Genomic DNA, 63,060 nt, shown 5'->3' with positions numbered 1-63,060 from the left:
CGTGAGGCAACCGGGAATCCTTCCACAACTTGCTCAACTAGGATCGGTTCACTCTCGGATTCTACATGAAATGATAACATATGCTTCAACATGATGATAACGTAAACATGATGCTTTCATGGTACATGAAATATAACAACACCTCGAATACAAGTGTCCTTTACGGTACAGTTGCAAGCCAACAAAACCAACTTGCAATTCTACCATCAAGGACCACACAAGTGACTTGACCAAACTGATCTTGAAACCCTACTGGTCACAAAACATGACCAAAACAAGATCAAACACTAATCTAACACTTAGGGTTTGCTTTTATCCATTTTTGAATTAAGTTGGAAATAAGCCCAAAAATGAACTTGTTCCAAATGACCTCATAATTTTATGTAAGCTTCCTCATGACAAATTAGTGTACCAAAACAAATTTCATAATTTTTGAAATTATACAGTGGCCTACAAAAATCATGGAAATTACATTTATCAATTAATTGAGCAATTTTCATCACATTCAAAAAGTTCTGTAAATCAATATTTCATATTTTTCCTAAATAGTATTCATCACAGAGAGGTCACACAAAAAGTTTCATAATTTTTGAAGCTCTAAATAAATCTACACAAAAATAACAAAAACATACACTATTCATCCATTTCTGAAAATAGAAAAATTCCATTTGAACTATACAGTCGCTGACGCACGGGGCCCACTTGTCATCCCTAACCTCCGGCTTTGACCGCGACGACGACGGCGCTGACCGACGCTAACTCGTCGACGGTGAGCTCAACGGCGACGGCCAAAGTACCAAAACACTCACAAAGACTAGGCGCATCGATCTATGGCATTTCGGAGGTTGATTACGACACGGAACAAGACTGACGCCAGCCATGGTGGACGCGGTGGCACGGCAGCATTACATCGGTTAAACAAGGCCGGTAACAGTGAAACAAAGAGTCCAGGAAGCATCAGTGGCTCAGCCCGGACGTGTTGAAGCAACGAGCGAGACCGGAGAAGCTATGGTGACACGTTTCGAAGGTGACAGTGATCACAGCGGAGCGGACCTCGTCGACGACGGCGTTTTGGTGACTGCTGTGGGTAAAACGACCAAGCAAGAGTGGATTAAGCACTACAGCATCGAGACGAAGCTGTAGAGATAAAAAGCAAGGGCAACAGCTCACCGGATGATGCTAGCCATGGTGAAACGGAGTTTCGGTCGAGGTCGCTGGCCGCGAGGAAGAAGAACATGGACAGTGAGTTCTCGGCGAAATCAAGTGGTAGCAACAGGTCGGTTGGAGGCGCAAGGAGCAGGCAAAACTAGGACACTGCTTTTCTGGGGCTATCTTGCGCTGAGGAGGCGAGGGGAGCTCGCCGGAGTTGAGGCGGCGGCGTCGGGAAACAGAGGAGAGGAAGAAAAGCAGATAATGTCGTCGGGGCTTTATAGCACGGCCAGATGAGTGAGGGGGTGACACGCAGTGAGCCGCTCGTGCCAGCGCGAAGCCGAGGGTAGCCACGGGCACGCCTGGAAGGCCAGAGAAAGGACGCCGGCGGTGGGGCGGTGACCGTGTACTGTTCACCCAAAATTATAGAATTGCCACTGCGTTTATTTTGCAAATTACTCACAATGTTTCTAAAGAAGTTGAAAATCTCCAAAAATGAAAGTTGCTCAACTTTTCAAACTCTACAACTTTGCTTTAATGAACATTTTCAAATTCTGGTTCCATTTTGAAATTTGAATTTGGGGTGCATTTGAGCATTTGAATCATTTCAAAATTACTCCAAATTTTATATGTAAACTTTAAAAATTTTGAATACCAAAGTTGATCCTTATGAAATAAGCTTCAACTTTGATTTTTGTCACAACCCCAAATTCCAAATGGATTTTGAATTAGACAAAAGGGCAAAAAGGACTTTTATAATTTGAATTTGAATTCAAATTTGATTTGTTTACCTTTTTACTTAACTTTGATTTTTGACCAGTAACATGGCCCATTAGGGTTATTTGAGTCAATTAACACATGGTCTCACATGATCACATGAAATTTGACCCTTGTGGTCATGATCTTTATTTAGAGTTTTGGATCACATTACATCACATAAAATAACAACTATGGAATAAAGCTTATTTAGTGAATGCATTCAAAATTTCCTACTTTATGAATGCTTTGCAATGCATATGATGACATGTCAAGTTTTAGTGCTAGGTCAAAACACCAGAGGTGTTACACAACTTGGGTTTATATAACTAAAACATTCGTTGGGAAATAACGCCTTATTCGCCAACATGGCTATGCAGCCTAAGTACGGACGTCGTTAGAGCGAGCTCTTTAGCTTGTGACGCGTGATCGAGTTTCTAAGCATTTCGGTTGTCGTTGATTATTTATATCTATGCATTTGCATCAATGCATATCATATAGGTACGATGATGGAGCAACGGATCAATTTAAGAATGATTGGGAATCTGAAGATGGGTAATGGTATTCTCTCCAGGAGATGATGCTATAGGCTTTCTATTCAGATGATGGTGGATGTTCTGAAGATGTAGATACTAACTTTTAATATATATCTTACCCAGACAAGCCTCAGTGCATAACCCCTACTTTTCTATAGTTTAAATTATATTTGTGCTTTAAGTTTTAAAGAGTTGATTGAAACCCATTTACATATATATCTTTATCCTATGAGTCTTACTAGTATAACAGGATCGTGTAGAATGCTATGCTACATGCCTTTGGTATAAGTCGAGTGATTGCCTGTCACTCGTGAGATATAGGAAAATATATTGCTGTATTATTATCACTTGGAAAATATAAATGATGAAAATGATAAATGGTGACCGGGCAGGGATATGGTTTGGGTATTGGTGGGTTTAAGAGGTTGCGTTGCCTTGGACGTGGGGCGTGGCTTGGTTACACTGCATTCCCTGTCTATGTTGGTTAAGGATCGGACGTTGCATAAGGCTCTAGGCAAGTCACAAACTTATTATCCCGAGCACATACTTGGGTATGGGCACTTGGAAGACTTGTTGCTCTTTTATCGTGGATCCGGTTCTTTCTGGACCGACTGTCAGGGTGATTTTTGGGTTAGGAGATCCTTGCACCGCACTGAGTCTAGGACTCAGGAGCGAGGGCTTAGAGTCCCAGTTTGGACGGGGACCTAGACACCCAGGACATGAGGGTGATAGGTTGGTCCTGCTTGTGCCTTGGGTACAAGCTGGACATGTGTTTTTGGGGTATCCAGCTGGAGGTATTGATTCATGAATCGCCGGGCGATCTGTTATGACTTGTCTATGGTTTAGCATCGTAGTAAGAACTGAAAGATGAAAGATAAAAGATGGAAGATGGAAAAAAGAAATCTAATTGCTTACCACCTGCTTAAAAGTAGCACAAGTGCTTATATAGAATGGTTAGTTAATGAACCAATGCGGCTATTAATAAAAATCGAATATAAGGACGCACGCTTAGTAATGCTTCCTGCAAATACAATAAACCCACAAGCCAGATAGCCTTGCATATCGTTGGAGTCTTTTTCTTTCCTTCCGTCGAGTAAGTTTTGCTGAGTACAATTGAGTACTCAGGGTTTTATTCCCCCTGTTGCAGGTGACAGGTGAATGCTAGAGCTGACCCTTGTGTGTGGATTTCTCCTGGTGGGCTCAGAGAGGATTTCCTTTACGCTGTGATCATAGTGTTTATTTATAACTCTAACCAAATATTTTTATAAATGAAAGCTTTATAATCTATTGTCATAGTTTATATATCAATGCTTCATCATGCCATGAATATCTATTTATTTTCGCTGTAATTCTGATCACATGTTTATATCCCGCTATCAATTTAAATTGTTCATAACTCTGATAATATAATTAAATTTCGTTGTTACAATAATAAATATTATACTTTGATGTTGTATTAAAAGTTATGTAAGAAATGGTTAAGAATGATGTAAGCTTTATTCTCTCATTTGTGATCCTGATGGAAAAATGTGGATTTTCGAGTTCTCGCCTAGGGTGTGCCCGACGAAACCAAATAATTTAGTGTTCTCCCTTGGGTGCTTAGTGTCTAATGGAAGACGAGCACTCTTGGGAGGCATTATATTAGGCGGTTCTGCCACAGGTGGTATCAGAGCATAAATGAGGTAATAAAGCTTCAAAAACCTTTTTTAAAATAAAATTTGACAACAAATTCTTTTTAAAAGAATAGGATGTTTGCATGCGATATATAAGTAGCCCTAGATGGCACTCTGCTGACTTAGGTAGGCTTAATCAAGTTTTGTGTAGGTACACTAACCCCGAGCATAGTCCGATAGTATCGACTAGCTACAGGGAGAGAACGTTGTGCCAAAAATTTAAGAACAGTTGCCCTATATGTTGGCAATAGCAAAAGGACGTATAGGACATGCATTCATGCATACCATGTTTGTGCGTTGTAGTGTCGTACTACATGTAGATACGCCATCCATAGGTGTCATGCGTGTCGTATTGTGCACGACTGACTCGTTCCTGTTCTAGAATTAGGTCTGCACTGTGGCTTCGTGCTCCACATTCGCCCATGGTTCACGCCGGTCGTGACCCACGTCTTCCCGTACCCCTTTTCTATGCTCTTGTCGGACCCTTGCCCTACAGTCGCACTAGTCAGTAATGACCTCGCACGTCGTTCTCCTCGAACACGCAAAATTTTGGTTGATTCATTCATGAGTGATCCCGCACAGGAACCCCGGTGAACCGCGTCAGGACCACTGAACGCTTCGCCTTTATAAGTAGAGCCTAGCATAGCCATTGGCACCACCACTCGGCACACTTTAGCTCGCCCAGCTTTTTCTTTGAGCAAGCTTTTTGCTCAGCCTTCCTCACCACCACCGCCAGAAATGGAAGGAGCCTGGGGTTAGTAGTTACTGCCTGAACATTGAGGGTTTTCCTAGAATCCTACATGCCACCCTGCAAAAGCTCAGAGCCCAAGATTGTCCCAAGTATGAGGGTCGTGAGTATGAGGAGCATGGCACCAAACGGTGTGAGGTTACCGTTTACATCGGGAAGAGTGAAGAGTTCCTCGACCTCACTGAAGCCTAGAGTATGACCGCAACCAGGTTTAGCTTCATCGACACCTACCAGGTTGTGGCCCGCAAAGCCTTGCGGTACCTCTGTCAGATCTATGAGGAGCCCATTGCCTATACCCCCATGAGGTTCTTCCCCCTTTGGATAGGAATCGGCGGGTATGGGGGCTCGCATGGAGGCTTTGCAAGGGTGGGATGCGCAAGAAGATAGTCCAACCATGGTGCACTTGACCATGTACCTGCTTGTTCTAGATGAGTAGTATGACCAGCAAGCCTTGGAACTGAGGATCTACCTTTGGCGAGCGAAGGAATCCGAGATCTTCACCCAGATGCTCCAAGTGCAACTTGCCGAAGCACATGCCAGTGCTGCAGCCGCGGAGAGTCGGGAGACTGCCATGTCAGAAGCTCTGAAGGAGGCTAAAGATCGGCATGTCCATCAGCTGCAGAAGGCCTATCTTGTCACTAGGGCCAAGTGGAGGATGCTGGCTACTGAAAGGCAGGATGCCCCGATATTGGAAGGGATCCCTGTCCACCCGCTAGAAAGAAGGAGAACTGGTGTTGTAGTGCCGCCAACACCTCCACCCTCGGAAGTGTTAGATGTAGAACCCTTGATTCCTCTCACTCAGCCATTGGCCCAAGAAGATGCAGATCCGTAGCCAGGGCGGTAGAAGAATCCACCGAGCCTAGGAATGAAGATGTGTGGCCCAGAGTAGATTAGTTGCCTTGAAATGTTGTACCCATAGTAGTAGTGCTTTTCATCACTGTCCTCCGGTATTGTACTCTTGCCATTGTTGTTGGTCCATAGTTGAGATCGTCCGTTGTAGGGAAGGTGAATGCCGTGTCATGAATGGGAGCCTAAATGCCTGTACGTTGTACCTGTATAAGACCGTTTGGAATATGCATTTGGTTTATTTCACTGTGTTTGTTGGCATTCAACTATCTTAAGTATCGCTAGACGTGCTTAAAGTTTTCAAGGGCAATGTTAGGTGGATTACAAGAGAAATTGCCATTCATATATTAGCAAACCAGTTGTGATTGGAGAACATAGGACACTGTATTGACTAATTGTGGATGTCCCAACAGAACACTTGAATCTCTTTAAAACAAATATGTCATTGGATTTGAATTCCTTGTCCCTTGTTGTGAAGGGAACCCTTGTTGTTTGAATCTTCCCTTGCAATACTCCACTTATTCTGTGGTCTATGATCCCACCGCTCTCATGGCATGTAAGTTGGTAGTAGTTGCCGGGTTAAAAGCTTATGGTGCTGCGACAAAACCGAGGGCTCCATGTGGAACAGCTGCCATATGGTGACGCTGCTCGGCATGCGCTGGTATCGAGGTTATTAACCAAGTACCTTTACCAAGTTACACTGCCATACCGCTTTTGCTACAAATAATTTCCTTGGAAATATTTAGGTGTGCAAACGGGAAATCCACAACAGGTTGATGACATAGTGTTCTCTCAAGGTAAGCAAGAGGAGGTGGTTTTTGAGGAAGAATGTATGACATGGTCTTAGTCTACATGAAAGATTGTAAAAGTGTGAGTGGACGTCATGTCCCAAGCCTATGTTTAGTTGACCGTGCTACACATGCTGGGTCATTTCACTGCGTGCCCTATGAACGCTGTCTGTATCGAGCCCTTATGTAATAGAACCGACCAATTATACGAGATTAAGTAAGGAAATCTTCCGCCGAAGCAGATAATTTAGCAAACTTAAGCCCGTATAACTCGGTAGTTTGTGAAACCATGACGGATTTCAAACCAATCGACATACAAACCAAGATCGTACAAGTTTAGCAAGTACTGTCACATGTTACATAAAGTTCGCCATGATAGTTGGATACATTAGAGTTTAGAACATAAAGTTATTACAACCCAAGTTCAATTGAAATAGTGGAAGCAATTAGTTTTAAAGCCACACACACACTTTTGGTTCAGATACAGTGCCAGTAGGTAGTCATCTCCAACAAAAGCATCAGATGAGAGGTATGGAGTGACCATTGCCCTTGGACCTAGTTGTCACCCATCACCAGGTACAGGCAGTTAATGCAATAACCGTAGTACATTTGACCATCTGCAACAACAATGGGAACAACGCCCTGAGTACGAGAAGGTACTCAGCTAGACTTACCCGTCTAAAACCAAAATAAAGCGACACCAAGGATTATGCAAGGCTTTCTTTAGTGGGCTAGCTGACTTGTTTGCGAAAAGCACAAGCTATCATGAAGAAACCATTTTAAGTACTTTGCATCATCTTTATTATAACCTATCCATCTAGGTAAGCACCTGTACTATAACAATCACTTGATTAACCAATAGCATCCGGTTACCAATTTAGATTTAGCATATCCCCTACCATCCAGATAACCATCATTGTTCCATCATAATTACTACGATGCCGTAGCTTGAGTCAAGTACTCACTATCTAGGAGCGATAGCGATTCGAATCGATTCCTAACCAGCTGGAGATTTATTCCTCACACAAACCACACTCACCGATCAAGTGAGCTACAGATCACCAATGACACTTTCCAAGTAGCCGCGGGATAACAGTCCGGGACCGCACTACCCAAGGACCGTCCGACTGCCAGGACGCACCTTGGGCTCACTCTTCGCGTCCCCGTCATACCCCCTTCAGCACCAGTCTGCCAATCCGAGTTTATCCTGGCTCGAATAGTGTCACTAGCTTCGCGGTCGAAAGGTACTTTATTCGGACAGCTAATTGTGAGGCATGCGTTCAACATGACAAGAGGGACGAGCAATGATCGGTCCTTAATTGACACAGACGGAAAACTAACAGCACCCCAGAACCCTGTCTGGTTGCCTCCAACTTTTTCTGTCCGGTCTCCAATTATCCATCACACATGGTTAATTCTAGGATATCATTCTTTCCATAGCTAAATTCTTCCAGTAACCACCTATAAATGTAGGTGACCGGATATCACCGATCGCTACTGGTCTAAGCAGGGCTAAGCAGTTATTCGATCCCGACCTAACAGGGTAAAAAGGTAATAAGGTAGGTAAGGATAGTAATAAATGCATCAACGGTTTCAATCAACTCCTACAACTTAATGCAACAATATATAAACTCATATATATAGAAAGAATTGTTTTTATAAAGTAGGAGACTTAGAATGCTCCGGGGCTTGCCTCGTTCGAACGAACTAGGTTGATGATCCACGCACTCAGGTAAGTCCTCTCCTTGCTCCTCTTCCTCTAGCACCTCCTGTGCCTGGACTTCTTGTGGATCTGTCCTAGTCTGCTCTTCCTGAACTACCACGAGCAACTCCTCCTGTGATCCTATATGATGCAGATGTATAAGTGCTAATGCATAGGTGCATCGGAGAGGTGACATGTAATGATCATGATGCATGAAATGTAGATGAACATGTTTAACTTTATGGGACATAGTAGAAGTAAAGCTCTTCTACAAGGTAGCCAACATCATCCAAGAACATGTACTACTATACTACTACTACAATCACTGGACTAACATGCCAAGTCACCACAACAATCTAAGATGCTTCAAAGATACACCAAAGCAAACATTATTAACTAATCATTCATTAAAGAAGATTAGTTTATTTCATTTTAAACTAGGGCTACAACAGCAACATATATTTTTGGTGCTCATAAAAATCTGAGAAATTTACAGTAGCATAGTACTACTCTAAGAAGACTACTATAAAATTTTCATGGCATTTGGATAAGTACAATAGCCTACACAAAAATGATAAGCTATGGCATAATTATGAGCATGAAAATACTTTGTACTATGAAAAGTGTCAAACAATAGATTTGGTATTTTTCCTATGTTCTACACAGTAAACAATCACTGCACAAAAATTATCATACACATGTTTTATACAATTTTTGCTCTCTATTAAAATAACAAAAATCATCAATTAAAGGCATTTGAACTACACCTCAATATTTCTCTACAGGACATGCATGGCATATATTTTTCATAGAAAGTACATCTCAAGAATAGATCAACCAAATTGGAATCATATTTTTCTGATACATATAGGATTTACTAAACATTTTACAAGATATCAGCAATATCAAGAATTAAATAAAGCTCTACATTAAAGTATCTCAAAAATGACATGCAATATTTTTATCATGTAGATTTGGTGACAAGGAACACAACAAAATTTGTTTCATCAATTTTGGAGCAATATAACTCGTGATACACATTTTACAAGCTTTTTAATCAATTTTTGAAATCATTTTAGAAATCCTTTTCTTTAAAACTGAAATTCCACCGAACCCTAATCTGCTAGGTGCACCCGGTGCAGTGCACCTAGAGGTGCTGCCACGCAGGACCTGCGATGAAGACGGGCCCACGCGTTAGCCGGAGCCGAGGCAGGGGTCGTCGTTGATCGACCGACTTTCGCCGCCGGTGAGCTCGCTGGCGGTGTGGTCACCACCAGCGTCTCCCCGCTACGAGGTGGACCCGATGCGCCAAGAGCAGGCACTGGAGGAGCTCGGAAGCGATCTCGTCGGTGCGCATGGCGACACGACGGTGCGGCATGCCCGCGTGCGGGCACTTCCCGGCCACAGCAAGGCACGAGGAGGCGCGCACGAGGTTCGCAAGGGCAAGGCGGTGCTAACGCGCGCGAAATCAGAAGGAGAAAGGGAGCGAAAAGGGGGAGGTCCACGGAGCCGTGCTGCTCCGGTGAGGTCGGTCATGCTCCGATGAGCAATAGCGGCCAGCTCGAGCCTTACCATGTCGAAAGGAGATGAGCAAAAGCTACGCGATGCCGGGGCGAAGGTGTGGCGAAGATGTAGCGAGCTCCGGTGGTCAAGCGTGGCCGGGACGGCTACTCCGGCGATGGCGCGTGGCGAAGCGAGCGTGTTGCAGCTACTGCTTGCGCTGGCGGAAGAGAGGGCGAAGTGGAGGTGGAGTGCGGCGCCAGGGTGCGGCTGGCCGAGCCTTGAAGGCAGCGCGGGGACGGTCGGGACGGGGCAGGCCGGTGGTGCCGCGTGGCGAGCTCAAAATAGAAGTTGCTCAAAAAAATGTACTCTACAACTTTGCTTTAATGACCAAAGTCAAATTCTTGCTAGATTTTGAATTATAAAATTAAAGTCAATTAAATTTGAAAACCCTATTTTGGAAGATTATTTTTAAAAAAAAAAATATTTGCAAAAATTTAAATATAAACTTTGCTCCAAATTGTATCCTAAATATTTATAAGCTATCTTAGTGATCAAACCAAGAAATCATATCACCCAAACATGAGCATGGCATTTCAAATAGTTTAAACATGATGAATTTCAATTTAATTTCAGCACCACATGAAATGACACTTCCTTTCTTTAGAATGGAATGCATAGATGCTGCTTATGCAAAATGAAATGATGATTATGCTCATGAGATGGAATGTTAATGCATGCTTAACACCGAGCTGTTATAGCCCTCCCCACTTATAAGAATCTCGTCCTGAGATTTTGAGTTACGAACCATTTGTTATAAAAATCCTTATAAGCGTTTTGCAGATATTCTCCTGTTTCCCACGTCGCATCACCATCATCGTGATGACTCCACTGTATCTTATATGTTCTCACCACTTTATTCCGAGTGACTCGGTCCTTAGTGTCTAAAACTCGAACCAGTTGGTCACGGTATTCCAAGTCTGATTTGAGCCGAATGCTCTGAGGTTCTATTCTCTCTTCCGAAACACGCAAGCACTTCTTCAACTGTGATACATGGAAGACTGGAAAGATCGAACCCATCGCTTCTAGTAACTGTAACTTATAAACCACGGGACCCTTCTTCTCTATGATCTTGTACGGTCCTACAAACCTAGGAGCAAGTTTTCTCTTAACTCCAAACCGTTGTACTTTCTTCATTGGAGTAACCTTCAGATAAACGTAGTCACCTACCTCAAACTCAAGCGGTCTCCTTCTCTTATCGGCATAACTCTTCTGGCGTGACTATGCCGCTTTCATGTTTTGTTGGATAATACAGACCTTTTTCTCAGCCTCATCAACAAAATCAATTTCGTAAAACCTTCTCTCTCCAGGCTCAACCCAATTCAACGGAGCCATCTTGATACTCTCTTGGTGACTGTTGTTATAAGCGAACTCTACCAAAGGTAACCATGATTCCCATGAACCCTTAGACGATAACACACAGGCTCTAAGCATATCTTCAAGAACAGCATTAACTCGCTCTGTCTGCCCATCTGTCTGTGGGTGGTAAGCTATACTCCGAATCAAGCTAGTACCCAAACCTTTATGAAGATGCTCCCAAAAATGAGCGGTAAACTATGACCCACGGTCAGACACGATAGTCTTTGGTATACCATGTAATCGGACAATCTCTGCAATGTACTTCTCAGCATACTGAGGTGGTCGAAAAGTGTTCTTGACTTGCAAAAAGTGAGCTGATTTGGTAAGGCGATCTACAATTACCCAAATCGAATCATTCCCCTTTGGTGCGGTGGGAAGACTGGTGATAAAATCCATACTTATATCATCCCATTTCCAATCTGGTATTGACAAAGGTTGCAACATTCCTACGGGTCTCATGTGAAGAGCTTTCACTCTACAACACATGTCGCAACGAGCAACATACGCTGCAATTTCCTTCTTCATCTTCGTCCACCAATAACGAGGTCTCAATTCTTGGTACATTTTGTTACTTCCAGGATGGATAGACAACTTAGAGTGATGAGCTTCATCCATCAATTTGTTCTTGAGCTCTCAATCCTTAGGTACAACCAGATGGTCCTTAAACCATAACACTCCTTGTTCATCCACTCTAAAGTGCTTGTTCGGTTCTTTCTTCATTTTCTCCTTGATATGGAATATTCCCTTATCCATTTTCTGACCCTCCATGATCTTGCTTTCCAAGGTACAACTAACCTAGATATTATGCAACATAGCAGGATGCAACAAATTGAACCCATCTTCAAATAATGGTTGCACAGCAAGAGAATGTGACTTCCTAATTAAGGCATCTACCACTACATTTGCCTTTCCTGGATGATAGTGCACATTCAGATTATAATCCTTTATCAGTTCTAACCATCTTCTTTGTCGCATATTCAACTCAGACTGAGTAAATATGTACTTGAGACTCTTATGATCTATAAAGATATTGCACACATTCCCAAGCAAGTAGTGTCTCCAAATCTTTAGAGCATGCACAACGGCCGCAAGCTCTAAATCGTGCATAGGATAGTTAACCTCATGCTTCCTCAATTGACGTGAGGCATAAGCAATGACCCTTCCATCTTGCATCAAAACACATCCTAAACCATTCTTTGATGCATCGCAAAACACATCAAATGGCTTCTCTATATCTGGTTGCGCCAGAACAGGAGCAGTGGTTAGCAAATTCCGCAAGGTGCAGAAAGCTGCCTCACACTCCTCTGTCCAAACGAACTTATGATCCTTCTGTAGCAAACTTGTCATTGGCTTGGCAATCTTCGAGAAGTTTGATATAAAACGACGATAGTAACCAGCTAATCCAAGAAAACTCTGAACCTCATGAACTGTGCTTGGCGCCTTCCAGTCCATAACCTCTTGTACCTTACTAGGATCCACTGAGATTCCATTCTCAGATAGCACATGACCGAGAAAAGGAACTATCTTTAGTCAGAACTCACATTTACTAAACTTAGCATACAGCTGGTGATCTCTGAGTCTAGTCAAGATAATTCTTAGATGCTCTTCATGATCCTGTTCGTTCTCTAAGTATACTAGAATGTCATCAATGAACACAATAACGAACTTATCCAACTCTGGCATAAAGACCGAATTCATCAGATACATAAAGTATGTAGGAGCATTTGTCAAACCAAAGGACATGACAAGATACTCGTACAAACCATATCTGGTGGAGAACGCGGTTTTGGGTATATCTTGTGGCCTAATCTTGATCTGATGGTACCCTGATCTCAAATCTATCTTGGAGAATGCATTGGCTTTTGATAATTGATCAAACAAGATATCAATCCGAGGTAGAGGATACTTGTTTTTAATTGTCACTGCATTTAGTGGCCGGTAGTCCACGCACATCCGTAAGGAGTTATCCTTCTTCTTCTTCACGAACAGTGCGGGACATCCCCATTCCGATGAACTTGGACGAATTAAACCCTTAGTCAATAGATCTTGGAGTTGTTTCTTCAACTCTGCTAATTCATTTGGAGGCATCCGATAAGGCCTTCTTGAGATCAGTGGTGTCCTAGGGATTAATTCAATGGCAAACTCAACATCTCTGTCCGGTGGAAGACCAAGCAACTCGTCTGGAAACACGTCTGGAAACTCGCACACTATTGGAATCTTGTCTAGAAGAGTAGTTTGGACTGCACAAGTTGTTCTGGTCAGATCTATTCTCCAAGGTAAGGTTACTTGAAATGTACCTTCTCCAACAGGTTCCTTGAGAGAAATGCTTCTTCCTCCAATATCAATTGCTACTCCCATCTTATTTATCCAGTTCATTCCTATTATCACATCTAGAACTAGCCCTGGCATAACTATCAAGTTAAGCTGATACTGCATGTTTGCTATACTCAGGGTTATCCCCCAGATTACCTGATTAGTTAACAGATCAGCCCTAGCTGAACTGATCCGATAAGCACATTCCAATTCAACTATCTTTTGCTCATACTTTCTTGCAAATGCTTGACTTATGAATGAATGAGATGATCCAGAATCAAATAAAATGACTATAGGATGATTGTTGATAGAAAACATACCGGCTGTCATGGGCTCTCCTTCCAGGATGTCATCAATGGTGGTGTGGTGCACACGAGCTTGGTACTGATTCTACTACCTCTTGGGATATGGGCAAAACTTCGCAAAGTGCCTAGGTTGATTACAGTTGAAACATGGTCCTCTTACTTGAGTAGCAGCTCCAGATGAATTGCCTTGTCCGGTCTTGGCTTGTGGCACCACCATCTTGAATGGCTTTTGATTCCTCTGAGGTTGCTGGGCATTCTAATTCCTCCACTGGGGTGGCCTGAACCTTGCACCAAGGGCAGGCGGATGATACGCAGAACAATTTGCCATCGGGGCCCTTGGCTGGGATGGACCTGACTCAAAAGCCCTCTTGTGAGTCTTGGATGTAGCATATACATTGTTGTTCTTTTCTTGCTTTAAGCAGTCACTAACAAAGTCATTGAAACCAGTTCGGGTGTTAGTACCCACGTGCTTCATCATCTTGGGATTCAGACCTCTCTTGAAACTAGCGATCTTTTTGGCATCGGTATTCACCATATCAGAGGCATAGCGACTTAGATTATTGAATGCATGTAGATACTGTGTCACAGTCTTGGTGCCTTGGTTCAGTGCTAGAAATTCTCCAAACTTCATTTTGGTCAAACCAGGTGGAATGTAAACTCCACGAAAAGCCTCAGTGAATTCCCTCCAAGTAATGTGGGCATTGGGGGGAAAAGTGGTGCGGTGGTGCTTCCACCACATTCTTGTAGGGCCTTGTAGCTGATGAGCTGCATACTCAGTCTTCAACACTTCTGTCATCCTTAGAACACAAAACTTATCTTCCATGGTGTTTATCCACTCTTCTGCATCCAATGGCTCTGCCGCTTCTTTGAAAATTGGTGGTCTAGTGTCCATAAAGTCCTTGAAACTGCTATGCTGATTCGCTTCATGTCCACCTAGGTTTAACCCACGGTGGGTGTTGTTAGCAATATGGCGCAATGTAGCTTCCATGTTCTGCTGCATGCCCTCCATGTTGCGTTGACTTCCAAGGAACTGTGCGAAGAACTGTTCTGCGGTGTACGGTGGAGGAGAAGGAGGTGGTGGTGGATCACGGTTCTCATTCCCAGCAGCACTGCCACCTACCTCAGTAGCATCATACACGGTACGGCGAGTGTTCGGCATCTGCATATTTCAGCAACAGTAATTATTAGGCGATGTTGTAGAAATTGCAGGTGAATGAACAATTATGCTGTACTGAATTCACTGGAGAGAATAAATTCATACAATAAAACAGGGGCACAATAAGTCATTCCAATTAACACAACATTACCAATTAGATTACTTAAGCGCACACATCGCGTCCATTACAACCAAATTGCCAGCATACATACACTGGACTTTTGACGTTCAGATTTCGCCACAAACACATCCAAGTTTTCCGACATTACATCAAGGTCTTAGTCATTCTACTCATTATTACATGCCAGACATGCCAACCATGCAAAAGGTCATCGCAAACAAAACCCTAGTAGCTAGCGCAACAACTACTAGCCTACTCATCGTGGTCGATGTCTAAGTCGGAGATGTCGACATTGTCACTATCCACATCATCGTTGTCATCATCAGTTGGTGCCTCAAGCTCTTCGGGATCCTCGTCCTCATCTAGATCCAACTCTACTGCGCCAGGAGGAACATAAGGGTGGAGCTGGTTATTTAGCTGATGAACCTCCTCATGTAGGTTGTCGTTGTACTCTTCTGCGTTGGCCAGCTGCTGCTCCAGCTCAACCTATCGAGCTCTCAGAACAGCTTCTGCGGACCAGGCTTCATTCCTCTAGTGGAGCACATGGATCAACATGCGCTCAGCGTTCCTGTTGGCGGTGGTCAGACGCTCAACCTGCTCTCTCAGTGCACGTACATCTCCCTCATAGGCTCTAGTCCTCTGGGTCGCCTGATCCCTTTGACGAGTCAACTAAGCCATCTCGGCACTGAGCCTCTCAATCTCGGTGTCATGATCCCTCTGAAGCTAACGTCGGTCATCGCAGGCATGACCAAGAGCACCAGACACACGTCTCAGGCTACCTTCTACTCCATCGAAAGCCTTCATCACTGCGAACATGGTGCTCATGGTAGGGTTATCACTGCTCTGTCCTTCTGCTGCACCAATCTCTGGAGATCTTCCTCTTGCTTGTTGCCATGAGTCTGTGGAGGGGTTGCCCCTCAGAAAGACTCCAACTAAAGCGGCTGCTAACTCCTAAGGAAAACAATCCATGATATCCCTTAGTATCCCAAAGGCTGCCCTGTCAGCTGCTTCTTTAGCGGTCCTGCCAGTTGACTCATAATGCCAACCAGTCCACTCAGAACCGTCACCTCGGGGACGAACAACGGCCTCCACAGTAACCAAGAGACCTTCCCCCAACTGCTCATTGGTCCATAAGTAGCGGGGCTCCAATCCATCAGGATAGCCTACATAGCCGAGCACTCTCCACAAGAGTGTAGGCATCCCAAACTATCCAAGAAATGTGTGGCGCTGACGGGTACGTGGAGCAAGCTGATGGCGGGGAGCTCTGCCTCCGGTGGACTTGCGAGTGGTCTACTTTGTGCGTGCCATCTGTAGCAAATTTGTTTTATTACTCACGTGAGAACAAGGTTAAGTTGTCATTTTTATCAAAATGAGATAATCAACTTATAAGGGGAGGAACAATGCCATGAATGATATGTAACAATATGATGCATGCACGTTCCGTACGTTCTCACAAACTTAGGAAAAATAACAATTGCTAGCGGCATAGATGGTGGCATACAACGGTCTCTGATAAACGTAGCTAATATGTACTACATGATAGTGCTGTTATGTACCTGCAAAAGATCCACTTCAGCCCAAACCCTGATAGTATGAAAATATGCACGAAAGCAGTAAGGTAATCTACTCGCTCTACACGCATCCCCAGATACGCGTACAACGGTAGCAACTACCCGAACCATCGTCCTATCGACGGCATTGCGACCACAGGACGGAATCCCCACACATTGGATACCTTCATACAAACACGCGTATGGCATGTAAATAATCCAGCATCATATAAGCACTTCCCTAGATCGGCAGTGTATCCGATCATGCTCTCACAACTCTCACTTACCGAGGCGTAGAGGCAATGGATCCATACATTACCACTCAAGTGAATGGCACTCATACAATAGCATGCCGTATGAGCAATGAAATAGAAATATGATGCAAAGACCCCCAAGTCAGTACTTAAATAAGCCACCTAGAGTCCTTAACTAGGCATACAGGATATGACCACTGGCACACTCTTAAGTTTTAAATTAGAGGTTGAAACACCTATATACTATAGTTTGCAATTAGTTTTGTAACACAAAACCCTTTTGTTTTAAATACATGCATGAACAGTAACCTGCTAAACCTTGCTCTGATACCAGCTGTAACAGAACCGACCAATTATATGAGATTAAGTAAGAAAATCTTCCGCCGAAGCAGATAATTTAGCAAACTTAAGCCCGTATAACCCGGTAGTCCATGAAACCACGACGGATTTCAAACCAATCGACATACAAACTAAGATCGTACAAGTTTAGCAAGTCCTATCACATGTTACATAAAGTTCGCCATGACAGTTGGATACATCAAAGTTTAGAACATAAAGTTATTACAACCCAAGTTCAATTGAAATAGCGGAAGCAATTAGTTTTAAAGCCACACACACACTTTTGGTTCAGATACAGTGCCAGTAGGTAGTCATCTCCAACAAAAGCATCAGATGAGAGATACGGAGTGACCATTGCCCTTGGTCCTAGTTGTCACCCATCGCCGGGTACAGGCAGTTAATGCAATAACCGTAGTACATTTGGCCATCTGCAACAACAATGGAAACAACGCCCTGAGTACGAGAAGGTACTCAGCTATACTTACCCGTCTAAAACCAAAATAAAGTGACACTAAGGATTATGCAAGGCTTTCTTTAGTGGGCTAGCTGACTTGTTTGCGAAAAGCACAAGCTATCATGAAGAAACCATTTTAAGTACTTTGCATCATCTTTATTATAACCTATCCATCAATGTAAGCACATGTACTATAACAATCACTTGATTAACCAATAGCATCTAGTTACCAATTTAGATTTAGCATGTCCCCTACCATCCAGATAACTATCATTGTTCCATCATAATTACTACGATGCCGTAGCTCGAGTCAAGTGCTCACTATCCAGGAGCGATGGCGATTCGAATCGATTTCTAACCAGCTGGTGATTTATTCCTCACACAAACCACACTCACCGATCAAGTGAGATATAGATCACCAATGACACTTTCCAAGTAGCCACGGGATAACAGTCTGGGACTGCACTACCCAGGGACTGCCCGACTACCAGGACGCACCTTGGGCTCACTCTTCGCGTCCCCGTCATACCCCCTTCAGCACCAGTCTGCCAATCCAAGTTTATCCCAGCTCGAATAGTGTCACTAGCTTCGCGGTTGAAAGGTACTTTATTCGGCCAGCTAAATGTGAGGCATGCGTTCAACATGACAAGAGGGACGAGCAACGATCGGTCCTTAATCGACATAGACGGAAAACTAACAGCACCCTAGAACCCTGTCTGGTTGCCTCCAACTTTTTCCATCCGGTCTCCAATTATCCATCACACATGGTTAATTCTAGGATATCATTCTTTCCATAGCTAAATTCTTCTAGTAACCACCTATAAATGTAGGTGACCGGATATCATCGATCGCTATCGGTCTAAGCAGGGCTAAGCAGTTATTCGATCTCGACCTAATAGGGTAAAAAGGTAATAAGGTAGGCAAGGATAGTAATAAATGCATCAACGGTTTCAATCAACTCCTACAACTTAATGCAACAATATATAAACCCATATATATAGAAAGAATTACTTTTATAAAGTAGGAGACTTAGAATGCTTTGGGGCTTGCCTCATTCGAACGAACTAGGTTGATGATCCACGCACTCAGGCAAGTCCTCTCCTTGCTCCTCTTCCTCTAGCACCTCCTATGCCTCGACTTCTTGTGGATCTGTCCCGGTCTGCTCTTCCTGAACTACTACTAGCAACTCCTCCTACGATCCTGTATGATGCAGATGTATAAGTGCTAATGCATAGGTGCATCGGAGAGGTGACATGTAATGATCATGATGCATGAAATGTAGATGAACATGTTTAACTTTATGGGACATAGTAGAAGTAAAGCTCTTCTACAAGGTAGCCAACATCATCCAAGAACATGTACTACTATACTACTACTACAACCACTGGACTAACATGCCAAGTCACCACAACAATCTAAGATGCTTCAAAGATACACCAAAACAAACATTATTAACTAATCATGCATTAAAGAAGATTAGTTTATTTCATTTTAAACTAGGGCTACAACAGCAAAATATATTTTTGGTGCTCATAAAAATCTGAGAAATTTACAGTAGCATAGTACTTAAGGATGAAAACGGACGGAATCGAACGGAGAACTCCTCAACCGTTTTCTACTTTTACATTTGAATACGAAAACGAAAACGAAAGCGGACAAACCGAACACGAAAACGAACACGAACTTACGGAATATCGAGAATTTCGAAAACGAAACAATTCGAGCGGAATTATATCGAACACGGTCGGTATACGAAAACTCAATACGGAATACCGACCCGTAGACCAAGTGCATGACTAAGTGCATACATGATCAAGTTCAAGTGCATATAATAATTAACAAGTGCATATTATAGAAACATGAACTCGAACTGAGTCAGAATAATTTTATTAATCTTTTTAGAATAGATGTAATATTTTATTTTAAAGATTTATTCAGATTTTTCTTTTGAGTAACAAAGATTTATTCGGCTGATGCAAAAACTATCAAATGATTGACTTTGCAGGTGGGGGTTAAATCGATGAGCTTGATGGGCTATGGCCCAGGTGGGCTTTCGTGTAGATGCTGCTGGTTTCCTGACATTTAGCACCATCTCATGAGGTGAAGAGAGATGAGGCTGAGCGCCGTCTATAAGAGAGGGCAGCTGGCCACCAGTAGAAAGAACATAGCTGCGTGGTGAACAACCTGTAATTGGGCTGTATGACCTGTGCAGTTGGCCAAATTCGGTTTAAAACCAAATTTTCAATTCGGAATATTTCAAATTAAAAGTAGAAAAGTAGAAAACGGTCGGAAAAATGTCTAAACCGTTTTCTACTTTTACATTTGAAATACGAAACATCTGAAATGCGAAAGCGAAAACGATAAAGTCGGACAAGAAAATACGGATTCGATCGGATTAAATATAAAAAAACGATGCGGTTCGGTTCGGGATATTTCCGTTCCGTTTTCATCCTTAATAGTACTACTCTAAGTAGACTACCATAAAATTTTCATGGCATTTGGATAAGTACAATAGCCTACACAAAAATGACAAGCTATGGCATAATGATGAGCATGAAAATACTTTGTACTATGAAAAGTGTCAAACAACAGATTTGGTATTTTTCCTATGTTCTACACTATAAACAATCACTGCACAAAAATTATCATACACATGTTTTATACAATTTTTGCTCTCTATTAAAATAACAAAAATCATCAATTAAAGGCACTTGAACTACACCTCAATATTTCTCTACAGAACATGCATGGCATATATTTTGCACAGAAAGTACATCTCAAGAATAGATCAACCAAATTGGAATCATATTTTTCTGATACATATAGGATTTACTAAACATTTTACAAGATATCAGCAATATAAAGAATTAAATAAAGCTCTACATTAAAGTATCTAAAAAATGACATGCAATATTTTTATCATGTAGATCTGGTGACAAGGAACACAACAAAATTTGTTTCATCAATTTTGGAGCAATATAACTCGAGATACACATTTTACAAGCTTTTTAATCAATTTTTGAAATCATTTTAGAAATCCTTTTCTTTAAAATTGAAATTCCACCGAACCCTAATCTGCTAGGTGCACCCGGTGCAGTGCACCCAGAGGTGCTGCCACGCGGGACCCACGGTCAAGATGGGCCCACGCGTCAGCCGGAGCCGAGGCAGGGGTCGTCGTTGACCGGCCGGCTTTCGCCGCCGGTGAGCTCGCTGGCGGTGAGGTCACCACCAGCGGCTCCCCGCTACGAGGTGGACCCGATGCGCCAAGAACGGGCACTAGAGTAGCTTGGAAGCAAGCACGCCGGTGCGCATGGCGACACGGCGGCGCGGCATGCCCGCGTGCGGGCACTTCCCGGCCACAACAAGGCACGGGGAGGCGCGCACGAGGTTCGCAAGGGCAAGGCGGTGCTAATGCGCGCGAAATTGGAAGGAGAAAGGGAGCGAAAAGGGGGAGGTCCACGGAGCCGTGCTGCTCCAGTGAGGTCGGTCGTGCTCCGGTGAGCAATAGCGGCCGGCTCGAGCCTTACCACGTCGAAAGGAGACGAGCAAAAGCTACGCGATGCCGGGGCGAAGGTGTGGCGAAGATGTAGCGAGCTCCAGTGGTCAGGCGTGGTCGGGACGGCTACTCTGGTGATGGCGTGTGGTGGAGCGAGCATGCTGCGGTTGCTGCTTGCGCTGGCAGAAGAGAGGGCAAAGTGGAGGTGGAGTGCGGCGCCAGGGTGCGGCTGGCCGAGCCTTGAAGGCAGCGTGGGGACGGTCGGGACGGGGCAGGCCGGTGGTGCCGCGTGGCGAGCTCGCCGGTGCATGGCCGCCACACGGCGTGCACGCTCTGGCGCCGGTCAGGGCATGGGCACGGCGAATGGGAGGCACGGTGCGGAGGCAGGCCGGACCGGCCTGTGCGGCTAGGCCGAAAAGGAGGCGGCGGCCCATTCAAGGTGAAAATGATTTTTTCAATTTCTTTTCTCCCCCAGATTCATTCAAATGAATTTTTGAACTTTTTCAAAGCAGTTTCAAAAGTTGGACCCAAAATAGAAGTTGCTCAAAAAAATGTACTCTACAACTTTGCTTTAATGACCAAAGTCAAATTCTTGCTAAATTTTGAATTATAAAATTAAAGTCAATTAAATTTCAAAACCCTATTTTGGAAGATTATTTTTAAAAGAATTTTTTTTGCAAAAATTTAAATATAAACTTTGCTCCAAATTGTATCCTAAATATTTATAAGCTATCTTAGTGATCAAACCAAGAAATCATATCACCCAAACATGAGCATGGCATTTCAAATAGTCTAAACATGATGAATTTCAATTTAATTTCAGCACCACATGAAATGACACTTCCTTTCTTTAGAATGGAATGCATAGATGCTGCTTATGCATAATGAAATGATGATTATGCTCATGAGATGGAATGTTAATGCATGCTTAACACCGAGGTGTTACACCTTAGCTCCCCGTTCTCGCATGGCCGCGGCATCGTGCCGCACTCACCGTCTTTATGCACTGTGCGTTTCTCCTTTTCCTAGCATCCGGTCGGCTCTCGACTCTCATGCCTCGTCCCTCGTACTGGACCCTCCCCCCTTCCCTCTCCTTTCTTTCTTCTTTTGGTGACATGACCGCCCACATGCCTCCCTCATCGAGCGCACCCTCTTATCTCCTCTCCTTTGTTTCCCATCCGCTCGCTTATGCAGGGAGCGCACCATGGCCATGTTTATCCTCATAGTATGAACGGTTTGTGTATCCCATCCCCACCACATCTGCTACCAGCGTGTTGCACCCCACCTCCATTCGCCACTATAAAATACCCTTGGCCCTTGCTCTTCTTCTTCATTCCCATTCCCCTACCATTCAGAGTAGAGCTGCAAAATCCAATCACCATCATGAAGCTAGGTTCGTCAGTCTGAGGTGATGATGTAATTTGAGAAGAAAGGATCTGGTTTCATCAAAGAAGTTCAAGTCTACCTTTGAGTCACGATGTTTGACTTATTAGTCGACTGTTTTTGGAAATGTTGGACCTACGCCATATTTTGGATACTCATTATCTTGTTGTTTCTCCATTACTCTTGTCTATCTCGACTTCTGGATTAAGTCTCAGTTGTACTAGGTTGCTCTTAACCATGTATCCCTAGATCCCCGTGTGGTTTAGTATTCGAAGTCGTGTAATTTTTCGTGTAATCCCTGATCTACGAAATATAATCATGTTTCCCCTCTTCTGGTTCTTGCTTCGAATCTTGGGATGAGATTCTTTTTAAGGGGGTTGGTTGTGACACATCTGGTGTTACAAGCTCGTTTAGCACCGTGAATTAGGCCTGAGTAAAATTTTTTAAACGAGTTTCTTCAAATTTTTGATTTAAAATGTACTTGATGCGATAAGCGAATCCCGGGTGACTTAGTTTTGGAGACTCAAATAAACGCCCAAGTTAAATTACTCAGTGCGTAACGATATTTAGGAATATCGAACGACGATGCTAGTGAACGGTTTGTTCTGTTTGATTAAGCATGAAAAACAACTTTTATAAATAAAATAAAATTCATAAATAAATAGAACGATATATATATATACTCACGAGTTTATTTTGATAAGCATGAACTAACGAGAGAGAGAGCGCAGCAGCTTCGTTTATTTTTCCTTGCATACAGCGTACTCGTTGCATGGCAATTATTCACCGTCTCATTCTCGCCGTGGCTCTGCTTTTCTCTGCATTGCAAAGCCTCCCATCCAACTGCATCTAAACTAATCCACAATGCTGGGTGTCTGAAATAGGTGCACATGGTTCTGTCCCTGCCCTCGCCAAGTCTTTTCACGTTCTGTGCGCGCAGGCGCGCAGCTGACGGCCACACTACGCCTTGCCACTCTGCCTCTGTTGTCCTGTCGAACTAGTAACCTTGACATGCTCCCTCTGCTACCTCTGTTTGCCTACCTCGGCTTGTCTTTGTCTGTCTCGGCTTTATCTCTGCGCTGCACTGTGTTCGCATACGACGTTGCCTCCCTCGCGTTGCCTCTTCCTTCCTTTTCTTCTCTGCTGTCGAAGGGCGTCCCAGCTCTAGTCCACCGTAGCCATCCCTTTCCACCCTCACGAGCATGCGCAAGCACTCTGTGCCGACGTCCTCCTCTTCCTCCCCGCCCATGGGCGCGCTAGGCCACCGGAGCCGTGGAGCCGTCCTACAGCGTCGCTTTCCCTGCCGGCTTGCTGCAGCTGCTTGCCTTCGTAGCTCCACTATGCGTCGAGCCGCCTCACCCTACCGGTGCTGGCCCATCCCCATGAGCGTGCCCTGCTCACCACATGTGTAGGCGCACTGAGTCCACGTGTGGCTCCTATTCTTCCTTGCCTCCATTCGCTCCCCCTCTCTCGGGTGAGTAGTCGTCGTGGTCATGCGCTGCTGCACCGCGCCTCACGCCCACCGGTGTCGGCCCTCCCCCGCATGAGCGCACGCGTGCCTCCATGGTTGCGGTTGGTCTCCGACTCTGTAGCACCATGACACCGTCATGGGGTCAGCAGCTCTACCTCCGTGTCGTAGCCCATGGCGTTGCCCCGTGCCGTGCTCCTCCGCGTGTAGCACCGGTGCCGCCGCGGTGGACGTGCCGTCTCCTTGCCTCATGTGAGTGCTCCTTTCGTGCCCACCCACAGGCTCACGGACCATGTTGGACCTATTGCTCCAAGGCTGTCACCGCCCATGCCTGTAGCGTCGCTGCATCCTCCTCGATGGTCTCAACTCCACGCTGCCGGGTGCGCCATGCCTGATCCGCCCATGCCGTTCGCCGTGCCGCGCCACCCTCGGGTGCGCCATGGCCGCCCATCGCTGCCCTACCTCGGTCCGCGCCATGGCCAGGCCTAAGTCTAGCCGTCGTCCATGTAGCTCCCCGCGCCACCCCGCTTCACCTCCGTCATCAACGAGCCACCGCGTGGGCCAGCGGATTGTTTCCTCTGCTCCGTGCTCTGCAGTTGGGAAGAAAGAGAAGGGTAAGAATCCAAGTAGTAATTTTGTATAGGGTCCTAGGTGTAAAATACGTGACTCACATGAATAGTGTATTCTGGACTATAAAACTGTGGGGTCTTTTCTGCATAAGTGGCGCACACCTCTGGGCCTTGGCCGTGTGGGCCACAGTCGGCCTTGCGTCGCTGGGCCGCGCGCGCCGCGCTGCTAGACTGCCGTCGCGCCTAGGCCATTTGCCCCGTTGGGCCGCCGCCTATGTCGCTTGGGCCGGCCTGGTGCCGCACTGTGCGCTAGGCCGTGCGCCCCTGTGGGCTGTGCCGCGCTGATGGTCCAGTTAGTGGCTGCCGGCCCTTTCCATTTTCAAAATGCTTTTCAAAAATAGGTTTCTAGTTTAACTTGTAAAATCAATATAAAATGGTATAGGAATCTAAAATTGTAAAACCAATTTTGTTAGTCTCCTAAAATCATGATCTACCTATTAGTCTATTTTGTTCATATAGTTTGATAATATTCTTGAAAGCTATATAATTAATTTAAGGTACTTAATATTGTACAAATATAAACTTATAGGAATTGTTGTGATAAATTGGTAATAGTGTTGGATTTGAAATTTTTACAGTAGGATCCTAGCAATATTAGGTACACACTGTAATTTTTGTAGCTCTAGAATAATTAGTTTGCTAGATAGATAGTGATGCCCTATTTTGAATAATGATTAAATCGATAGAATGAAATAAAGAAACAACTTGGGTTATATAACTAAAACATTCGTTGGGAAATAACGCCTTATTCGCCAACATGGATATGTAGCCTAAGTACAGACGTCGTTAGAGCGAGCTCGTTAGCTTGTGAGGCGTGATCAGGTTTCTAAGCATTTCGGTTGTCGTTGATTATTTACATCTACGCATTTGCATCAATGCATATCATATAGGTACGATGATGGAGCAACAGATCAATTTAAGGTTGATTGGGAATCCAAAGATGGGTAATGGTATTCTCTCCAGGAGATGATGCAATGGGCTTTCTATTCAGATGATGGTGGATGATCTGAAGATGCAGATACTAACTTTTAATATATATCTTACCCAGGCAAGCCCCGGTGCATAACCCCTACTTTTCTGCAGTTTAAATTATATTTGTGCTTTAAGTTTTAAGGAGTTGGTTGAAACCCACTTGCATATATATCTTTATCCTATGAGTCTTACTAGTATGACAGGATCGTGTAGAATGCTATGCTATAGGCCTCCGGTATAAGTCGAGTGATTACCTGTCACTCGTGAGATATAGGGAAATATATTGTCATATTATTATCACTTGGAAAATATAAATGGTGGAAATGATAAATGGTGACCGGGCAGGGATATGGTTTGGGTATTGGTGGGTGTAAGAGGTTGTGTCGCCGTGGACGTGGGCATGGCTTGGTTACACTGTGTTCCCTGTCTATGTCGATTAAGGATCGGACATTGCATAAGGCTCTAGGCAAGTCACAGACTTATTATCCCGAGCACATACTTGGGTATGGACGATTGGAAGACTTGTTGCTCTCTTGTCGTGGATCCAACTCTTTCCGAACCGACTGTCAGGGTGGTTTTTGGGTTAGAAGGTCCTTGCACCGCACAAAGTCTGGGACTCAGGGGCGGGGGCTTGGAGTCCTAGTTTGGATGGGGACCTAGACACCCAAGACATGAGGGTGATAGGTTGGTCTTGCTTGTGCCTTGGCTACAAGCAGGGCTTCTCATTGCCTTGCTCTTTGCTTGTGCCTTGGGTACAAGCGGAGTGTTACCTAGGGGACAAGAATGTGCCATGTGTCCCCTTTCCCGACATGAGTAGCACTTTGTCTTTGCTTGAGCCTTTTCTTCCTTGCTCATGTTGTGCTTTTCATTGCCTTGCCTCTCCTTGTTTGCTTGAGCCTTCTTCTCAAGCTTGTTTAGACAACCTGAAGCTTGGTGGCCCAATGTGTCACAACTATGGCATCTCCTGTGAGCAATCTTCTCTATTTTCTCTTATTTGTTCTTGCTCATTTGCTTTGCATCTTGATTCATCCTTGGACGCAATGCTCTTTCTCTCGCTTTTCCACCCCTTCTAGTTTTCTTCTTCTTTATCATCAAATCACCACCATCTTCATGGTTGATCTTGATTTGCTCTTGGAGTGTCTTCTCTTGCTCAACTTGTGGCTTTGGTTGAGGCTCTTCTAGTTGCTTCATCAATTGCTTGGTTGGACACATTGAGGTAAGGTGACCCCAAGTGTGGCACTTGAAGCACTTCACATGCTTAAGCCTCTCTTCTTCTTTTATCTTCTTGAGCTTCTCAATGTTAGGTCAACCATTTGCAAGGTGTCCCGCTTCATGACACCGGTAGCACATGGTATGAGAGAGCTTTCTTTGTTGTATCTTCTTTATCTTTATTTCTCTCTTTATTTCGCCCTTTGTCATCTTCTTCTTGAAGCCAAGGCCACACTTATCAACATAGTTTCTTTGAGTCTTCAACATGTGCTCAAAGGTAACTTTTGAGTTGTAGCACCTCTCTAGCTTGTTGCTCAATTTTTTCACTTGTTCATTGAGCTCATTGTTCTCCTTCAAAAGGTTAGTTTCACAAGACATAGAAGTAGAACAAGCATATATATGTGAAGAGCATGGCATATCTAATAAATCATCACAAGAGGTGGATACATGCTTCTTGCCAACATCACAAGGGTTAGCAACAATTTATGATTTATCATTTGGTCCATGTGATGAGCTCTCATTATTTTTAAGTTTCTTTGTAAACATTTTAATGAGAGAAGCATGTCATTCTAATAATTCATCATGAGATGCAAGAAGTGTCTCATGATTTAATTTTAGCTCATCATGTGAAGATTTAAAAGCATATAGTAATTTCTTATGTTCTTCACAAGAGTTCTTTAGAAATGAGTTTTCATTTTCTAATTTCAATGTTTTAGCTTTCTCATTTTCTAAAGACATGGTTATGCTAGCAAGTCTACTAACAAGCTCATCATATGAATCAACATGATTAACCAGATTAGCATTTGATACCTTGCTGCCATCTTGTGACATGAAACAATGTGGTGTAGTCGGAAAGCTTGTAGTAGCATCATCATCATGGCTTGAGCATGAACCAACATCGTCAAGATCACCACCAAGTGTGCTTGAGGTAGAATCTTTATGTGCAACACTTGTGGCATCATCATCAACCTTGTCAAGTGAACTTATAGTGGATCGATCATCATCATCATCACTTGACCATGAGGTGGAGCAATCTTCCACAATCACCAAATTATGTTTATGCTCAACACACTCATGTGCCTCCACCTTGTGATCATCCTCCTTCTTGAATTTACCATCATCACTTATGGAGGAGTCATCGTAGAAGGCTTGGAGTGCCATCCACAGATCATGAGCACTTTCCAAGTCCCACACACGTCTAAAAACATCATCATGTAAAGCACATGTTAGATAATAAAGAGCACGATGATCAAGTTATAAGCAATCCTCTTGTGCTTGGTTTAGGTTGTCCTTATCCAAAGCATCATGAGAAAAACCAACAACAATGATCTACCATGCCTTGGGACCCAATTCACAAAAATGATCAAGCATATGACGTTTCTACCGTGCATAGTGTGTGCCATAAAAATGTGTGAGTCACAAACAACTTCTAGCCCAAAGCTCGCCATCCTCTCGGGTCGGTAAAGACCACAAATGGGAGAGACCTAGCTCCGATACCACTTGTAGGGTCAAGATGACGACTAGAGGGGGGGTGAATAGTCATTACTAATGCTTAGTCGCGTCGGCTAACCGAAACAAGTGCGGAATTAAAACTATCGGTCTAGCCAAGACTACACCCCTCTAACTATGTTCTCTAGCACCTTGCAAAGATCCTAATTAAGCAATAAAGGTGCCGGGCTAACTAGAGCACACCTAACCAATTCTAGGAGCAAGGTCACACAAACCTATGCCACTAGTATTTCAAGCAATGAGGGAGCTACTACACATGCTAGTAAGCAAAAGCACAAAGCCAACTAAGCTCACTAGCAATGCTCAATAACAAGGCAACCAATGCCAAAATAGAGAGCACAAATACTTAGCTACATAAACTAAGCAAAGCGACTAACAAGGTTACACAAACTAAATTGGCCACGTAAGGGAGCTACTTCTATGCTACACAAGCAAGAAAGTAACTAGTGAGCTACACAAGCTAACTAATTATAAGAGCAACTACACAAGAACAATATATATAAAAGTAATCATAAGCTTGTTTAAGGAGATGGCAAACCAACAGGAAGAACAGGGTTGACACGGTGATTTTCTCCCGAGGTTCATGTGCTTGCCAACACGCTATGTCCCCATTATGTCGACTGCTCACTTGGTGGTTCGACGGCTAATTGGCATCACTCGCCAAGCCCACACGTCAGTGAAAGCTCTAGTTTGGTTTTGGTTAATTGATGAAACCCTAAGTGCTAACCTAGTTTATCAAGATGATTATGAGATAGGTAGCACTACTCCAAGTGATGAAGCAATGGTGATGGCATGGTGATGGTCAAATGCTTAAACTTGGAAAAGAAGAAAGAGAAAAACAAAAGGCTCAAGGCAAAGGTATAAAATGTAGGAGCCATTTTGTTTTAGTGATCAAGACACTTAATAGTACGGCTATCTATCCTAATAAGTTTAGCGGTCACCATCACATATTACATAAAAGTTCGCATCTCAGATACATCAGAGTTTAAACATAGTTATTACAAAATGAGTTCAAATAGAAGTAGCGGAAGCCATTTGTTCAAAACCACACACACTCACACGGAGTTCAAATACAGTGCCAGCTAATGATCATCTCCAACAAAAGCATCAAACGAGACGTAAGGAATGACCATGCCCATGGTCCTAAGCATCACCCATCACAGGATAAAGGCAGTTGATACAGTAGCCGTAATACATCTGCCCATCTGTAACAAGTGGGAATAAAACCCTGAGTACGAGAAGGTACTCAGCTGGACTTACCCGACATAACCGAAAATAAAGTGACACCAAGGATTATGAAGGGCTTTATAGTAGGGTAGCTGACTCATTTGCAAAAAGAGGCATTTTTAGTATTTCAAGAACCTTTCCAAAAGCATTAGTGTCAAGTTAATTATTATTAACATGTCGACTACATTTGCACCTATGCTAGAGCAAGCATGTGATTAAGCAAATAATGATAACCAATGATCATTAACAACTTCCATAATGTCATATTCATTATAACTGTCCAAGTGTTCCATCAACATTACTACGATGAAGTCACTCAAGTCAAGTGCTCACTATCCAGGAGCGATGGCGATTCGAATCGATTCCTAACCAGCTGGTGATTTATTCCTTACACAAACCTCACTCACCTGCTAAAGTGAGGTATCGGTCACTGAGTCAACTATCTAGGAAAATCTCAAGTTTGCCAGGAACCACATGTACCCGAGGGCCGACCGACTGCCCTTTGGTCTTATCATCGCGCCCCCGTGTCCTACCACACCTGCTCCGGTACAGTGCGCTGCGGGCAATCTACTCAGCCCGAATAATCTCCCAGCTTCGCGGTCGAAAGGTACTTTATTCAGCCAGCTAAATGTAAGGCATGCGTTCAACATGACCTGAGGCCCAACAACGGTCGGTCCTTAATCGATACAGACGGAAAGCACTACAGTCCAAAACTCTATAAGTCTCCGTCCGGTCTCAACTTCAAATTAACACTTAGTTATACCATGACTACATAGTTATCCAAGCAGATCCAGGTAACCACCTATAGCTCGTAAGTGACAGGAAATTACCCGACTTCTACCGGTCTAAGCCAGCTAAGCATTGACTCGACTGTGGATACTAGGGTAACAAGGATATAGTATAACAAAGGTAAACAAGGTATAATACAGCAACGGTTGCAAACAACTCCTGAACGTAATGCATCAATTAAAGTAAAGCGTTTAATTAATAATTACAAACCGGGGAGAAAAATGCTCCGGGGCTTGCCTCTCTCAAAGGAGCTCGGGCGGTGATCGGGGCACTCAGAAGTTCCTCAACGTCCTCCTCGTCTGCTTCGGTCACTTCCTACGGCTGCACCTCGAGCTGCTCCTCGGGCTCCTCGGGTATGACAACTGGGCTCTCGGTTTGTGATCCTATATGATGCAGGTGCGTAAGTGCTTATGCAAAAGGTGCATCGGATGAAATGAACACAATGGATATGCTTGAATACAAGGTAGTCAACATCATCCAAGAACATGTACTACAAGCACATGTCATCTACTGCATTCTCTTCTATTACTAATATGCTAAGTCAACACATCTCATTAAATGCTTCAAAGATACACCAAAGCTTCACTAATTCCTTAATCATGCACAAAGCAACATTTGATTAAACCCTAATTAATAATAGGTTTGAATAGGAACATCTATTTTTATAGCTTAGAAAAAATCTTAGAAAATTACCATAGCACAGTACTACCCTAAGTAGTCTACCATTAGATTTTTATGACATTTGAATAAGTGGAGTAGCCTACACAAAAATGACAAGCTATGGCATAATTATGAACATGAAAATACTTTGTGTTATGAAAAGTGTTAAACAACAGATGTAATATTTTTCCTATGTTCTATACAGTAAATAATCATTGCACAAAAATTATCACATGCATGTTTTATACAAATTTTGCTCTCTAGCAAAAATAACAAAAATCAGCCATTAAAGGCACTTGAACTACATCTCATAATTTTTCTACAGGACATGCATGGCATATATTTTTCCTAGAAAGTACATTACACAAGAAGAGTAACAAACTTGGAGTCATATTTTTCTGATACATATTGGATTTACTAAACATTTTACAAGATATCAGCAATATCAAGAATTAAATAAAGCTCTTCATCAAAGTATCTCAAAAATGACATGCAATATTTTTATCATGTAGATTTGGTGACAAGGAACACAACAAAAATTTGTTTCAACAAATTTAGAGCCATTTTGAGCAAGTTATAAATTCCCAAACATTTAAATAGAAATCTGAAAATCATTCTTAAATACTTTCAAAAATCCATGTTCAAAACTGCTAGATGCACCCGGTACAGTACACCCAGAGGGGCTGCCACACGGGACCCATGGTCAAGCCGGACCCACGCGTCAGCCGGAGCCGAGGCAGGGCCGTCGTTGACCGGCCGGCTCTCGCCGACGGCGAGGTTCCCAGCGAAACGGAGGGCACCAACGTGCTCCCCACGTCAAACCGTGTCGGATAGAGGTGAATATGGAGGGGCGGTTCACCGGAGCGAGGCTCGCCGATAGCAATGGCAGAGCGGCAGCGTGGCATGCCAGCGTGCGGACACTTCCTGGCCACGGCAAGGCACAGGGAGGCACGCACGAGGTTCGCGAGGGCACGGTGGTGCTAACGCGCGAGAAAGGAAGGCGAGAGGTGGAGTGGAGAGGGGATTTCCACGGAAGCGGAGCTCTCTGGTGAGCTCGGCCGTGCTCCGGCGAGCAATAGTGGCCAGCTCGAGCCTTACCACATCGAACGGAGACGAGCACGAGCTGCGTGAGACCGGGGCGAAGGCGTGGTGAAGACGTAGCGGGCTCCGGTGGTTAGGCATGGCCGGAACGGCTACGCCGGCGATGGCACGCGGAGGAGCGAGCGCTGCTACGGCTGCTGCTTGCGTTGGCGGAGGAGGGAGCGAAAAAGGAGGGGTGAGTGCGGTGCCCGGGTGCGGTCGGCCGAGCCTTGAAGGCAGCGCAGCCTGGTCGGGACGGCAGGCCGGTGTTGCCGGGCGTTGTGCTTCGCCGGCGCATGGCGGCCACACGGCTGGCGTGCTCTGACACGGACGGGCGCGGCACGCGGGGGCAGGGGAGCGGCGTGGAGGCAGGCCAGGCCGGCCTGAGCGGCTAGGCCGAAAGCGAGGCGGCAGCCCAGTAAAGTGAAAAGTGTGATTTCCAAATTATTTTCTATTTTGATTTCATTCAATGCCAATTTTGAGTAATTTCGATGCAGTTTCAAACTTTGGTCCAAAAATAAAAGTTGCTGAAAAATTTATTCTCTACAACTTTGCTTTTATGACCAAAGTCAAATTCCATATAGATTTTGAACTATAGATTTAAAGTAATTTAAATCCCAAAACCCTAATTTTTAAGAATTATTTTAAAAGCATAATTTGGCAAAACTTTGAATATGAACTTGGCTCCAATTTGTATCCTAAACATTTATAAGCTATCTTAGTGATCAAAACAAGAATCATGGCATCCAAACATGAGCATGGCATTTCACATTGTTTGAAACATGAATGAATTTCAATCAACTTAAGCACCACATGAAATGATACTTCATTTCTTTTGAAATGAAATGCGTGAATGATGCTTATGCATGAGGTGATGATGATTATGCTCATGGGATGGAATGTTAGTGCATGCTTAACACCAAGGTGTTACAGCCCTCCCCCCTTATAAAAATCTCGTCCCGAGATTTGGGTTACGAACCATTTGTTATAAAAATCTTCATAAGCTTTTTGTAGATATTCTCCCGTTTCCCAAGTTGCATCTCCCTCATCATGATGATTCCACTGTATTTTGTATGTTTTTACCACACTATTCCGAGTAGCATGTTCTTTAGTTTCTAGCACATGGACTGGTTGCTCACGATACACCAAATCTGATTTGAGTTTGATGCCCCGAAGTTCTATTCTTTCCTCCGGAACATGCAAACACTTCTTGAGTTGCGATACATGGAAAACTGGGAAGACGGTACTCATTGTCTCAGGTAACTCTAACTTATAAGCTACTAGACCTCTTCTTTCCAAGATCTTGTATGGTCCTACGAATCTAGCGGCAAGCTTTCTTCGAACTCCAAACCGTTTCTTCTTCATTGGCGTGACCTTCAGATAAACATAGTCACCAACTTCAAACACAAGGGGTCTCCTTCTTCTGTCTGCATAACTTTTCTGACGTGATTTTGCCGCCTTCATATTTTGCTAGATAATATGAACTTTCTTCTCGGCCTCTTCTATAAAGTCAATGCCATAATACCTTCTTTCTCCTGGCTCGACCCAATTTAGTGGTGTTCTACATTTTCTGCCATACAAAGCTTCGAATGGAGCTATCTTGATGCTTTCTTGATAACTAGTATTGTAAGCAAACTCAGCTAATGGTAACCATGACTCCCATGAACCCCTAGAAGACAACACATAGGCTCTTAACATATCCTCTAGAACAGCATTAACTCGTTCAGTCTGACCATCTGTCTGAGGATGATAAGCGGTACTACGAATCAAACTAGTTCCCAAGCCTTTGTGTAAATGTTCCCAAAAGTGAGCCGTGAACTGTGCCCCCATATCGGATACTATAGTCTTTGGTATACCATGCAACCTCACAATTTCTGCAATATACTTCTCGGCATATTAAGGTGGTCGATAAGTTGTCTTGACAGGTAAGAAATGAGCGGTCTTGGTAAGACGATCCACAATCACCCAAATCGAATCATGTCCCTTTTGAGTAGTGGGCAAACCTGAGATAAAATCCATACTTATATCATCCCACTTCCAACTAGGTATGGACAAAGGTTGCAACAAACCGACAGGTTTCATATGAATAGCTTTCATTCTACAACATGTAACACATATGGCAACATATGCTGTAACTTCTTTCTTCATCTTGGTCCACCAATAACGAGGTCTTAGTTCTTGATACATCTTACTACTTCTCAGATGGATAGATAGCTTAGAAAGGTGAGCTTCATCCATGAGTTTATTCCTAAGCTCTCGATCCTTGGAAACCACAAGACGATCATCAAACCACAACACGCCCTGTTCATCCACTTTAAAGTATTTAGACGGCTTTTCTTTTAATTTCTCTTTGATATGGAATATTCCCTTGTCTATTTTCTGGCCTTCTATTATATTACTCTCTAAAGAGCAACTAATCTAAATACTATGTAACATAGTAGGATGCATCAGATCGAACCCATCTTCAAGTAATGGCTGCACATTCAAACAATGTGACTTTCTACTCAAAGCATCTGCCACTACATTGGCCTTTCAAGGATGGTACTGCACATTCAAGTTGTAATCTTTGATCAATTCTAACCACCTTCGCTGTCTCATGTTCAGCTCTGGTTGGGTAAAGATGTACTTGAGACTCTTGTGATCTGTGAAAATATTGCACACATTACCAAGTAGATAATGTCTCCAAATTTTTAGGGCATGCACAACTATAGCAAGTTCAAGATCATGTGTCGGATAGTTGACCTCGTGCTTTCTCAATTGACGTAAGGCATAAGCAATGACTCTTCCTTCTTGTATAAGAACACAGCCCAATCCAGTTTTCGATGCGTCGCAAAACACATCAAATGGTTTCTCAATGTCCAGTTGTGCGAGAACAGGAGCAGTGGTCAACAGTTTTCGCAAGGTGTGGAAAACTGCTTCACACTCCTCTATCCACATGAACTTATGATCTTTTTGTAGCAGACTTGTCATTGGCTTGGCAATCTTCGAGAAGTCCGGTATAAAACGACGATAGTAACCGGCTAATCCTAAGAAACTTCTAACCTCAGGAACTGTGGTCGGTGCCTTCCAATCCATAACCTCTTGCACCTTACTTGGATCGACTGAAACTCCATTTTCTAACATAATGTGACCAAGGAAAGGAACTTTCTTCAACTAGAATTCGCATTTGCTAAACTTAGCATATAGCTTATGATCTCTAAGTCTGGTCAAGATAATTCTCAGATGCTCTTCATGATCCTTCTCGTTCTCAGAGTACACCAGAATGTCATCAATGAACACAACCACGAACTTATCCAATTCTGGCATGAAAACTGTATTCATCAAAAACATAAAATATGCAGGAGCATTTGTCAAGCCAAAGGACATGACAAGATACTCATACAACCCGTATCTGGTGGAAAATGCGGTTTTTGGTATATCTTATGGCCTAATCTTCATCTGATGATAACCGGATCTCAAATCTATCTTTGAGAACACCTTAGCCTTAGCTAACTGGTCAAACAGAATATCAATATGAGGCAAGGGATACTTATTCTTGATGGTTACAGCATTAAGTGGCCTGTAATCCACGCACATTCTCAATGTGCCCTCTTTCTTCTTCTTCACAAACAAGGCGGGACATCCCCATTCAGACTTGCTTGGCCGGATAAACCCCTTTTTTGATAACTCTTCTAGTTGCTTCTTCAGCTCAACTAATTCATCCGGAGGCATCCGATAGGGTCTCCTTGAAATCGGAGCTGTTTTGGGGAGTAACTCAATTCCAAACTCAATATCCCTATCTGGCGAAAGACCAGGTAGCTCATCCGGGAATACATCCAGAAACTCACACACTACCGGAATCTGATGAATAGGAATAACTTCAGTAGCACATGTCACACTTATAAGGTCTGTTCTCCGAGGCAATGGTACTTGGAAAGTACCCTCACCCAGGGGATCCTTAAGGGTAAGTACCCGACTTCCTGTATCTATAACTGCTCCCCAATCCTTCATCCAATTCATCCCTATGAAAGGTGCCAGCTAGAGCTGCTGCAAGCTCACTGGGAAATCTACTCATGATATCCCTGATGACATGGAAAGCTGCTCCCTCTGCACCCTCAAAAGGAGTGCGACCCTCAAACTCCAAGTGCCAACCATCCCATTCTAGAGCATCACCAAGAGCAGGAACTGTGATCTCTACCACTGCAAGTCCATCCTCTGCTAACTGGCTCGCATTCCAAGAGTACACCGGCTCTTGACCCTCTAGGTACCCCACATCATGGAGCACTCTCCGAAGCAAGGTTGGCATGCCAAACTCGCTCAAGAAGGTGTCCGTGGTGCGGTGCTCCCTCAGGGCCAACTGACGTCGAGGTGCTCTTCCTCCGGTGGACTTATAGGCGGTCTACTTCGTGCGGGCCATCTGTAGCAAAATTTCTTTTATTACTCCGTGGGAACATAATTTAGGTGATACAACTTTTATCAAAATGAGATAATCAATTTATAAGGGGAGGAATGCATGACATGAATGAAATGCACAAGTAATATGATGTATGTACGTGCCGTACGTTCTCACAAACTTATGAAATAAATAATTTCTAGCGACTAATTCGATGGCATGCAAACGATCTCTCAAATCCGTATCTAATACGTTCTACACGATAACGTTGTTATGTACCTGCAGAAGATTCATTTCAGCCCAATTCCCAATGAATGCATAAAAGCAGTAAATTTTATCTACACGCTCTACACGAATCCCCAGATACATGTACAACAGTAGTAACTATCCAAACCATCGTCCTATTGGCGGCATCGCCTCAATAGACGGAATACCCACACATGAGAAACCTTTGTAAAACATGCGTAGAACATGTAATTACTCCAGCATCATATAAGCATTCACCCTAGATCGACGGTGTATCCGATCATGCTCTCACAACTCACACTTACCGAGGCGTAGAGGCAAATGATCCATACACTACCACTCAAACAAGTGGCACTCATATAATAGCACGCCGTATGAGCAACGAAAAAGAAATATGATGCAAGAACCCCAAGTCAGTACTTAATTAAGCCACCTAGAGTCCTTAACTGGGCATAAAGGATATGACCACTGGCACACTTTTTAGTTTGGAAATCATGTTTTTCAAATGCCTTTTTGTTTTAAATACACTTGTGAACAGTAACACGCTAAACCATGCTCTGATACCAGCTATAACAGAACCGACCAATTATACGAAATTAAGTAAGAAAATCATCCGTCAGAGCAGACGATTTAGCAAACTTAAGCCTGTATAACCCGGTAGTCCGTGAAATCATGAAGGATTTCAAACCATCTCACATACCAGCCAAGATCGTAATAAGTTTAGTGGTCGCCATCACATATTACATAAAAGTTCGCATCTTAGATACATCAGAGTTTAAACATAGCTATTACAAAACGAGTTCAAATAGAAGTAGCGGAAGCCATTTGTTCAAAATCACACACACTCACACAGAGTTCAAATACAGTGCTAGCTAATGATCATCTCCAACAAAAGCATCAGATGAGACGTAAGGAATGACCATGCCCATGGTCCTAAGCATCACCCATCGCAGGATAAAGGTAGTTGATACAGTAGCCGTAATACATCTACCCATCTGCAACAAGTGGGAATAAAACCCTGAGTACGAGAAGGTACTCAGCTAGACTTACCCGACATAACCGAAAATAAAGTGACACCAAGGATTATGAAGGGCTTTATAGTAGGGTAGCTGACTCATTTACAAAAAGAGGCATTTTTAGTATTTCAAGAACCTTTCCAAAAGCATTAGTGTCAAGTTAATTATTATTAACCTGTCGACTACATTTGCACCTATGCTAGAGCAAGCATGTGATTAAGCAAATAATGATAACCAATGATCATTAACAACTTCCATAATGTCATATTCATTATAACTGTCCAAGTGTTCCATCAACAATACTACGATGAAGTCACTCAAGTCAAGTGCTCACTATCCAGGAGCGATGGCGATTCGAATCGATTCCTAACCAGCTGGTGATTTATTCCTTACACAAACCTCACTCACCCGCTAAAGTGAGGTATCGGTCACCGAGTCAACTATCTAGGAAAATCTTGAGTTTGCCAGGAACCACATGTACCCGGGGGCCGACCGACTGCCCTTTGGTCTTATCATCGCGCCCCGTGTCCTACCACACCTGCTCCGGTATAGTACGCTGCGGGCAATCTACTCGGCCCGAATAATCTTCTAGCTTCGCGGTCGAAAGGTACTTTATTCGGCCAGCTAAATGTAAGGCATGCGTTCAACATGACCTGAGGCCCAACAACGGTTGGTCCTTAATCGACACAGACGAAAAGCACTACAGTCCAAAACTCTGTAAGTCTCCATCCGGTCTCAACTTCAAATTAACACTTAGTTATACCATGACTACATAGTTATCCAAGCAGATCCAGGTAACCACCTATAGCTCGTAGGTGACAGGAAATCACCCGACTTCTACCGGTCTAAGCCAGCTAAGCATTGACTCGACTGCGGATACCAGGGTAATAAGGATATAGTATAACAAAGGTAAACAAGGTATAATGCAGCAACGGTTGCAAACAACTCCTAAACGTAATGCATCAATTAAAGTAAAGCGTTTAATTAATAATTGCAAACCGGGGAGAAAAATGCTCCGGTGCTTGCCTCTCTTGAAGGAGCTCGAGCGGTGATCGGGGCACTCCGGAAGTTCCTCAACGTCCTCCTCGTCTGCTTCGGTCACTTCCTGTGGCTGCACCTCGAGCTGCTCCTCGGACTCCTCGGGTATGACGACTGGGCTCTCAGTTTATGATCCTGTATGATGCATGTGCGTAAGTGCTTATGCAAAAGGTGCATCAGATGAAATGAACACAATGGATATGCTTGAATACAAGGTAGTCAACATCATCCAAGAACATGTACTACAAGCACATGTCATCTACTGTATTCTCTTCTATTACTAATATGCTAAGTCAACACATCTCATTAAATGCTTCAAAGATACACCAAAGCTTCACTAATTCCTTAATCATGCACAAAGCAACATTTGATTAAACCCTAATTAATAATAGGTTTGAATAGCAACATCTATTTTGATAGCTTAGAAAAAAATCTTAGAAAATTACCATAGCACAGTACTACCCTAATTAGTCTACCATCAGATTTTTATGACATTTGAATAAGTGGAGTAGCCTACACAAAAATGACAAGCTATGGCATAATTATGAACATGAAAATACTTTGTGTTATGAAAAGTGTTAAACAGTAGATGTAATATTTTCCTATGTTCTATACAGTAAATAATCATTGCACAAAAATTATCACATGCATGTTTTATACAAATTTTGCTCTCTAGCAAAAATAACAAAAATCAGCCATTAAAGGCACTTGAACTACATCTCATAATTTTTCTACAGGACATGCATGGCATATATTTTTCCTAGAAAGTACATTACACAAGAAGAGTAACAAACTTGGAGTCATATTTTTCTGATACATATTGGATTTACTAAACATTTTACAAGATATCAGCAATATCAAGAATCAAATAAAGCTCTTCATCAAAGTATCTAAAAAATGACATGCAATATTTTTATCATGTAGATTTGGTGACAAGGAACACAACAAAATTTGTTTCAACAAATTTGGAGCCATTTTGAGCAAGTTATAAATTCCCAAACATTTAAATAGAAATCTGAAAATCATTCTTAAATACTTTCAAAAATCCATGTTCAAAACTGCTAGATGCACCCGGTACAGTACACCCAGAGGGGCTGCCACACGGGACCCATGGTCAAGCCGGACCCACGCGTCAGCCGGAGCCGAGGCAGGGCCGTCGTTGACCGACCGGCTCTCGCCGACGGCGAGGTTCCTGGCGAAACGGAGGGCACCAACGTGCTCCCCACGTCAAACCGCGTCGGATAGAGGTGAATATGGAGGGGCGGTTCACCGGAGCGAGGCTCGTCGATAGCAATGGCGGAGCGGCGGCGTGGCATGCCAGCGTGCGGGCACTTCCTGGCCACGGCAAGGCACAGGGAGGCACGCACGAGGTTCGCAAGGGCACGGTGGTGCTAACGCGCGAGAAAGGAAGGCGAGAGGTGGAGCGGAGAGGGGGTTTCCACGGAAGCGGAGCTCTCCGATGAGCTCGGCCGTGCTCCGGTGAGCAATAGCGGCCGGCTCGAGCCTTACCACGTCGAACGGAGATGAGCACGAGCTGCGCGAGACCGGGGCGAAGGCGTGGTGAAGACGTAGCGGGCTCCGATGGTCAGGCATGGCCGGAACGGCTACACCGGCGATGGCGTGCGGAGGAGCGAGCGCTGCTGTGGCTGCTGCTTGCGTTGGTAGAGGAGGGAGCGAAAAGGGAGGGGTGAGTGCGGTGCCCGGGTGCGGTCGGCCGAGCCTTGAAGGCAGCGCGGCCTGGTCGGGACGGCAGGCCGGTGTTGCCGCGCGACGTGCTTCGCCGGTGCATGGCGGCCACGCGACGGGCGCGCTCTGACGCGGACGGGCGCGGCACGCGGGAGCAGGGGAGCGGCGCAGAGGCAGGCCGGGCCGGCCTGAGCGGCTGGGCCGAAAGCGAGGCGGTGGCCTAGTAAAGTGAAAATTGTGATTTCCAAATTATTTTCTATTTTGATTTCATTCAATACCAATTTTGAGTAATTTCAAAGTAGTTTCAAACTTTGGTCCAAAAATAAAAGTTGCTCAAAAATTTATTCTCTACAACGTTGCTTTTATGACCAAAGTCAAATTCCATATAGATTTTGAACTATAGATTTAAAGTAATTTAAATCCCAAAACCCTAATTTTTAAGAATTATTTTAAAAGCATAATTTGGCAAAACTTTGAATATGAACTTGGCTCCAATTTGTATCCTAAACATTTATAAGCTATCTTAGTGATCAAAACAAGAATCATGGCATCCAAACATGAGCATGGCATTTCACATTGTTTGAAACATGAATGAATTTCAATCAACTTAAGCACCACATGAAATGATACTTCATTTCTTTCGAAATGAAATGCGTGAATGATGCTTATGCATGAGGTGATGATGATTATGCTCATGGGATGGAATGTTAGTGCATGTTTAACACCGAGGTGTTACACTCAGCAACCAGCCCAAGGCCGTCCACACACTCCTTTTATAGCCCCAATGGCTAAAATAGCCGTTATCCCATCACTGGGCAAAACGCGCACTGACCGGACGCCCAGGTCATAATGATCAGATGCGCAGGTCATAGAGTCCGGTCGCTAGGATGATGCCATGCGTCCCCTCCTTTTGAAGCCGACCGTTGGGCTTCAATGGCTAGCTCCCACATGCGCATAGTCTTGACCGTACACGCCTAGGTCCAATGACCGGACGTGCCAAGGCTAAGTCCGGTTACCAACACATTTTTGCACAACTGATCGGACTCGCCTTTCTCCTACGATCGGACTCGACTCTCCCAGCGTCTGGTCACTTATAGAGAGGTTCCAGAGACGTTTTTCAGTGACCGGACTCTCCGTACGTCCGGTCACTTCTGGACACGCTAAAAACACTAACCGAACGCTGTGATCAGACTCACAGGTGCTGACCGGACGCGCAGGTCGCAGAGTCCGGTCATAGACCTTTCAGCGCTAAAACGGCTATAACTCTTAGCTCCGAACTCCAATTACAATGATCTTGGACATTTTGGAAAGCTTACTCAGAGGGCTACACATCCCACATGCATACTTGATCCAAATCACAATGGATCAAAACAGTATTCCAATCCAAGGACCATCCTATAGTTTAGAGTACACCGAAAAACCTTTTTCTCTTCTCTAAGTTGATTTACAACAACTCTAACTTCTTCTCCTTTGTAAATGTGCCAACACCACCATGTGTATGTGTGTTAGATTTTCACAAACATTTTCTAAAGGATTAGTCACTCAACTTGCCACGCTACTCAATCCTAGCGATGATGCAAAGTTAGATCACTTGAGTGGCACTAGATGACCGATATGCAAACAAGTTTGCCCCTCTTGATAGTACGGCCATCTATCCTAAATCCAGTCATCAACTTCTCTACACACCTATGACCAGTGAAAATAAAATGCCCTAGGTTATACCTTTGCCTTGTGCATTCCATTCCATCTCCTCCAATGTCGATGCAACAGATGCACCAACATGATCAACAATGATATGATCCACTTCATATCATCACGTGATCATATTAGTTCATTGATCTTGACTTCGCTTGCTTTTTACCGTTGTCTTTGTCCATCGGCGCCAAGTCTTGCTCAAGCTTCACTGCCACGTGGTCCATCGCTCCAAAGCCTCTGACTTGCCCTTCACGCTTGCAACCGGTCCATCAAGCCAGGTCTTGTCTTGATCTTCTTCACCTTGATCACATGACTCAATGTCATGTCTCATGTGCAATAAGCTCCTTCATCATCATATGTGTCAGCTTTGCAACATCTCCAAACTATTTTCACCTTCATGGCATATGTTGCTCACACACATGTACTTATGGACTAATCACATGTGTATCTCACATAAACACAATTAGTCCACCTAGGGTTGTCACTCAATTACCAAAACCACACAAGGACCTTTTAGCAGCCCCACAAATGAGTACCAAGGTGCTCAACCTTCGACCGACTCTCTAGCCGGCTGCAGGCTCGGAGGCTACGCTCACCTCCATCTCACCTGACCCTTAGGTTCGCGCTCTACCTCGCCTGACCCCTCGGCCATGCCTGACCCTTGGGTTCGCACTCCATCTCGCTTGACCCCTCGATCGCGCTCGACCCTTGGGTTCGCACTCCATCTCGCCTGACCCCTCAATTGCACCCAACCCTTAGGTTCACGCTCTATCTCGCTCGACCCCTCAACCATGCCTGACCCTTGGGTTCGCGCTACGTCTCGTCCAACCCCTCAGTTGCGCCTAACCCTTGGGTCCGTGCTCTGTCTCGCTTGACCCCTCGGCCACGCCCCACCCTTGGGTTCGGGCTCCGTCTCGCCTGACCACTCGCCCGCACCTGACCCTTGGGTTCGTGCAATGTCTCGCCTGACCCCTCAGCCGTGCCTGACCCTTGGGTTCACGCTCCGTCTTGCCTGACCCCACGGCCACGCCTGACGCTTGGGTTCACGCTCTGTCTCGCTTGACCCCTTAGCCACGCCCAACCCTTGCATTCGCGCTCCATCTCGCCTGACCCCTCGGCCGTGCCTAACCCTTGGGTTCACGCTTCATCTCGCTCGACCCCTCAGCCGTGCCCGACCCTTGGGTTCGCGCTCTGTCTTGCCTGACCCCACAGCCGTGCCTGACCCTTGGGTTTGCGCTCCATCTCGCCTGGCCCCTTGGTCACGCCTGACCCCTAGGTTCATGCTCCGGCCGCGTCGCGAGCTCCATCTCGCCCGACACCTCGGGTTCGCGCTCCGTCTCGTCCGACGGCGACCCACAACCTTACACCCACCAGGTGCGCTCGTGAAACGAGTGTAAACAACCCCTTCATGACTTCACAGAAGTCCCAAAGGGGCTTAGGGGCTCCTGCTGGGTTCATAAACCCGGGGTCCCCAATGGACCTGCTTCCCTACAAGACCCAGCCCAGCAGGCGGCGCAGCGATAACGAGCGCCTGGGCCGGCCCAGATACATAATGATAGGCTGGGACAACGATCCGATCCCCGACCGAAAGGCTTGGCCAAGGTGTGACCGTAGTCTGGCTCCGACCTCCTTCTCCGACCGAGGATATGCCTGACCTCTGCTCGCTGCTCTTTTCCGACCGACACGGTCGGGGCTGACTAGGAACGACCGACTGGGGACGCCCGCTCAGTGAGGGCTCGAGGATCAGGTAGAGCAGATAAGGTAAGACGCTCAAGTCAACCGCAATACCAAGGACCATACACTTCCATGCCCTGCGCACCTGCAGGACGGTGCCACCAGGCCATGCCAGACGGGCACTATACACCCTTCCAGACACGTCAGAGCACAAACAGTATTGTAGGCGCTGACGTTTGCTGTACTAGGCGAACACGGGAGAGCCTGCCAGATGCGTCTGGACGTAAACAGTATTGTGGGCGCCGATAACCGTCTCGTACCCGACAGCGTAGGTAACAAGACTAGGTCGCACACGTATACACACACTCTCTCTTTCTCTGACCTGTAAGGTCATTCCCTTCAACTATAAAAGGGGATGAGCTCTCTCCTAAAAGCTCTCTCTCGAAAGAGAAAAGGCTATACGACTCGAGGACTCGACGACCTGAGGCTCGAACAGCTCAATAGCCCTAGAACTCGATAGCTACAAAGACCATACGCTCCAATACTTAACGCACGTTAGAGCACCCGTCACTCTTCGTCATTCGGTTCAGAGTCCGATCGGGCCTTTAACACCCCCTTCTCATTTCTACTCGTTTGTAACCCCACAACAAACTTCGAGCACCTGAGCTTAGGAATAAAGTCACCGACCGACTAAAACTAGACGTAGGGCACGTTGCCTGAACCAATATAAATCATGTGTCATCGCGTGTTAGGCCACATCCGATCACAACACAAGGCAAAACTATAAATATTTACTTGTTGGTCACTTTTCGCACCGACATATGTACTCCCTCTATCCACAAAAGAATACAATTCTAGCAAAATGTCGTATTTTAGTTTCTTAAATTTGACCAATTATAGATAAAAAGTATCAATATTTATGGAATCAAATAAATATCATTAGAACGAAATGTATTTTTATAATAAATTGATTTGGAGCCATAAATGTGAAAATCATTCACTAAAGACTTAGTCAAACATGAATCCCTTTAAGTGTTACGTAATCCATAGTTACATCTTTTTTTTGTACTGAGCGAGTATGTAACTAAAAAAGGCAGCACAACTTACGGGTTTGAATGGAGGGGCTAGTTAGTCAAACCTTAAAAAAAGTTACTTATCAATATATACTCCCTTGGTCCATAAAACTTGATATTTTTGTTGTATCATAAGTCAAATCATCTTAGTTAACCAAGTCTATAGAAAAATTTGCTAATACTTATGGCACCAAATAGATATGATATGAAAATATATCACATCACGAATGTAACGGGTACTTGCTTGGTAGTATAAACATTAATTAGTATTCTACTGTATAAATTTGATCAAACTTTGATAATTTGACTTAGGGAAAAATTAGGATATCAAGTTTTTTTTTTGATAGAGAGGGTAATAAGTATTCCTGTGTTTCTAGATCCCGAAGCAGTTCCACAACAAACGTAAGATTACGCAATTAAAGCCCAATAAACCATGTACAGTTCACATGAGTGCGACGGATGGGCAGGTTCTTCATCCAAGAGAATGTGACCGGCCAAACTCCTCCATCCCCGTAGGCCGTAGCATTGCAGACATTTCATTTTAGTCAGTAGCTAGTGTGAGGGCCAGTGGCCACCATCTGCTTGCATCGTTCAGCCTGTGCAGTTTTTCACCGAAAACCGAACATCGAACCGAACCGATCCGAAACCGAACCGAATAGTCGGTAATTCGGTTTTTCGGTTCGGTTTCGGTTTTTCGGTTCGGTTTCGGTGTTTCGGTTCGGTTTCGGTTTCTGTGAACTGCAAACCAAAGTACCGAGAAACCGAAATTGGTGGAGTACTGTGGTTTTTTTCCTGTTGTTTATCAAAACTGATGGAGTACCGTGGTTTATTATCAAGAATGAACTGCAAAACTGATGGAGTACTGTGGTTTATTATCAAGAATGAACTGTAAATTTGTAATATTTGATTTGAGCATTGAATCATGTATGATGTTTTCTTACGTCGGTTTATTCGATTTTAACCGAAAAACCGAACTAAAAAACCGAACCGAAATTGATCGGTTTTAAAATTTTAGCAAACCGATCGGAGGTCATTTTCTGGAAACCGAAATTTTAAAAAACCGAAAAAACCGAACCGAACCGTCGGTTAAAACCGAACGCCCAGGCTGATGCATCGTAGTCCATCTCTAGTTCCAACTACATCCAGAGTTAAGTGCTGGTAGTACTAGTCTCTGTTTGGTTTCTACGAGAGCTTCTAAAATTCATGTCACATCGAATGTTTAGACACATATATAAAGTATTAAATATAGAGTAATTACGAAGCTAATTATATAACTTGCGACTAATTTACGAGACGAATTTTTTAAGCTTAATTAGTTCATGATTTGGGTGCTACAGTAAACATATGCTAATAGTGAATTAATTAGGCTTAAAAATCATCTCATAAATTAGCCTCTTGTTATTTATCTAAACATGTGACATGAATTTATTCGTGCAGCTAGACCGGCCCAGGACATATAGATAGGGCACTGGACAAGACCACTCTGTTCGTATTAACTATTAAGGCCGACGACCGTTCCATCACCAGTTCGCCATTAACGCGGGTGATGGTCTGATGGAGATCGGTGGGACGTACGCATTGAATAGCCACTCCGAGCTCCTTCTCCTTCACTTTCTTCAGAGGTTGAAGATGAGAGCAGGCCACGTCGCTCGCCTCAATCGGGATCGTCTTCTTCGGCTGCGAACTGCCTTGCTCGCATCGCATGCACATTTGTACTGCTTCCAGGCTCCGCCTGCCAACGACCCTGCTGCTCTGCTCATCCGACTTTGCGCCGTCACAGAGTGAGGACAGGCAGCGTGTTCAATTCAGTTTGTTCGTGTGCTAGTACCCTACTCCCTCTGTCTATACGAGCGAATGAATTTCTAATAACTTTAGGACAGATCAGTAACAAAGATAAAAGACCATGTCGCCACTCGTTAAACTGCTAATTCTTAATAGCTCTTTAGCTACCGAGAAGTCTAATTAAGTAGTGTCGTTTAGAGTATCTAATAGTAACACAGGATAGAGAGGTTGTGTTAAATACGACCCAGACTACGAGAGAAATTAGGGTAAAGTCCAATTTACACCCTCCAACTTTCACCAAAGTCCGGATTTCAACCTCGAACTTTAAAACCGGATAACTTTGGCCCTCCAACTCTCGAAACCGTTCAACTTTCAACCTTCTGGACGGTTTTGCGGGTGAACAGTAACTTTTGATATTTTTGGGTGGCGCCGAAATTTTATATTATTTTTTCAAGCATCTTAACGTCCTTAAATGAAAAAACTCAAAACTACAAAGTTGTAGATCTTGTCGAGGTCTACAATTTACATATAAAAATTATCTTCATCCGACATCGTATTGAAGGGTTTCCTACTTTTTGAAATTTGAGTCTCATCATGCGACAAAATATGGTGCTGAAATTTTATATTATTTTTTCGAGCATCTTACTGTCCTCAAATGAAAAAACACAAAACTACAAAGTTGTAGATCTCATCGAGGTCTACAATTTATATATAAAAATTATCTTCATCCGACAACGTATTGAAGGGTTTTCTATTTTTTGAAATTTGAGTCTCATCACGCGACAAATTATGACAAACCAATTTGTCGCGTGATGAGACTCAAATTTCAAAAATAGAAAACCCTTCAATACCATGTCGGATGAAGATAATTTTTATATGTAAATTGTAGACCTCGATGAGATCTACAACTTTGTAGTTTTAAGTTTTTTCATTTGAGGATAGTAAGATGCTCGAAAAAATAATATAAAATTTCAGCACCATATTTTATCACGTGATGAGACTCAAATTTCAAAAAATAGATAACCCTTCAATACGATGTCGGATGAAGATAATTTTTATATGTAAATTGTAGACCTCGACGAGATCTACAACTTTGTAGTTTTGAGTTTTTTCATTTGAGGACGTTAAGATGCTTAAAAAAATAATATAAAATTTCGGCACCACCTGAAAATATCAAAAAGTTACTGTTCACCTACAAAACCGCACAGAAGGTTGAAAGTTGAACGGTTTAAGAGTTGGAGGGCCAAAGTTATCCGGTTTTGAAGTTCGAGGTTGAAATCCGGACTTTGGTGAAAATTGAAGGGTGTAAATTGGACTTTACCCGAGAAATTAATGCAGATTTGTGGACCTTTCACCTCTAGAAATCGATTTTTTGAGACATATTTTAGGCTAGAAATTAATTCTTTCAGGGATAGAGGGAGTAGTATATAAAAATACCACCAGAAACTATACCTATCGGCAACAACAAAGATACAAAATTATTGTTCATAGATAAGGCATTCAATTATAAGCGACAATTATTTTATGAGTGAGATATCAGATGAAGCAAAATGCATAATATATATAAAAAGAGTCGCTATGAGATTTGTGCTAGTCAAACTTTCTTAAGTGTGACTAAATTTATAGAAAATATTAGCAATATTTATATCTCTAAATAAGTTTATTATGAAATATATTCAATGATCTATCTAATAATACTAATTATGTATAATAAATATTAATATTTTTAATATATTTAGTTAAAATTAAAAGTGTTTGAGTTCTCGTAAAGTGATAATGACATTTTTTATGGGACGGAGAAAGTATGACTTAGTGTGTCCACGGTGGAGAGACGTGCCGGGGAGAAAATGGATGAGAGCCGGGGAGAAAATGTTTGGTAGGGCTAAACAAGGAGAGAGAGAGTTCAGGCTTTTAGCCCGGTTGTCTGCTGCTGTGTTCATATGTCCACAAGATAGTATGTTCCTAGCGGTTTGAAGTTTTTCTAGGAAAATTATCCAACTTTGTTTACATGGCACTTTCGTCCGTGAGCAAACAGCGAGAATCCCTAAGGAAAGATAACGATTTTCAAATATTGACCTAGGGAAACATAGTTCTCCTAGGGTTCCTTCAGTTTTTCTAGGGAAAACGATGTAAAAAACTCTAGGGAAATTGGTGAATATTGATAGTGCTTTTGGTTCTTGAAGGTGTATATATACTTTTGGGAGATAGGTAGATAGGGACGAAAATCCCTTTTCTTTTGTCTGTGATATATAGAAACACATGCAACATATTTGTGTCATTCACATGCAACATATTTGTGTCATTCACAAGGATGTGAAAAACAACATTCAACATGTTTGTCCATTGTCATTAGTGAATCGTGACTATGCATAACAGCATGAAAGATGTTCTTTTGATATAAATTAATTCGAGTTCTTATCGTTTTGTGGCGGCTCGCAAGTTAGTAGATAGATTGAGACACATTGAAATGAACTAGATCCAAAGTTCTTGGTGATCAAAACAAATAAGTGAAGCACAAGCGACCTCTTTGCATTTAGTTCTTCATAATCAAGATAAACAAGTTAATCAGAAGCACAAAGAAGATACAAGAACTAGCAACTTCTCTAACTAGTTCTACTAGTAGTCTTTCTTCCCAATCCCTAAAATATTGTTGCATCCCTCAAATTCAAAATTGTGGTGTCAGTGAGACCTACTCCTTTCTTGAAGCCCAATAGCAAGTCGATATATTCATCCTCCCATTAGAAAAAGGGACATCCTTCCCCATTGCACTAAAAAAGAAACCAAAGCAGGCTCACGTCAAAATCCAAAATACTAAACAAAATCTAAGTCTTCCAGACCCACCTTGTGCACGGGACAATAGTAGAGGACTCGGCCTTCACTCCATTGTTGCTTCAATTTGCACCGCACAACCCGCCACTTCCCACATTCACCACAGATAATCAATGGGAGACCATCATACCTACCTAGACCTATTACCAACACACTTGAGTCGATGGGCATGGTGTCGACGACGCTCGCTGCGGCGGCACCGGGAAATTCAGGGAAAGGGAAACGAGGTCCGCCGGACAGGCTGACGACCGATAGAGTGATTAGGTTATGTCTTTACAGAGTCATTGGTTGATCCTCTCCCTCTCTTCCTTCCACTCTTCTACTACTCACTACTGGGCTTGGGCTCACAGATATTACAAACCCATTCTGGGCCAGTCACTCTCTTGTTCTTGGGCCTGCTGCGAATACTCCTCTTAGGCTTAGTGTTTACTGGGTGCGGCATCGTGACACCCCCTCCCCTTGCGACCCGGCATGTCCCCGGGCCAGAGCAAAAGGAAAACGTTGCTGAATGGCCTCTGCATCTTCCCAGGTAGCAAGTTCTGGATCCAGACCGGACCACTTGATTAGGAGTTGAACAACCACACCGTACGACAGGGATGGAGACGACGCTGCAGCACTACCTCAGGAACTTGCAAGCCTTCTACAGATTCTAGAGGATCCACCGAGAAAGGAAACTTGGTCAATAGGGTAGCTTTGAGTAGAGATACGTGGAATATTGGATGAACAGAAGATGACTCCAGCAGGTCCAGCTTGTAGGCGACAGCTCCAATCTTCTCCAGCACCTTGTATGACCCAAAGTAACGGAAGGAGGGCTTCTGATGGGCACGAGGAGCAAGCGACGCCTGGACGTACGGTTGGACCTTGAGGAACACCATGTCGCCGATGTTGAAGGATCTCTCTGAGCGGTGCTTGTCAGCATACAACTTCATGCGATGTTGAGCTCGGAGAAGATGTTGGCGAACCAAATTAAGCATAGTGGAACGCTTAGTAAGCATGGTTTCAGCATCAGGTACAGATGATGCTTCAGGAGGTGAAAGGCCGAAGTGGCGAGGAGGGTGTCTGTAAAGTACCTCGAATGGCGACCTGTTGAGTGAAGAATGGAGACTGGTGTTATACCAATACTCCGCCAAGCTGATCCAGTGCAGCCACTGCTTGGGGTAGGAATGGACAAAGCACTAGAGAAATGCTTCAAGGCACTGGTTCACCTGCTCCGTCTGGCCATCGGATTGAGGGTGGTAGGCAGAGCTCATGCATAGCTTAGTACTTGCCAAGCGGAATAACTCCTTCCAGAAATGGCTGGTGAAGATGCGGTCGCGGTCGGAGATGATGTGGGTTGGCATGCCATGTAAGCGGTACCCTAAGCAAAAGCCGAAAAAACTCATAAAACCCCCATGAGGCCTCCTTAGTCAAACTAAGGAAACAGTTCACGGTGATGTCCGAGGCCGGCTCGACCGAATCTGGTCTCGGACCAAATCTCCGCCTCACCTGAGGCCCCCCGGTCAAGGCCTCGGACGTCCCGATCTCGCTCCGCCTCGCCCGAGGCCGGGCTCGTCCCGTGTCCTCGTCGCCTCCGCCTCGACCGTCCCCCTAGCAGACTGTCCCATCCGTTTAATACGTCCGACCGCATCCGCTACGTCAGCCACGACCGGCAGGGTACAGCGACAGGGACGATAGGACAACGGTCAAATCTCCTTTTTACCATCCCCTACTAACAATACAGGGTTACTGTGCCCTGTGGACACACGTCCCGCGCCATTCCACCTAAACCGAGTACGACGCTGACCGCTGAGGCTCCCGTATCGCACACAGGGCACGTCCAAGGCCTCAGATGGATAACTGACTCTTCGCCTCACTAAAGGCCTCGCCCGAGAGGCCTCGGACAGGAAACCAATTCTCCGACTCGCCCGAGGCCCCACCCAGAAGGCCTCGGACGAGTTACCGATTCTCCACCTCGCTCAAGGCCGGCTCAGCAAACAACCCCATCGCCTCCGCCTTGACCAACCACTCCCACGATGTCGTCCGGACGACGGCTCGGTACGGGAGGAGTGGCCGACGAGACGCAAGTCACATCGATACCATGCCATCCGAAACAAGACAAAGCAGGAGTTACCGGCCACTGTGCGTAGCACTGTGCCCACGACTAATGTCCATACCGCACTGTGCTGCCTAACTCTAACTGCTCCGAGGACAACGCGGCATGGGGAGCTAAGCTTGGATCCCTGTAGCCTCGGAATCAGTGTGCAGGGTCAGCCGCTCCCTCCATGCCTTGGCAATTCACCTCAGGGTCTCGACAACCTTGGGATTCGCGCCTGCCGAGCCCCCCCACGATGGCTCGGCCTCGGCACCGACTGAGCCTCGGCACTTCGTGCGGACAACGCACTGCGACCGGCACGTCGCTTGTCAGGCCCTACGTCAAGCTATTGCTAGCTCCCACGTCGCACATGATCGGATGTGACCGGTGCGCTGCTCCGGCACTTCAAGGGCGGAACCACTCCATCGACCTGTTCCGCCACAGCAACAGGCTACAGGGCTCGGACAGGCCACCTCTGTTCACACGACGCCACGTAACTAGCACATGTATCACCCCCGTCCCCCCTTCTACTATAAAAGGGAGGGACCGGGGCTGTTTCTAGGGGGGGCAAGACACTCATACAAACTTAGACACACTCAGGCACATATGAACTCACGAGATAGACAAACACAGGCTGTAACACCCACACTTGAGAACAACACCTCAAGCAACTGGCCCTGTTCATCATAGAGACCTAGGACTAGCTCCCTCTCTCGCCCTGCTTGTAACCCCCTACTACGAGCATTTCGGTGCAAGGAATACAAGATCAATCTCTCAGACTGAACGTAGGGCACCGATTGCCCGAACCAGTATAAACCTTGTGTCTCTTTGCATCATCATCCGGGACTAGGGGCACGCAGTACAATTTTACTAGTTGGTTAAGGACCCCCCGGTCTGAAACACCGACAGTTGGCGTGCCAGGTAGGGGCCTCTGCGTGTCAGCTTCATCATCCCAACAAGTCCCAGATGGCAGACCCCGTACGACCACTGTGTCTCGGCACAGTGGTCTGGTTTGGGAGCCTAGAGTTCAGGTCTCTAGGGCACGAGTACGACATGGTACTCCTCACACCTCGAGCCCCGCCTGCCGACGACGACGTCACGTACCCACAGCCCAGGCATAGGTGGCGCCCAGGCGGCCGCTCTCGTCACGCTCACCAGGCGTGACGCGAGCAGAGCCACGACGACGCCGCACAAACCCAGGGCGACACGCCGCGCTCCGCCGGTATCCCAAGCCCGGCTGTTGGCACAAGGTCCCTGGTTGGGGACCTGTCTAGCCTGAGCCTGGATAAGGGAAAGACACCGGTGGCGTGCAGCAACACCCCGTCACTAAGCTCTGCCCTGCCGCCTCATGAGGAGCCGGCTCCGGCGAAGCAGAACCCGGTGATGGCACCATCTTCGTACCCCTTCGGGTTGAGAAATGCCGCCGCCTCCTATGCTTATGCCTACGCTTCCACTCACACGGAGCCCTTGGGACACCACCAACACTTCGCCCTCGACTTTGACACCACGACTTCGATCCACACCCACGCTGACTCCTCAGAGGAGGACGAGGCGTGGGCCAAGGCAGACTTCTTCGGACTACGAGACCCTAAATCCATGCGCCGTTTCCTGGCCACGAGCGACTACTGCTTCGGCTACTCCGACTCTGACGATGAAGGCGCTTACGATCCCACTCGCGAGTGCTTCCACGTCGGACTCAGGATGCCGAGATCAGGCGATGAGGATGAGGGGATAGGCAACCGTTCCCTGCCTCGCCAGGGAGCGGGCGATGCCACACCTCCACGCGTTGTCCCGTCGACAGCGCAGCACGAGAACCCCGCCCCCACGCAACTTCAATGCCCGGACCTGGAGCAGCTCCGTGAGCTCCAGGCCAAGGTCGAACAGGACCGACTCCTCCTGCAACAGCTTCGAGACACTCTCGAGCAGGAGCAGCGAGGTCACGGTGATGGCGGAGGAGCCCGGCGGAGGGCCCGCGATGTTCACCACCGCATCAACAACGATGACGGGGGTGAGCAGCCCCCAATCTTCAATCGCGCTAGCCAGAACATCGCGGCTGCAGCGATGCTAGTCCGAACAATGCTCGAGTCCTCTACCATGGAGGGGCGACGGGTCCGCGGCGAGCTCCAGGATCTCCTCGAGACCGCCGTGGTGTAGCAGGCCGAAAGTTCCGCCTCACGGCGGCGTGGTGGCGCCTCGGAACTTCCCACGGCACCGCCTCGGTAGGATAGGGAGGCCTCGGTTCGTCCCGAGCCCGCTCGAGCGCCGGCACTCAATAGGGTCCCCTTGTTGCACGACCGCCTCGGCAACAGACGCGAGGCGCAGGACGAGCACGAGGTAGTCAGCAGGCGACGGCGCCATGACAGCGAAGGGCCCACCCGAGGCTACCATGTGCACCGAGGTGGCCGCTACGACAACGAGGAGGACCGCAGTCCTTCTCCTAAGGCACCCGCCCTCGAGACTTTAGCAGAGCTATCCATGTCGCCCATTTCCCAGCCCGGTTTTGGCAACCGGCCAGCCTCACGAAGTACAGCAGCGAGACCAATCCCAAACTTTGGCTGGCCAATTATCGCCTGGCCTATCAGCTAGGTGGCGCGGACGATGATCTGCTCATTGTCCGCAACCTCCCGTTGTTCCTGTCAGACTCGGCGCGAGCCTGGCTTGAACACCTCCCTCCCTCGCAGATCCACGACTGGCGCGACTTGGTCAGGGTCTTCGTCGGGAATTTTCAGGGCACATACGTGCGCCCCTGGGAACTCCTGGGACCTCAAGAGTTGTCACCAGGCGCCGGACGAGTCTCTCCGAGACTTCATCCGATGCTTTTCCAAGAAATGCACCGAGCTGCCAAGCGTCGGCGACTCAGAAATTGTCCAAGCCTTCCTTTCTGGTACCACCTGCCGAGACCTGGTCCGAGAGTTGGGCCGGAACATGCCAACCTCGGCGGCCATACTGCTCGACGTCGCCACCAACTTCGCCTCGGGTGAAGAGGCCATTGGGGCCATCTTCCCCGACAATGACACCAAGGGGAAGCGGAAGGACGAGGCCCTCGGGGCCTCGGCTTCCCACCTCTCCAAGAAAAAGAAGAAGGGCCGCCAAGGGAACCAGGAGGTCCTCGGGGCTGGCCTGGTCGCGGTCGCAAAACGCAAGAATCCCCGAGGCCCCAGGGGCCCCGGGCTCTTCGACGACATGCTTAAGAAACCTTGCCCGTACCACCAGTTCCTGGTGAAGCATGCCCTCGAAGAGTGCACCATGCTCCGGCGCTACAACGCCAAGCTCGGGCTCCCTGACGATGACACCAAGAGAAAGGGTGCCGACGACAGGGACGACGACAAGGACGACGGGTTCCCTAAGGTGCACAATGCCTTCATGATCTTCGGCAGGCCTTCAGCATGCCTCACAGCACGCTAGCGAAAGAGGGAGCGCCGAGAGGTCTTCTCGGTAAAGGTGGCCGCTCCTCGGTACCTCAATTGGTCTCAGGAGGCAATCACCTTCGACCGGGACGACCATCCTGATTATGTCCTGAACCCCGGGCGATACCCGCTTGTCGTCAACCCCATCATCGGTAACACCCGGCTCACCAAGGTACTGATGAACGGGGGCAGCGGCCTCAACATCCTATACACCAACACCCTGGAGCTCCTAGAGCTCGACCAATCACAGCTCCGGGGTGATGCCGCGCCTTTCCACGGCATCATGCCGGGAAAACGTACACGGCCCCTCGGGCGCATTGACCTACCCGTCTGCTTTGGTACACCCTCCAACTACCGCAAGGAGGTGCTCACCTTCGAGGTGGTTGGGTTCAAGGGAACCTACCACGCCATCTTGGGGCGGCCGTGCTATGCCAAGTTCATGGCAGTCCCCAACTACACGTACCTCAAGCTCAAGATGCTAGGCCCCAACGGCGTCATCACTATCGAGTCGACGTACGAGCATGCATACGACTACGACGTCGAGTGCATCGAGTACGCCGAGGCTATCGTAGAGGCCGAAACCCTCATCATCAACCTCGACCAACTCGGTAGCAAGGTACCCAACTCCAAGCATCACGCCGGGACTTTCGAGCCCACGGAGGCCGTCAAAATCATACCGGTCGACCCAGCCTGCCCCGACGACCGGGCGCTGAGGATCAGCGCCACCCTCGACATCAAATAGGAAGCCGTGCTCGTCGACTTTCTTCGCGCGAATGCCGATATATTCGCGTGGAGCCCCTCGGACATGCCAGGCATACCGAGGGTGGTCACCGAGCACACCTTAGACGTCCGGGCCGGCTCCAGGCCGGTGAAACAGCGCCTGCGTAGATTCGATGAGGAAAAGCGCAGAGCCATCGGCGGGAGGTGCAGAAGCTTTTGGCGGCTGGGTTCATCAAAGAAGTGTCCCATCCAGAGTGGTTAGCTAATCCTATATTAGTTAGGAAGAAAAATGGGAAATGGAGAATGTGTGTAGACTACACCGATCTGAACAAAGCATGTCCAAAAGTCCCTTTCCCATTACCTCGAATCGACCAAATCGTTGACTCCACTACGGGATGTGAGACCCTATCCTTCCTTGATGCGTACTTCGGTTACCATCAGATCAAGATAAAAGAGTCCGACCAGCTCGTGACTTCTTTCATCACACCATTTGGCATGTACTGCTACGTGACGATGCCGTTTGGCCTCAGAAACGCAGGGGCCACATACCAGCGGTGCATGACCCATGTGTTTGGCAAGCACATCGGGCAGACCATTGAGGCCTACGTAGACGACATCGTGGTCAAGTCTAGGAAGGCCAGTGATCTCGTTAACGACTTGGAAATAGCCTTTGGGTTCCTCAGAGAAAAGGGCATCAAGCTCAATCCCAAGAAGTGTGTCTTCGGGGTCCCCCGAGGCATGCTCTTAGGATTCATAGTCTCGGAACGCGGCATCGAAGCCAATCCGGAGAAGGTCTCGGCCATAACCAACATGGGGCCAATTCAAGACCTCAAGGGTGTACAGAGGGTTATGGGATGCCTTGCAGCTCTGAGCCGCTTCATCTCACGCCTTGGCGAAAAAGGCTTACCCCTATACCGCCTCTTGAGGAAATCGGAACGCTTTTCTTGGACCCCCAAGGCCGAAGAAGCCCTCGCCAAGCTCAAAGCACTGCTCACCCATCCTCCCATCCTGGTACCACCAGCCAGGGATGAGGCTCTCTTACTCTACGTCGCCGCAACAACCCAGGTGGTCAGCGCAGCCGTGGTAGTGGAGAGGAGGGAAGAGGGGCACACTCTACCCATCCAACGACCTGTTTACTTCATCAGCGAGGTGCTTTCCGAGACCAAAGTGCACTACCCCCATATCCAGAAGCTGATCTACGCCGTAGTCTTGTCTCAGTGCAAGCTGCGTCACTACTTCGAGTCCCACCCGGTAACCGTGGTATCGTATTTTCCCTTGGGAGAGATAATCCACAACCGGGAGGCCTCGGGCAGGATAGCCAAGTGGGCCGTCAAACTCATGGGAGAAGCCTTGACTTTCACACCTCGAAAAGTGATTAAGTCTCAGGTCTTGGCCGATTTTGTGGCTGAGTGGACCGACACCCAACTGCCACCCGCTCAAATTCAGACGGACTGCTGGACCATGTACTTCGACGGGTCCCTGAAGAAGATCGGGGCAGGCGTGGGTCTACTCTTCATCTCTCCCCTTGGGGTACACATGTGCTACATGGTTCGGCTCCACTTCCCCACCTCCAACAACGCAGCCGAGTACGAAGCCCTCGTCAACGGCTTACAAATCGCCATCGAACTTGGAGCACGGCGTCTCGACATCCGGGGCGATTCGCAGCTCATCGTCGATCAAGTCATGAAGGAGTCAAACTGCCTCGACCCCAAAATGGAGGCGTACTGCAAACTAGTACGTCGCCTAGAAGACAAGTTCGATGGTCTCGAACTCAACCACGTCGCGCGTAAATTCAATGAGGCCGCGGACGAACTGGCAAAGATGGTGTCGGCACGGGCCTCGGTCCCCCCGAACGTCATCACCAGAGACCTCCACAAACCTTCCATCGACCATGCCTCGGCAGCGGAAGAGGGCCCACTGGCCGAGCCCGCCGCAAGGCTTGAGGCCCCCTCTGCCGCTGAGACTCATTCGGCTGAGCCCGAGGTCATGGAAGTCAACCCGAAACCTCTCGAGGCCAACCAGGACATGGACTGGCGAGTCCCGTTCCTTGATTACCTCTTTCGAGGACAGCTTCCCGCTGACAGGACCAAAGCCCGATGGCTTGCTCGGCGAGCCAAGACTTACGTTCTCAGCAACGGTGAATTGTACAGGCGAAGCCCATCTAGCGTCCTCCAACGATGCATCACCACCGAGGCAGGTCAAGCCCTACTCTAGGACTTGCACGTGGGAGCCTGCGGTCACCACGTAGCGCCACGGACGCTCGTTGGAAACGCCTTCCGCCAAGGGTTCTACTAGCCAACAGCGGTTGCTGACGCCACTAAGCTTGTACGCTCCTGTGAGGGATGCCAGTACTACGCACGGCAGACGTATCTCCCGGCCCAAGCCCTTCAAACCATCCCCATTACATGGCCGTTTGCCGTATGGGGGCTCGACATGGTTGGGCCTCTGCAGAAGGCCCCCGGGGGCTTCACCCATCTGCTAGTAGCAATCGATAAATTCTCCAAGTGGATCGAGGCCCGTCCGATCAACCGAATCAAGTCTGAGCAAGCGGTGCTGTTCTTCACCGATATCATCCACAGGTTCGGGGTTCCGAACACCATCATCACCAACAACGAGACGCAGTTCACCGGACATAAATTCCTGACGTTCTGCGACGACCACCACATTCGTGTGGCCTGGTCAGCCGTGGGACATCCCAGGACAAACGGCCAGGTAGAGCGTGCCAACGGCATGATCCTACAAGGCCTCAAGCCAAGAATATACAACCGGTTGAAGAAGTTTGGCAAGAAGTGGCTTGCCAAACTCCCGTCGGTAATCTAGAGCCTGAGGAACACCCTGAGCCGAGCCACGGGGTTTACACCGTTCTTCCTAGTCTACGGAGCTGAGGCCATCCTCCCCACTGACTTGGAGTACGGTTCCCTAAGGCTACAGGCCTACAACGAACAAAGTAACCGAACCGCCCACGAGGACGCCCTCGACCAACTGGAGGAAGCCTGAGACATTGCCTTGCTACATTCTGCCAAGTACCAGCAAGCCCTACGACGGTATCAAGCCCGGCGCATTCGAAGCCGAGACCTGAAAGTGGGTGACCTAGTGCTGAGGCTAAGGCAGAGCAACAAAGGCCGCCACAAGCTGACCCCACCATGGGAAGGACCATACATCGTCGCCCAAATACTGAAGCCTGGGACCTACAAGCTGGCCAACGAGAAGGGCGAAATCCTCACCAACGCTTGGAACATAGAACAGCTATATCGCTTTTTCCCTTAAACTTCCAAGCATTGTATACATTGTTTCTCGAAATACAATTAAGAAGCGTTCTTTAGTTGTTCCAAGTATTCGAGAAACTCCCCGGGCCCATCAAGGGCCACTGTGATATGATAACTTCACTAAGGGAGACTTGGCTCTGCCTCTGCAGAACCAAGCCTCCCTCGGGGGCTAGAAGGGGGGACTCCCCCCCTAGGTCTCACACACCATTTTTAGTCGTTTTTCAAAAAAAATTCCTACGCCAAAATCTCTAACGTGCTCTGACAAGCCGATTGTGGAAAAACCTAAGGACCGAAAGACCGTCTCAAGGCTAGAAGGCCGGCTGAGTCACGAGACGGCCTACGCCTCCGGACTACGGCACTCCCTCACCACCTTTTGCTCGAGGGACGGCTTAGGCTCCGAGGAAGTTTTTTGCAAGAGAGTTGTTCAGAAACGAGACAGAGAGCAGAGGCTCGGAAATACAATAAAGAAAAATGATTAAAGAAGCACGATTACTTTAAAAAAAGGCCTCAATGGCCACCAATGTTATGGTAGGACAACATAATCCCTAATCTAATTACACGGCCTCGTGGGCCCAGGTCAAGGCGCAGGGTCTCCAGCATCGGCGGACGGCGGAGGAGGGACCACCTCCTCTTCAAACAGCCTAGCCAGCGCCACGATGGGACCCTCCGCCGCCTCCATCAGCTTCACGACCGCCACGTTAGCCTCCTCATCATCGTCGGGCAGGACGTAGCCATCACTGATGGCTTGGAGGTCAACGCCGATATAGTGCAAGGCGATGATGGCCAGCGCACGCTTGATGCCCGTATGTAGCGCCCCTCGGAGTCGCTCGCGCACTTGGCCACTCAACGCAGTCAGGCGGGTCCCAAGGGAGCTTCTTGACTAGACCCCCTCGACTTCCAGGGCCTCGTAGGCGGTACGGGCGGCGCTCTTCAGTGCATCATGCTCCTCAATCTCGGTTTCAAGCACCGCCTGCACTGCGGCGGAGGCCTCGGCTGCCTGGGTGACCTCCTTTTCCAGCTTTGCGCCAAACGCAACAGAATGGGGTTCAGCGCAAAGGAATACAAGCCAGAACAGGGGCTGAAGCCTATAGAACTCATCCTTGGCCTTCTGCTCCAAGCATTGGGCCTCGACCTGACAGGCCTCGGCTTTCTCCTTCCAGCGCTGGGCCTCGACCCGAGAAGCCTCGGCCTTCTCCTTCAGGCGTTGGGCCTCGACTCGGGAAGCCTCGGCCACCCTGGAAGCCTCCCCCACCAGCTCTGTATTACACCAAGGAGTTAGGGGCTGAACACAAGAAAAACGAATTAAATAAAGGGAACAAGACTCACCTTCGGCCTTTCCCCTCCAGATCACAGCCTCGGTCCGGGAGGCCTTAGCCACCGTAAGGGCCTCATCCAAGGCGCCTTTCGTCAGTTGGTGCGCACTCTGCTCCACCCCCAGCTGCCCAGCAAGGACCTTGCCCGAGGCCATGGCTTCTCTAGCCCAGGACCTGCAGGTGTCCCGCTCACCGGCCACGCGGGTCAGCTCCTCCTCGAACTCCTTGACCCGTGCCGCCAGAGGGGCGACCTGCTCCTGGGCTGTGGCTGCCTCAACCTTTGCATCAGCACAACGAAGGCAGAAGTCCTCCACCTCCGCGCTCCGCGCTGCCAAAAGTTCGTTGGCATCGGCAAGCAGGCCCTTCTGTCGCTGGAGCTGGTCCCAGATGTCCCTCTCCCGCCAGAGAAAGACTGACTTCCTGAGGGACCGGGTCTCGAGCTCCTAGGTAAGCAGAACAAGGGTCATTCACTATAAGAAAACCCCGAAGAAAGACAACACCGCATGAGAAAAGAAAGCACGAACCTGGGCGACTCCGGGCAGATCATCGGCCACCACGGACATCGCCGTCCATAGTGACCACTCCGCTAGCTGGCGGTATTGCTCAAAGGTGTCCCAACGCCTGCCCTCGGCCGCGTCCTCAAGGGTGAACAGAGGCTCCCCCTTAGGGTCATCCCAGCTCTGCCACCAGACATGTGGGTGATCCCACCCGTGGGGCTCGGGTCGCACCCGCACGATGGCCGAACTTCCCCTGACCGAGGTCGGAACTGGCTGTTCCACGGCGCCGGCCACCTCAGTGTCGACCGCCTCCCACACCCACGAAGTATCGTTGGAAGAGATCGGATGGACCTGAACCAAGGGTGCCACCGAGGCCTCCGCCGCCTTTATCTTCATCTCCGGGGCCAACGGCCTCGCCGCGATCATGACGGCCTCGGTGGTCCCGGGGGCTCTGACCTCCGCCATCGTGGCCTTAGTGGTCGTGGGGGCTCCGACGGCCGTCGTTGTGTCCTCGGCGGCCCTGGGCACCTCGGCCTCCATCGCCTTGGCCTCGGAGACCCTGGGGGCCTCGACCTCAGTGGCCTCGGCAACAGAGGGCACTTCGGCCCTATCCGACTCACGGGCCTCGCCCTCGCGGGGCGGAGGTGATCCCTCCCCCGTCTGTGTTGGGGCCGCCTCGGCAACCCCTCCTTGGGTGGTCGGCTCCTTTGGGTCGGCCCTCACTGACGCCGCGCCACGTTGTAGGGTGGCTTGCGCCTCCACCACCCAGTGGGCGGTGGAGCCAGGGTTCTCCTTGAGCGCTTTAAGGGGCGCCAAGGAAGGCACCTCTGCAGGTCGCTTCCGGCTAAGGACAAAACACTTACAGGGTCAGCACGAGACAAAGAAACGAACGGAAAACGTTGCGGCTCCACCTAAAATACGTTTACCTCGACCGGGGTAGCAACCGCTTCGGCACAGCGACCCTCGTCTGCAAGGGCGGTGGCGGCGGCAGAAGCACGGCCTCCATATCTGTTGGCGCTGGCCGGTCCTCGATGGACCCCGGCGCCCCCTCGGTCCTCTACGAGAGTAGTCGCGTCGCCTCCGCCGCCACTTGCACCACCGCTGCCGTCGAGCCCACCGGGCTGACGGCACGCTTGCCCAATGCCCGCTCCTCGGGCGTCTCGGCCTCGGCCCCGAGGCAGGCAATCGCCGACCCCGGGGTGGCTCCTCCTCCTCCTCTGGGGAGCGCCGGGCTGCTTGCCGACGCCCCGAGCGCTGTCTCCTCAACGTCAGGGAGATGGTCCAGGGGACCCCGCCCCATCTCGCCCTCGTCATCTCCGTCCGAGGCATCCGTCGATGGAGACGGCGACGGGGACTCCTCCAATGGGATGCCATCCTTCCTTTGCTGCCGACGACGCTCATCTAGTTTCTCACGCGCAAGGATCTGCTTCGTGCGCTTCGCCGCCTTGGCGTCCTTCCACTTTTTCTGCGCCTCGGCGTGCGCCTGGTTGATCGCCCGCCGCCTCGCGTCCTCGGGAACGGGCGGTGGGGAGGCTTGCACGTCCCTCATCCCCTGCAGGAACGGCGAATGCGCATAAGGGAACGAGAAATGATGGGAAACGGAGAGGGCTCGGGGGCTGCAGCGGCGCGTGACTTACCAGCGAGAGGTACCCCCGCGATGGACGCATCGCGAGGGTGGTCAGACCACCGCTCCTCAGCTTCGCATCCACCATCTCCCTCACCCAGCGAAGAATTTCCTCGTCAGAGAGGGCGGAGGCAGACATCAGGATGCCCGCGATCGGCTCGTCCAGCCTCATCTTGAATAGGCGCTGCCGCCAAACCATCAGCGGTAGCACCCTCTGGCAGTGGAAGGCAGCCACGACCACAGCCGCGGTAAGGCAGCGGTCCCACAGCCTCTGCAGCCCCTCCAGGAGCGGTTGCAGCTTGGGCTGATCCTCCCTCGGGACGCCATACTTCCACCTCTCTAGGTAGCTCCCCACAATCCGCCCAGTGTAGGGGGGAAGTCCGTCGTCATCGTTGCGGAGATAGAACCAGCTCGTGTACCATCGACGATTGGTTGACGTGAGCTGGGCTAGGATATAGAGGTGCTGGCGGTCCTGGCGCACTTGGAGAGTGCAGCCGCTGGCCCTCACCGCCTTCCTCATGCCCGACGTGCCCGTCGGCTTGGTGGTATGCCCCGCCTGGAAGAGATGGAGCCACAACTCCCAATGGGGAGCAATCTCCAAATACCCCTCGTAGACAGCGACGAAGATGGCCGCCTGTGCGATAGAATTGGGGTTGAAGTTGTGGAGCTCCACACCATAGTAGTGTGGGAGCGCCCGCATAAATCGGTCCGCCAGGACGC

General features: G+C 47.0%; 2 protein-coding genes across 2 annotated transcripts; both read right to left on the bottom strand.

Moving 5' to 3' along the window:
• Window positions 1-15,264: 15,264 nt before the first annotated feature.
• On the bottom strand, window positions 15,265-51,425 carry LOC136524346 (uncharacterized). Its single transcript, XM_066517753.1, has 3 exons — window positions 51,382-51,425; window positions 50,063-50,525; window positions 15,265-15,498 (listed from the first exon to the last, which is right to left on the bottom strand). Exons 1-3 carry the CDS (start codon window positions 51,423-51,425, stop codon window positions 15,265-15,267), a joined length of 741 nt encoding a protein of 246 aa, XP_066373850.1.
• Window positions 51,426-59,786: 8,361 nt separating this feature from the next.
• LOC136524345 (uncharacterized) lies at window positions 59,787-61,181 on the bottom strand. The gene is made up of 3 exons (XM_066517752.1): window positions 60,744-61,181; window positions 60,233-60,662; window positions 59,787-60,163 (listed from the first exon to the last, which is right to left on the bottom strand). Exons 1-3 carry the CDS (start codon window positions 61,179-61,181, stop codon window positions 59,787-59,789), a joined length of 1,245 nt encoding a protein of 414 aa, XP_066373849.1.
• Window positions 61,182-63,060: the final 1,879 nt, after the last annotated feature.

The sequence above is a fragment of the Miscanthus floridulus genome, chromosome 18 (genome assembly GCF_019320115.1).
Source record: "Miscanthus floridulus cultivar M001 chromosome 18, ASM1932011v1, whole genome shotgun sequence".
In the NCBI taxonomy this organism is placed as follows: Eukaryota; Viridiplantae; Streptophyta; class Magnoliopsida; order Poales; family Poaceae; genus Miscanthus; species Miscanthus floridulus.
The sequence above is the reverse complement of the archived record's forward strand: the minus strand, read 5'-3'. Positions and strand labels throughout refer to the sequence as shown.

What these genes read in the sequence shown, in the direction of transcription:
- LOC136524345 (XM_066517752.1), bottom strand. Translation starts at nt 61,181, where the DNA reads ATGGCGGAGGTCAGAGCCCCCGGGACCACCGAGGCCGTCATGATCGCG. An exon ending in ATCTGCCCGGAGTCGCCCAG is followed by an intron (nt 60,663 to 60,743) that starts GTTCGTGCTTTC and finishes CTGCTTACCTAG; the next exon opens with GAGCTCGAGACCCGGTCCCT. An exon ending in CTGGAGGGGAAAGGCCGAAG is followed by an intron (nt 60,164 to 60,232) that starts GTGAGTCTTGTT and finishes GGTGTAATACAG; the next exon opens with AGCTGGTGGGGGAGGCTTCC.
- LOC136524346 (XM_066517753.1), bottom strand. Translation starts at nt 51,425, where the DNA reads ATGGGGTTGTTTGCTGAGCCGGCCTTGAGCGAGGTGGAGAATCG. An exon ending in TTGAGCGAGGTGGAGAATCG is followed by an intron (nt 50,526 to 51,381) that starts GTAACTCGTCCG and finishes TTCACTCAACAG; the next exon opens with GTCGCCATTCGAGGTACTTT. An exon ending in AAGGCTTGCAAGTTCCTGAG is followed by an intron (nt 15,499 to 50,062) that starts GTAGTGCTGCAG and finishes AGAGCTCGATAG; the next exon opens with GTTGAGCTGGAGCAGCAGCT.